A 72089-nucleotide genomic window follows, 5' to 3' on the forward strand; every position below is an offset into this window, starting at 1 on the left:
CTGGGCGATTAAAAATCTGAACTTTAATTTGAACAACGCTGGCTCGCTATGCAAACTTCAGTTGAATGAACTGGAAGAAATCCAGAATGATGCATATGAGAACTCAAGAATTTACAAGGACAAGATGGTGTTTCATGACCAACACATTCGTCAGAAATCATTCACACTAAGTCAGAAAGTCCTTTTGTATAATTCTCAGTTACACCTTTTTCCAGATAAACTCCGACCTCATTGGACCAGCCCTTTCACTATTACTAATGTTATTCTCATGGGGCTGTCGAGATTCAGAATCCAAACAATGGTAATGAATTCAAAGTAAATGGACATCGTTTAAAGCCATTTGTTGAAAATTTTGATTCAGAAGACATGTCAATACCTCTAATTGACCCTGTTTACCAGGATTGACCTCCTAGTCTGATGGAGGTATATATTGATTTATTTGCTTTCATATGATTTAGGATTAGGATAGTTTACTTTCCACTATTTAGGATAGTTTGCTTTCCACTGTTTAGGATAGTTTGCTTTCCACTATTTAGGATAGTTTGCTTTCCATTGTTTAATTCTTGTGCTAACCCATCTTTACATTGAGACCATTCGAAAAGTCTCAAAATTCCTTCTTCAAGTATTACCTTTCCATCACCTCCCTTCTCTTTTCACCTGGTGTGCTTGAAGTGCCTGAAGTTTTTTTTTTTTTTTTTAAAAAGAGAGAGAGAAATACGTCTCTGTAAAATTAACTTCAGGACTTGGGCACCGGCTCAGGAGTTGCATCGGGGGCCACATTGTCAACCGACCCATCAGAGCTCGACTCTGCTTTGTCGAAAGCAGAGAGATCGAGGTCGAGGAAGGAAGCCCTCATGTCTTTCGTACATTCGGCGTAACCTTGGCGAAAGAGGGTGTCTCGCTCATCCATGAACGCTCGAGAAGATACGAACTGACAGAGGACCTCTTCCTGGGCCTTGGCGATGACAACCTTGGTCTCCGCCTTCAGCTTGTCGAGTTTTCCCTTGGCCTCGAGCAACTCGGCGTAACATTCATCGTACATGCGCTTGGCCTCCTCGAGCTGCGTCGCCATTGCAACCTTCTTAGCAAAAGATGCCTTAAGAGCCGTCTTCATGATCTCAAGCTCGGCATCCAGCTAAGCCACCTTTTGCTCGGCTCCCTCAACCCGATCGTGCATATGAGCAAAGTCAGCGCACGACTTCAGCTGTAACACCCTGGTTCCCAGAACCCGAGTACACTACTTGTTTTCCAAAAACCTGAGCGTTAACCTTTAAATATCCCAAATTTCACGTACATATTTCTTTTTCTTTTGATTAAAGTTAATAAATTAGTGGAACAGAATCAAATCAAGTTTAAGAGGGTATTCAAATATACATAACCAAGATTTCAAGTGGTTACCCAAAAACTAATACAAACTAATGGCTTAACTTTTATAAAATATAACAGTATAAATTAAATCCAAATGAAGACAGGAATGGAGAGTCGCAAGATCATCTGGCTCCTCCCATTCCACATGAACACCAACATACGCATCATCTGTGTCTCCTGCACACTGAATACGGTTTGATAGCGTCAATGGCTATCCAATGAGGTATAACCTCGAAGATTTATCGTATCATCAAGATAATTAAGCATAACTATCAGAAACAATATATAACAAATATAACACAAGGATTATCATGGAAATTAGATAAGGTTCATCAGATACACATTCATTAAAGAAATTTCACAAAGATAACCAAGTTTAAATGCATGGATGCATGCACATGCTCACAGACCTGGGGATGCACATCCAACTGGTAAAAAGTTGCCCAAGGAGAACTAGTCACTCGGAAAAGACCATATAATATAGATCACCCAAGAAAAATTAGTCACCCGAAAGAGTACACAAAGGTACGCCCATGGAGAACTAATCACCCACAAAAGAACATGTAATATAGATTGCCTAAGGAGAATTAGTCACCTGGAAAAGTACATAAAGGTACGCCCAAGGAGAACTAACCACCTGGAAAAGACCATGTAATCTAGATCGCCCAAGGAGAATTAGTCATTTGAAAAAGTACACAAAGGTACTGTAAGACCCGTATTCTCATCCGTACTGTTTCGTAAATTTTCACGGTCCTCCCAGTCGAATTTCAACGACCCGCAGGTAGCATTTGCGCACGCTCTTGAGTCACATCCTATAAACCCGAACTGACTCAAGCTGAGACCTATGTCATTGCGACCGCGCCGTTGCTGCGGTTCCGACGATGCATCTTGTGCGTCAATACGACGCTCAGATTATGAGATCCGGCCCGTGCATTATCTCAGCCTTTGATCGCTTGATTGTGGGACCCACCTTGTACTTCCCTAGAAACATTAATTTACTATGATGTCACCCTAGGGGTGACATCACCCTACCCTACCTTAGCCATAACTCATAAATAACCACCCATTCCCTTTCCCCATAAGTCAACTCATTAATTACCTATAAACCATCACTTCTCTCTCTCTCTCCTATCTCTCTCTCCCTCCCTCTCTCTTCCTCACTCTCCATTGCAAAAGCCATGGACGTCCAACCATCCCAAAAATCCAACCACCATCTACCTTAGATCCCCACCAATCCAACCTCTAGATTGTCATCTTCACCGTTGAAAGAGCTTCATAGAAGCATTGGAGTATATGGGAAGAAGAAAAAGAGTAAAGTGGGTGCTTCTCTCTCCCTCTCCCTTTTTTTTATTTGTTTGGTGTGAAGATGTGATTGTGTGGTCCATCTAATTGGTTGTGTGATGTTCAAACCGTTCATCAAATGGACCTCACTTTAATGTATATATTACCCACATCATCTAACCATTTGGGTGGCCCACCTGGACAGCATGTCTGTGGGTGAGGCCCACCTTAATGTATGTTTGAGCGGACGCTGGACGCTGTAACTGTGAAGTGTTCGCTGACGGCGGGTGTATTGACGTCCGAGAGCAAAACAAAAAAAAAAGAGATTTTTAGGTGGGCCACTTATGTAGGCCCCACCTTGATATATGTTTCTAATCCAAGCCGTCCATTATGTTCCCCAGCTCATTTCAGGCGTTGAACCGAAAAATGAGGTTGATCTGGTTTCCTGGCGGGCCATAGTTTAGGAAACAGTGCTCTTACCTTTGATTTACTTCCTGATGCTCCCGAATACCAAAAACAGCCCAATCTTAGACTCGTTGGGATTGTATCAAGCCATGGTGACCAATGGATGGATTGGATTCGTCCGAGGTGGGCCCCACCTACACAATAGCACCGAAATTTAGTTTTAAAAAAAAAAAAAAAAAAAAAAAAGCGATGCTTGACTGGGGCTCACGGCCCCAGCTGTGGGTCCCACCGTGATACGTTTCGACCATCAACACCATGAATTTAATGGGTCCCCGCAAACCAAGTGTCCATCCCAAAAATCAGCCTTATACGGGACTCAAGCGGGCCACACCATCTAAAATCATGTGAAAACATGTCTAAACATATAAAATCATTTGGTGGGGCCTACTTGAGTTTTGAATGTGATTGAAACTTGGTTTGTACCTCTAAGTTTATGGGACACATAGAATGGACGGAGTAGATCGGGTTAATGTGGGTTCCACCTAGGATAAAAGAAAAAAAAAAAAAAAGTATGCATGTATATACGTTGACGTCCAGACTCCCTGGACGTCCAACGTTAAACGTTAAATAGAGGGCCCCTCTTGGCCCCAATTGTGGACCCTACCATGATGTATGTTCTACATCTATGCCGTTCATTTAATAGGTTCCCTTTTATGATGCGTTGGTTCCAAAAATCAGTCATAAAAAGTTCTCGGATGGCCCACACCCTCACCTTTCATGCGGTGGTATGCCAAGCCACATGGAATCAATTGCTGGGGTCCACATGCAGCTTGGATCCACCTGAAACTTGGTTTGGACCCTTAAATTGGTGGGACACACACAGTGAATGGGTTGGATTTGTGAACTACATCACGGTGGACCCCAGGACCACATAACCGTACCAAAAGTTCGATGGACAAATAAACATTACAGTGGCTCAGTACACGTGACCTTATAAACAGGTTGCATGGCAAGTAAACATTTTAGTGGCCCCTGACCCATGTAACTTTATCAACAGATTGGATGCAAGTAAGGCCCCTGACCCATGTAACTTTATCAACAGTTTGGATGCAAGTAAATATTGCAGTGGGTTTCATGATTGTGTGACCCCATCAACAGGTTGGAAGAAAAATAAATATTGTAGTGGGCCCCAAGTCTATAGGACCTTATCAACAGGTTGGATGCAACTAGATATTATAGTGGCCCAGGTTGGATGATAAATAAATATTACGATGGGCCCAAGGTCCACGTGACCTTATGAATAGATTGGATTGCAAATAAATAATACAGTGGGCCCTAGGCCCATATGACCCTATGACTAGTTTGGATGGAAGATAAACATCATGTTGGCCCCAGTTTGGATGGACAGTATGTTGGGCCCTAAGTTGGGTGGAAAATAAACATTTTGGTGGGTCTTACTTAAGACCTATTTATGTATGTGTTGTGTCCACAATTGTGGACCTCCATCATGGAACATGTGACTTACCTATACCCTTCATCCCTATGGGACCCACCATGAGGCATGTGTTTCATCCAACCGTCCAACCATTTTTGGAAAATAATTTTTTTTGGTTTGGGACGAAAATAAGACAGATTTACTTATCAAGTAGACCATAGTGCACGGTGAGGATTAAACGGCTATCTTTGAAATCCTTGAGATCTTATGATTAGATTGGGTGAGAAATAAATGTTATGGCGGGCCTTGAAAATTTTAGTAGTGGAAATCATTATCACCACTTATATTTGAGTGTGGCTCATTTGATATACACGTGGCCACGTGGTGTGACCCACTTACCATATTTATGGCCCATTGTTGAGGCCCACCTTGTTATATATGAGGTCCCTGTGATACGGCCCATTAGATGTATTTAGGGCTCATGGGTCGAGGCTCAATATGATGTATATAAGGCCCCTTTCAATGTGTGATTCCACCATGATAAATGTATTGTATATCCGCACCATCTACCTGTCTTGATGGCGCAGGGCCCGCTTGCTGCATGTGCTGGGCCCGCCTACACTGTACAGGCCCACCATGCTGTGTATACTTCACCCACACCGTCCACTTGTGCAGCCCGCCTAGATGTTCGTATTTTGTATCCACCCCATCCATAATGTTGGGATAGTGCTGGACAATGTTTGGTTGGCGCCGAATTGCATGGATATGTTTGTACAAGTGCTGATCATCATATGTGGGCCATAGGTGTAGTTATACACATGTTATACCTATAACTATTGAAATGATTTTTTTTTGGTGCGGCCCATATAAAGAGGCCCACCTTGATGTATTAGTGCGGCCCATTGCGACGTACTTCTGACCTGTATGTCGTGGCCTATTGTGATATGTTTCCGACCCATTTATTGAGCCCCGACTTGAATTGCATGAGGCCCATTGGTGCGGCCCAATGATGCGACCCACCGTGATGTGTATATTAGGCCCAATGGTGCGGCCTAATGTATCGACCCACCGTGATGTATAGGCCCACCTGTGATGACTGTTTAAGGCCCACTCGTTGGATATTTGGGCCCACCTTATGTTTGACTCTATGTGGACTACTCCTTGGGAGCAATGTTAGTTAAATGTCTACATTGCTGGGCAGTGATGGTTAGATGTCCACATTGTGACCCTTCCTTAGACCTTATCAGGCCCATTCTCATCATTCTCTTAGTGGGTTAACCCAAATAAGTGGGCCCCATTTACCACGGACGGATGGCTCCATGCTACCAGATTTGATATAACCACGGCCGAGGGCTGATCTTTATATTATGGTTGATCAGATGTTCATCTATGGACCCAATCTTGTCTATGTGACCGGTCGTCGGTGTTGATTATCGATGCTGATTGTCGGTGCTAATTATCGATGTAGATTATTGGTTCTGATTGTCGAGGCCGATTCTGAGTATCGAATTCGATTGCCGAGGCCGATTGTCGAGACCTACATGATGTATATGTGACCCGTAATTGAGGGTCATTGTGATATGTATTAAGCCTATGATGCATGGTCCATTTGATGTATTCAAGACCCATGTGTAGGGCCCACATGTTCTGTATTTGAGGCCCATGGGCAAGGCCCATTGTGATGTATTCATGGCCCATGGGCAAGGCCCATTGTGATATGTATTAGGCCCATGAGCAGGGTCCACCTGTTGTGTATATGTGGCCCTTGAGTAAGACCCATTGTGTTATATATTAGGCCCTTGTGTGAGGCCGTGGGCCCATTATATGTTTGACTCTATGTAGGCCATTCCTTGGGGGCAATGTTGGTTAAATGTCCACATGGTCGAGGTCGATTATCGATGCTGATTGTGGATACCGGTTATGAGTATGTGACAGCATAGCATCATGATACATGCCCATACGCATCATCTGCATGTTTGTTATGAGAGGTGGTTGATCATTGCATATGTCATTGAGCATGTTGTTATGAGACTCCCTGATAGGTGGAGGTTATCTCACATGAGCACGCGGTATGTGCAGGACTGATGCATGACTGGATTGTATGATTCATGCATCTCGCATTATAATTACTGTATGCCCTAGCGACATCAGGGCCGTAGCCTCCACAGGCATATCGTGGATGGCCAAATAGGACACCGGAAATGTTTGGTTCTAGCATACGGGCGCCATAGATGTCCCTGGGTGAAAATCCCTAAACCTCCGTGGCCAGGAGACGCCCCAACGTCGAGACCGAGTGGATACATGAGCGCCCGAGTGCCGAATACCAGGAGGCCGCGTCTCCCACTGTGTCGTGGTCGGTTGGGAGGGGGTGTGGCCTTACTCGCCCGAGGGTAGGGGGTAATACTAGGCTGAGTTTGACCAGCTCGTGAATGGGTCCGCTATCGACGTGCCGGATAGGTATTGGCGGACTATTGGCAAGGCGGATAGTGAGGTTTCTTATGCTCACTTGGACTGTGCGGCTGGGAGAGCGGCAGTGCCATTTGGAGTGTACTAAACCCCGGTGATGATCCTAGAGATGAACTGTACTGATATGTGGATTTAGTGAGTAGGAGTTGCATACTCATTCATGCATTAATTCATTCACTATCCATTCAGGTTGGTGGTGCGCAACTATTTGTTACGAGTGCTTCGCAATGGCCAGGATTTCGGTTGGGGCGCGCGACTAACCTGAGATCAGGAGTTTACCACATTGAGTCTAACTATCCAAATTTAGGTATGGGGTGGTTTGGATAGAAGTCCCTTGTGATGGACCCCATAGCCTGCGATACTACGTACCATCATCCCGACTTCACACTCCAGCATGGTCATTCCATTCGCACCGCATATTGCATTACATCCGCAGCATATGGTATGGTTGATGCTATTCATTTTACTTATCAGGAATGTATATTGCATTGCATCCTCTGCATCTGATATTTGGCTCTCTACGACTCTTCATTTGCATACTGATTTGTATTGTGTATTTTAATATTGTATGATTTATGCACTTATCAATATTTTCGCTTACCTTGTTAGCGTGTGATTTATGACTTTGTCAGTATTTCTGCTTACTCTAATAATTCATGATCTTGTTCGTATATCTGTTTATTTTGATATTGTACAATTTATGGAGCACCAGTATTTCCGGTCTTGTATGATGATGGCACTGTATTAAATACTTGGCACTTATCTTGTGCACACACTTACACCACCCTCTAAGCTTTCTATAAGCTTATGCACGATAGATGCGTGCAGGTGTTTTTAGGTTGCAGCAGCGTTGAGCTTGGAGCGTGCAGTTGTACTATGGAGCTTTGATTTCGATATATGTATTTCCCTTTCAGCATTGTATTCAAATGATTATATTAGTGGATATGTGATGATGATGTTGCCTTTATGATTTGGGTATACTTGTGGTTATGCTTATTACGAGATAAATGTACATTGGTAAATAAAAAATAAAAAAAATCCTCCTTGTAGGATCCCAGGATCGGAATCTGGCGTATGAACGCTAGGATCCGAGAATGGGGTACTACGGAGGCTGTCGGCACCAGATTCGGCAATCGGGATTCCTATGAATCCGATTTCCGGGTTTGGGGCGTGACAGAAGTTGGTATCAGAGCATAACTTGGGAATACCTGAAGATAACATCACATATCTGCTAATAGCTACCCCACACTCTATGATTGTTGAGAACTTTGAGAACTTAGAATGGTTAGATCCCCGAGTTCTGATAACCTAGGGATTTTTCTAATATAGCTCCCTACCGTTGAGATTGTGAGGCTGCATAGTATTCAAATTTCAATCGTCTCTGATCTATCCGAAGATTAGTAGGGTCACCATAGTGTTGATGATGCATCTTGGGGGTGAGGTTGTAATTAGAGAACGCTATCTTCATCCTCTTGCAGATTGATTAAGCCTTAACATATATACTTGATGATGTTTCCTCTTCCCTTACCTGTTCAGCAAATTTCGAGGACGAAATTTTTATTTGGTGGGGAGAGCTGTAAGACCCGTATTCTCATCCGTACTGTTTCGTAAATTTTCACGGTCCTCCCAGTCGAATTTCAACGACCCGCAGGTAGCATTTGCGCACGCTCTTGAGTCACATCCTATAAACCCGAACTGACTCAAGCTGAGACCTATGTCATTGCGACCGCGCCGTTGCTGCGGTTCCGACGATGCGTCTTGTGCGTCAATACGACGCTCAGATTATGAGATCCGGCCCGTGCATTATCTCAGCCTTTGATCGCTTGATTGTGGGACCCACCTTGTACTTCCCTAGAAACATTAATTTACTATGATGTCACCCTAGGGGTGACATCACCCTACCCTACCTTAGCCATAACTCATAAATAACCACCCATTCCCTTTCCCCATAAGTCAACTCATTAATTACCTATAAACCATCACTTCTCTCTCTCTCTCCTATCTCTCTCTCCCTCCCTCTCTCTTCCTCACTCTCCATTGCAAAAGCCATGGACGTCCAACCATCCCAAAAATCCAACCACCATCTACCTTAGATCCCCACCAATCCAACCTCTAGATTGTCATCTTCACTGTTGAAAGAGCTTCATAGAAGCATTGGAGTATATGGGAAGAAGAAAAAGAGTAAAGTGGGTGCTTCTCTCTCCCTCTTCCTTTTTTTTATTTGTTTGGTGTGAAGATGTGATTGTGTGGTCCATCTAATTGGTTGTGTGATGTTCAAACCGTTCATCAAATGGACCTCACTTTAATGTATATATTACCCACATCATCTAACCATTTGGGTGGCCCACCTGGACAGCATGTCTGTGGGTGAGGCCCACCTTAATGTATGTTTGAGCGGACGCTGGACGCTGTAACTGTGAAGTGTTCGCTGACGGCGGGTGTATTGACGTCCGAGAGCAAAACAAAAAAAAAAGAGATTTTTAGGTGGGCCACTTATGTAGGCCCCACCTTGATATATGTTTCTAATCCAAGCCGTCCATTATGTTCCCCAGCTCATTTCAGGCGTTGAACCGAAAAATGAGGTTGATCTGGTTTCCTGGCGGGCCATAGTTTAGGAAACAGTGCTCTTACCTTTGATTTACTTCCTGATGCTCCCGAATACCAAAAACAGCCCAATCTTAGACTCGTTGGGATTGTATCAAGCCATGGTGACCAATGGATGGATTGGATTCGTCCGAGGTGGGCCCCACCTACACAATAGCACCGAAATTTAGTTTTTTTTTTTTAAAAAAAAAAAAAACAAGCAGTACAGCAGCAGCAGCTGCTGCAGCAGGCGGCTGACGGACGGGCGGACGGACTGGGGCTCACGGCCCCAGCTGTGGGTCCCACCGTGATACGTTTCGACCATCAACACCATGAATTTAATGGGTCCCCGCAAACCAAGTGTCCATCCCAAAAATCAGCCTTATACGGGACTCAAGCGGGCCACACCATCTAAAATCATGTGAAAACATGTCTAAACATATAAAATCATTTGGTGGGGCCTACTTGAGTTTTGAATGTGATTGAAACTTGGTTTGTACCTCTAAGTTTATGGGACACATAGAATGGACGGAGTAGATCGGGTTAATGTGGGTTCCACCTAGGATAAAAGAAAAAAAAAAAAAAAGTATGCATGTATATACGTTGACGTCCAGACTCCCTGGACGTCCAACGTTAAACGTTAAATAGAGGGCCCCTCTTGGCCCCAATTGTGGACCCTACCATGATGTATGTTCTACATCTATGCCGTTCATTTAATAGGTTCCCTTTTATGATGCGTTGGTTCCAAAAATCAGTCATAAAAAGTTCTCGGATGGCCCACACCCTCACCTTTCATGCGGTGGTATGCCAAGCCACATGGAATCAATTGCTGGGGTCCACATGCAGCTTGGATCCACCTGAAACTTGGTTTGGACCCTTAAATTGGTGGGACACACACAGTGAATGGGTTGGATTTGTGAACTACATCACGGTGGACCCCAGGACCACATAACCGTACCAAAAGTTCGATGGACAAATAAACATTACAGTGGCTCAGTACACGTGACCTTATAAACAGGTTGCATGGCAAGTAAACATTTTAGTGGCCCCTGACCCATGTAACTTTATCAACAGATTGGATGCAAGTAAGGCCCCTGACCCATGTAACTTTATCAACAGTTTGGATGCAAGTAAATATTGCAGTGGGTTTCATGATTGTGTGACCCCATCAACAGGTTGGAAGAAAAATAAATATTGTAGTGGGCCCCAAGTCTATAGGACCTTATCAACAGGTTGGATGCAACTAGATATTATAGTGGCCCAGGTTGGATGATAAATAAATATTACGATGGGCCCAAGGTCCACGTGACCTTATGAATAGATTGGATTGCAAATAAATAATACAGTGGGCCCTAGGCCCATATGACCCTATGACTAGTTTGGATGGAAGATAAACATCATGTTGGCCCCAGTTTGGATGGACAGTATGTTGGGCCCTAAGTTGGGTGGAAAATAAACATTTTGGTGGGTCTTACTTAAGACCTATTTATGTATGTGTTGTGTCCACAATTGTGGACCTCCATCATGGAACATGTGACTTACCTATACCCTTCATCCCTATGGGACCCACCATGAGGCATGTGTTTCATCCAACCGTCCAACCATTTTTGGAAAATAATTTTTTTTGGTTTGGGACGAAAATAAGACAGATTTACTTATCAAGTAGACCATAGTGCACGGTGAGGATTAAACGGCTATCTTTGAAATCCTTGAGATCTTATGATTAGATTGGGTGAGAAATAAATGTTATGGCGGGCCTTGAAAATTTTAGTAGTGGAAATCATTATCACCACTTATATTTGAGTGTGGCTCATTTGATATACACGTGGCCACGTGGTGTGACCCACTTACCATATTTATGGCCCATTGTTGAGGCCCACCTTGTTATATATGAGGTCCCTGTGATACGGCCCATTAGATGTATTTAGGGCTCATGGGTCGAGGCCCAATATGATGTATATAAGGCCCCTTTCAATGTGTGATTCCACCATGATAAATGTATTGTATATCCGCACCATCTACCTGTCTTGATGGCGCAGGGCCCGCTTGCTGCATGTGCTGGGCCCGCCTACACTGTACAGGCCCACCATGCTGTGTATACTTCACCCACACCGTCCACTTGTGCGGCCCGCCTAGATGTTCGTATTTTGTATCCACCCCATCCATAATGTTGGGATAGTGCTGGACAATGTTTGGTTGGCGCCGAATTGCATGGATATGTTTGTACAAGTGCTGATCATCATATGTGGGCCATAGGTGTAGTGATACACGTGTTATACCTATAACTATTGAAATGATTTTTTTTTTGGTGCGGCCCATATAAAGAGGCCCACCTTGATGTATTAGTGCGGCCCATTGCGACGTATTTCTGACCCGTATGTCGCGGCCTATTGTGATATGTTTCCGACCCATTTATTGAGCCCCGACTTGAATTGCATGAGGCCCATTGGTGCGGCCCAATGATGCGACCCACCGTGATGTGTATATTAGGCCCAATGGTGCGGCCTAATGTATCGACCCACCGTGATGTATAGGCCCACCTGTGATGACTGTTTAAGGCCCACTCGTTGGATATTTGGGCCCACCTTATGTTTGACTCTATGTGGACTACTCCTTGGGAGCAATGTTAGTTAAATGTCTACATTGCTGGGCAGTGATGGTTAGATGTCCACATTGTGACCCTTCCTTAGACCTTATCAGGCCCATTCTCATCATTCTCTTAGTGGGTTAACCCAAATAAGTGGGCCCCATTTACCACGGACGGATGGCTCCATGCTACCAGATTTGATATAACCACGGCCGGGCTGATCTTTATATTATGGTTGATCAGATGTTCATCTATGGACCCAATCTTGTCTATGTGACCGGTCGTCGGTGTTGATTATCGATGCTGATTGTCGGTGCTAATTATCGATGTAGATTATTGGTTCTGATTGTCGAGGCCGATTCTGAGTATCGAATTCGATTGCCGAGGCCGATTGTCGAGACCTACATGATGTATATGTGACCCGTAATTGAGGGTCATTGTGATATGTATTAAGCCTATGATGCATGGTCCATTTGATGTATTCAAGACCCATGTGTAGGGCCCACATGTTCTGTATTTGAGGCCCATGGGCAAGGCCCATTGTGATGTATTCATGGCCCATGGGCAAGGCCCATTGTGATATGTATTAGGCCCATGAGCAGGGACCTGTTGTGTATATGTGGCCCTTGAGTAAGACCCATTGTGTTATATATTAGGCCCTTGTGTGAGCAGTGGGCCCATTATATGTTTGACTCTATGTAGGCCATTCCTTGGGGGCAATGTTGGTTAAATGTCCACATGGTCGAGGTCGATTATCGATGCTGATTGTGGATACCGGTTATGAGTATGTGACACATAGCATCATGATACATGCCCATACGCATCATCTGCATGTTTGTTATGAGAGGTGGTTGATCATTGCATATGTCATTGAGCATGTTGTTATGAGACTCCACGATAGGTGGAGGTTATCTCACATGAGCACGCGGTATGTGCGGGACTGATGCATGGTGGATTGTATGACTCATGCATCTCGCATTACAATTACTTGTATGCCCTAGCGACATCGGGCCGTAGCCTCCACAGGGCATATCGTGGATGGCCAAATAGGACACCGGAAATGTTTGGTTCTAGCATACGGCGCCATAGATGTCCCCGGGTGAAAATCCCTAAACCTCCGTGGCCGGGAGACGCCCAACGTCGAGACCGAGTGGATACATGAGCGCCCGAGTGCCGAATACCGGGAGGCCGCGTCTCCCACCGTGTCGTGGTCGGTTGGGAGGGGTGTGGCCTTACTCGCCCGAGGGTAGGGGGTAATACTAGGCTGAGTTTGACCAGCTCGTGAATGGGTCCGCTATCGACGTGCCGGATAGGTATTGGCGGACTATTGGCAAGGCGGATAGTGAGGTTTCTTATGCTCACTTGGACTGTGCGGCTGGGAGAGCGACAGTGCCATTTGGAGTGTACTAAACCCCGGTGATGATCCTAGAGATGAACTATACTGATATGTGGATTTAGTGAGTAGGAGTTGCATACTCATTCATGCATTAATTCATTCACTATCCATTCAGGTTGGTGGTGCGCAACTATTTGTTACGAGTGCTTCGCAATGGCCAGGATTTCGGTTGGGGCGCGCGACTAACCTGAGATCAGGAGTTTACCACATTGAGTCTAACTATCCAAATTTAGGTATGGGACTGGTTTGGATAGAAGTCCCTTGTGATGGACCCCATAGCCTGCGATACTACGTACCATCATCCCGACTTCACACTCCAGCATGGTCATTCCATTCGCACCGCATATTGCATTACATCCGCATCATATGGTATGGTTGATGCTATTCATTTTACTTATCAGGAATGTATATTGCATTGCATCCTCTGCATCTGATATTTGGCTCCCTACGACTCTTCATTTGCATACTGATTTGTATTGTGTATTTTAATATTGTATGATTTATGCACTTATCAATATTTTCGCTTACCTTGTTAGCGTGTGATTTATGACTTTGTCAGTATTTCTGCTTACTCTAATAATTCATGATCTTGTTCGTATATCTGTTTATTCTGATATTGTACAATTTATGGAGCACCAGTATTTCCGGTCTTGTATGATGATGGCACTGTATTAAATACTTGGCACTTATCTTGTGCACACACTTACACCACCCTCTAAGCTTTCTATAAGCTTATGCACGATAGATGCGTGCAGGTGTTTTTAGGTTGCAGCAGCGTTGAGCTTGGAGCGTGCAGTTGTATTATGGAGCTTTGATTTCGATATATGTATTTCCCTTTCAGCATTGTATTCAAATGATTATATTAGTGGATATGTGATGATGATGTTGCCTTTATGATTTGGGTATACTTGTGGTTATGCTTATTACGAGATAAATGTACATTGGTAAAAAAAAAAAAAATCCTCCTTGTAGGATCCCAGGATCGGAATCTGGCGTATGAACGCTAGGATCCGAGAATGGGGTACTACGGAGGCTGTCGGCACCAGATTCGGCAATCGGGATTCCTATGAATCCGATTTCCGGGTTTGGGGCGTGACAGGTACGCTCAAAGAGAACTAACCACCTGAAAAAGACTATGTAATATAGATCGCCCGAGGAGAATTAGTCAGCCGAAAAAGTACATAAAGGTATGCCTAAGGAGAACTAACCACCTGAAAAAGACCATATGCCATGAAAATGCATGATTAGCCCAACCATTATTATTCCAATTTCAAACAATCATTTTAAGAAAGCTCAAAAGTTACTATGGGGGGTTTGTCACCGAGCATAGGTCGACAGCTCAGGCATAGTGTCCCGTTCCACCATTCCTGGCTTATGAGACTATCAAATATGATGTTTAAAGGTAACCTACGTAACTAGTGGCCAATCTTAGTCCAACAAGTGGAACTTACCATCGTAAAGTTATACAAAGACAATCAATTAAAGCCACATGAGGCAATTGTTCCATAAAAGCCACAAGGGCTGAATATTTCATTCAATAGTGCGATAAGAAGGGATTGTTCCCCATAAACCACATAAGCATAAATGATCCACAAGATGATAAGTCCACAATGTAAATTTATTTAATCCATAACACAGGTGGCCACTAGTTCGAGGATTTCCTAAAAATATTGTCAAGCGAGCACAAGTGGTAGAACAAGCCACATACATGTTTAAATGTTTCATTTAAACTAGGATGAAGATATTTGCAATTCATAGCATGTTTAAATGCCTAAACATAAATCCAATGATTAATCAGTTATGAAGAATTTACTCAAATAGAAACTAGCATTTATAATCACTTTTACTAAACATGAAATTAAGAAATTAATGAGATAAATGAACTAAAATAATTATCATGATGTAGAAAAGCTTGAAGTGTGATCCTCACCTTTCAAGAGATAAAAATGAAATCAACTCAAACTTTCTTGAACTCGCCCGCAAACAACTCCATTGAGAATCTTTGATGCGCGGTCCGCTTGATGCCTCTCGATCTCAACCCAATGGATTCAATTTTGGTCTGATCCATATATAACCATGACTTGATTAAAATACTACAGTAAACTATCAACAATCATCTCTAATATAATTCAAAGACAACTAATCAAACTCACTGAGTTAACTCACCTGAAATAGCCGATCTAATTCAATACAACTCGATGGTAATCCATTGTGCAAATGAATCCCATGAACCGCTGTGAATCCAAACCCAAAGGTCCATCATCATGGTTAGAAGGATAGACTGAATTCGAATCAAACCTAACCCACATCTAGTGACTCAACCGAGTCAACTTAGTGCCAACCCGATTATAACCCCCCTCTACTCTTTCTCCCATTCCTCTTCTTTCTTTCCCTTTTTTTTTCTTTTCTTCTTTTCTCCTTGTGTTGTGGGGTTGTAGCAAGGCCTGGATATAACAGGTCCTAACTTGGCCCCCAGTCGAGCGAGTGAGTCAACCCGACTCGATAGCGACTATTCTGCTCCTTCTTCCTTCATCCTTTCTTCCTTCTATTCTCCTCATCTGCTCCCTCTCTTTCTTTTCCCTACTAAGAACATCTGCAAGCTTGGCCAATGAGTCAGCACTGGCTTGATTCGCACTCTAGTCGACTCGCTAGACTCTGCACTCTCCCTTTCTCTTTTTCCTTCTTCTCTCTCTCTCTCTCTCTCTCTCTCTCTCTCTCTCTCTCTCTCTCTCTCTCTCTCTCCTTCTTTTCCTTCCATCCTTCTCCCTTTCTCCAGCACCGCTCAGGCCTTTTGAGATTGGTCAGGTTCTGCGGTCATCGTGGCTTGGTTGTGTTTCGAATAGGATGTTGTAGTCCGAACTCGCGCCGCAATCGCCTCTTTCTCTCTCTCTATCATCTTCAGTTTCTTTCTCCTCTCTCTCTCTATGTATCTTCTTCTTTTTCCTTTCTTTTCTGCTGTTGGAAACAACCAGGTGAAGCCCTGTATTGGTCTGATGTTGCAGCAACTCGGGCCGAGTCGACCCAACCCGATGTGGCAGTCGAAACGGCGCTCGCTCCCATCATTATGGCTTTACATTTTTAGAAATGAAGCCCTAAAAGATGGCCTTTTATAAGGCTTCCCAAATCCTATTCTAGATGTTTCGAAGGTAACTAATCCATGAGATTAGTTATGGCTCGTGCGTTAATCCGCTTGCGGTCTCGGAGATTAATATCATTGTTTATAATGAAAATCGATGACATGATCCGATCCGCCCTGATCATCGTGTTTCTGGGTAAGTGGCCCACCAGATGACCTACTTTGATTAGAGATCAAGACCTATTTACGGATGGTGTTGTTCTTTGGCCGATTGGAGAAGATAATGGCCATGATCATGACAGAATTTGATTGAGTGGTTTATCTCTTGATTTGAAGCTTATGTACGAACTAGATCGATCCCATGAGGCTTGTGGGACCCACTTTTGGATGGACCGCCACAACAACTTGGTGGGATCTCGAGCTATGAGTCGCGGCGGCTCTTGTTAAGCGATGGAAGCCCTAAAGGAAGCAAAGAGAATGGATGGTTGGGATTTTCCTGCACCAAGGGCTAGGATCAAAGGGGAATCGTGCATGCTGTTAGCCAGCCTGGTAGATATTTTCCATTTTCAGAAAATACACGAGTGCAGGTCGATTTTTGCACCTGATTTCATGCACACTCACATTAGCTAGACCTTGTGAATCTTTAAGGTTTTGATTAGGTTTGGACACCCTACTAGATAGACAGATCAGATCATTGAGACAGATAGTTATGGTGGCCCATGGGTGACTCAGATTATGTTCTAGGAAGCATTGCACGTACGTCTGATTGGTGCTGAAAGTTGAACAGCTACGCCCGTGATTCAATGTGTAAAGTGATCAGGGTCCAGTCAAAATCAACCATTCTTCACGATGGATGGTTTGGATTTTCCAACCGTAAGTAATTGGTGGGCCCGATTTTAAATTCTTCATTGGCGGGAAAATGAAGGAGAGAAATTCTCCTTTTTTCTCATATCTATTGGGTCAACACGGTCAAACCGTGTTAACGATTTCGGTGTGCTACGTGTGCACATGTACCTTCTGTATATGCATCCAAGGTGGGGTTCACATTGGTGTTCAAGATGAGATCTACTCCATTCATTCTGTTCTACTGCTCCTGATAGGTCATTATGACAATTTTCCAATAGATCTAGCTGTTAAATGGGCCATAAATCCAAATTTTTGGTTATTTAGTTGTATTTTTGTCATTTTGATGGCCAGATTGTATTCAAGTTGATCATTAGCAGTTAATAGAGTTCTAGGCTCTACCTAGATGGGATTTAACCGTCAGATTTGGAGTTTGGTGGTCGATGTGTGATGATTAAGTGATGGACCTTCAAGTTGGGCCTTGATGCATGACAGGTGTGATGATCCATACCATGGATCAATGGTTAAAGTGGGCAGATGGTGACCAACGTAGGTTAGGTGTGAGCCTTCACACAAATATGTTCATTTAGGTTACAATGGTAACACCCGAGTATGCAAGAGTACGGGGTGTTACATCAGCACACATGGAGCGAACTGCACAAGAAAGGGAAAAGATGAGTTCGAGAGATCTAAAAGACGGTATCTAATTTGGATAAAATATTTACCCCAAGAAGGGTGGTCGTCACGTGCGGGAGGGTCGTCTTTGTCGGAGAGTCGAACAAGGTGACATACTCTGTGTCGGTTGTATGGCGATCGACCCAAGGAAGGATCTCCTCCACCGTTCGGTGAAGGCGGCTCCCTCACCTCTCCCCGACCTCCGCCTCTTCAGAAGGATGAGCCTCGGTCAAAGGCTCAGCCTCAGTAGGAATGGTGTGGTCAGGGGTGACCGTCCCTCCTGCTTCAGAGGAGGTCTTCACCTCCCTGCCCTCTCCCTCGTCCTCAATGATGACCGAGCAAGAAGGACTGACCTTCCCCTTGGATTTCGAAGAGGTCTTCTGCCTCTTCTTCTTCGGGGCCACCACCTCATCTCGAGGAGGGGCTCGGACCCTAGAGAGAGGTCGGATTAAAGGTCGGGCCTTGGACATCTCTGCATAGAATCGAATGCGTTAGAAGAAGTTCGCAGGAAAGGAAATTTCTTTAAGTAGAGAAGATCGGCTAGAGGTCTTACCCAATGTCGTACCTATGAGAGCCAAATCTAAGCCCGCCTGAAGGAGTCGCTCAAGTTGGAGAAGGACTCTCCAATATCGTTTGCCTTCGTCGAGGGCCCGCAGATCCCTAATCCGAGCAAACGACTTGCTATCAAGGAAAGGTTGATGCTTGGGAACAACTGCAACAAGAGACAAGTGAATAGGATCAATCGACAATGTAAGCTGATCAATGAAGGATGAACTATCATTGCAGTATAAACCTAGCTTGGAGAAAGCTCGGAGGATGAGAGACTGTATCGGTTCTGGGTCCCAAAACCACTTATCCCTCCAATGCTTATTGGAGGAGGGGGGATTAGTTATCAAGGCTTCGCAGGTGTTTCGTCATGCGGAGAAGTAATACCAGCCGAGCCGAAGGGTATTCGGCTTCACTTAATACAAGTGAAGGAACTCATCCACTGATAGCTTGGGCTGCTCCAGCTCAGCCCATAAGACTGCATAGCCGAACAAGTCCCTCCACCCGTTCGAAGTTAATTGTCCCGGGGTCAAGCCGAGACAGGACAGAAGATGCTGAATGATTCCCTGAAGTGGGAATCGCAGGCCGCATTACAGGGCGACATGAAAAATCGCCACTACCCCATCAGGAGGTCGGTAAAAGAGTTCGTCCGCCAAAGGCAACCTGAGAATCACAGGCTCGGGGACGTGATACCCGAGCTTGATCTAGACTAGCACCTCCTCAGTTATAGTCGAGGGCACTGGCCTCTCGGATCCTCCTCGTCCACTCCATCCTCATCAAGTGGATCATGTGCTTCAGCGACCTTTTCAGTCACCGAAGGCGCGTTCATTTCCCTTGCCCTAGGCGCCGTCTCACGCATAGGAGACAGATCTAACGTCCTAGCTACGGGCACCGGTCTCTGTGCTGGAGACCGCTCCAGTACTCTCCTTGACGACAAATACCAGAAAGCAGCATCCGTAATTACCACCAATGGCGAAGGTTGGTTCGACATTACCCTGAGGCGACTACATGCCCCACTTTTACCACCGGAGACCCCCTCCTGCGAGTTCATAGAACCAGACATTGAATGGAAAAATGAAAGGAGGATGGGGAAAGGAGGCTCACCAGAGTTAAAATCGGTGGAATTCCGACTGGGTTGCGACAAGAATAGTCGTCGGAATGCGCACAGGAGAACAGGAAAGTAGAAAGGGGGAAGAAGCAAAACATGAAGGAGAAAAACCCTAAGCATTAGGGCTCCCCTTATATAAACGAGCCACATGACAGCCATTTAAGACACTCATCAATTATGCGACGTAAGACGCCCCATCAGCTGCCCCGACTCGACACGTGTTGCGACCCGACGCGCCACTCACCCCGGATAACGAGTACAACGTCACGCGTTGCGTCCTCGTTGGACTGTCACCAAAGCGACGGCTTGATGCCCCACGTGACCTCAAGCCACGCGACGACATGTCATGATTACAGACTAACGACGCTTCGACTACCGTGCTAGCCGCCATACCTGGCATTAATGACAACGCAACTCGACCTAGTCCATGCATAACCTGACCCAGCTACGGCTGAGGGGGCTCACTGTTGAGAAAAATCTACAAGTCCATAAGTCGGCTTATGAAATGGACCAACTCTACTGAACCATCATGGGTCCACGAGAACCCAAGCCTAATAAGGCCTCTACGTCCAAAAACAGAGCAATCTATAAGGAGAGTGATGCAATTGTAAGGACACACAAAGAGCTTACAAGCTCGCACAATTGGTTGAAATATCGACCTAATTTATAGGCAGGGTAAAGGACGGTTATGGATCACCTATAAATCAACTGCATATCGATTACGGATCGATCATAGCTCGGTCACAAATCAATCACAGATCGGTCACATACCGGCCATAGCTTGGTCATAGATCGATCACAGATCTGTCCTAGATCAGTCACAGACCGGCCATAGCTCCGTCATAGATCGACCATACCCCTGGCGAGGTCGAAAGGCCTCAGCGCCCGGGTGGAGGACACATGAACCTTCCGGCTCATCTGACAATAAAAAAATGGTGAATACCAATCTATCGATCAAGATGGTATCTTTCATTTTCAACTCAGTGCCTGCATTGGGATCCGACCTAAAGTCGAGCTACAAATTCAAAGAATCCTTATAAGACTCGAAGATCTTCGGGAGATAAGATCAAATCCCGATGATCACGGGAACATATAATCTCGAAAAAGTTCTCAAATCATATGAGATCTTCGAGATATCATGAAAGAATCCCCATACTATGGGATTCTCTCTCCTATAAATATAAGTACATCTCTCATCATTTGAGATATGTTCATACAAACCCTAATACTCGACTGTTCTCTTTTTCCAAGATCCTACTCTTTACAAAGTTCCCTAGACTGACTTAGGCACCAGAGAGTCCCATTTGCAAGCTCGGGCCTCCCTTGTGTCTTACCTTCGACTGTGCAGGTACTGGAAAGTATGGCATACGGAGGGTCTGCCAGATAACTGCATAATATCCGTGTGGGGGGGGGGGGGGGGGGGGGGGTGGGTGTGGGTGTGGGTGTGTATTATACACGACCGACTTCCCCGTGTAGTGAACACGGATTGTAGCCCATTGTTTGTTAATCCAAACCGTTGGCCTTTTGCGTCCCTGCGCCGGTGGCCCATTTCTTAGTAGTATAGCAGATCGGAAGATCCCAGCAGCCAAAGCTTGAACTTTTTCTGTCGATTATGACCCCGTGTCTTCTCTCTCCCGGTAACCGTCCATCTACTGAGCAAAAATAAATTAAAAAAATTTAAGCCATCCAATCAACTACATTTCTGGAAAATAGCCCATCAGCTGTCTAAAGCAACGAACGTCTGGTCTCACTTACCAAACCGTGGGCCCGCTTCAAACATTTGAAAACCCGAGTATACAGGACGAGAGAAACTTTGATACTCTGGCAGAGAGCGCTGGATGATACACAGGCATTTCGAAATTACTTAGAAATTGCACAAGTGGCATACAACTAATAAAATTAAACCGTCCAAATTATAGAAACCATTATATATTTAGGCTGAACCGAAACTTAAGCATATCTGATTATTTGATTATCAGATGGGTTGACATTTATTGGACGGTTAAAAATGAAAAAATTCCAACGGTCTTATTTCCACAAACAAGTGTCGACGAATCAATGGCTCAGAATTTTTCAAACAATCTGATATTGGAATAGTGACTTGCAGACAGTGGTCTGCACATCTAGTTAGTTATATTTGAGTTAACATATGCCGAATATATAATTTCTGAGTGCCTGAGTATGAAGCTTCATACGCAGCCTGAGTATCATATAACTCCTCACGGGACAATGCCTTGGTTCGCCTCTCATGTATTATTGTTTTATTTGAATTGTATTTTTATGAAATAAACGGAGAGAGAGACAGAGAGAGAGATGAGCGAAAACGGAGGAGGTCGGAGGAGAAGATCGCCGCGACAAAATCTCATCTTTTTCCTTTCAATTTCTCTGCAACTGATTCCAGGTGTGTCCGCAAAAAATTTTTAAAAAATTCCCCCTTTTAAGCTATTTCAGATCCGCTTTTATCCATATCTCTACGATTTCTTCTGCATCATTCTATTTTGTTAGATGCATTTCGTCGACCTAAATCGCATCGAATGCAACTCAGTCTCGTTTTTTTTTAAAAAAAAATTCTTGAAACGATCAACAGATCTAGGAGATGTGATTGTGGAAATTAGGGTTTCATAAATGGAATGTGTAGATTCTTTAAATTCGTGTTCTTTTGTTCCTCTTTGTTCGGAAATCGAATTTTGTGTAAATTAGGGTTCTATTTATCTCCTTTTGTAGATTTTTTGCTCAGGGCGCGTTTGGTTACAACAAATATGATGAAATTCAGGATATTTGTTGCAGCCAAACGCACCTTTCATAATCGGATCATTTCGGTTGCAATTAATCTAGGGTAGACGTTATTGTGATTAGGGATGTCCATGTTATAATTTCTAGAAATTACGATGTTTCTCAATGTAGGTGAGTATAAGATAATTTTGTTATTGGTGGTTCCTTTGTGTCTATGGGTGTTAAGTGCCCGAATTCAGGCTGGGCTGCTACCTGTTATTTAGTTGGTCCTGAAAGTCAGGCCTAGGCATGGCCAGTAGATTGATTGAGCCTGAATTGAGGTCCTGTGCCTGCTATAAATGGACCCGGATCCAGGCCATTGTTACCTAAAAGCACCAACTACCCATGTTTTCTGTTCTGAATCGCATGAATCCAGATTGTGGGTCATTTACGATCTGGTTTGCGATTTTTACCGACCCGAAATTAAGCCTATATATTCTTAGTGTTGATCAAGTAATAATGTAAATTTATGTTTAGATTGTACAGAGTTGCACTTTGATTTACACAATAGCATGCATATGATATAATACTATTAATGTGGGATATGTAACAATAGCATTCATCATTTTGTATATAAATTACAATGTCACTTTGTATATAAACTGAATTGCATACACCTAGTGCATGCACTAGAGCAAACACATGATCCTACCCCTAGCATGTCATGTATTGGAGGAAGTAGTGGAGCTTGTATCCATTCTCATACCATGTACTGGAGGGATCCACTCTCCAAGTAATGTTGATCCAAGCTTTGGCATTTGCTGATTGTGCCTGAAATTCAGCATGGGCCTGACCCAGGGCCTAAGTTCTGGCCCAAACACGGCCAATGGTTGATAGGGCCTGTAACCTGGACAGGCTGGACTGGACTGTTGCCAAACTATTCTTGCCTTACCTTTATTTTCAAGATTTTCTTGCCCTACAAAAAGTTTTATAAACAAGTGCCAAAAAGGCAGCGAAGAATACAAGAAACCATAAAGAAAACCAAAAAGGAGACACCTCGATATGCTGAATCTGTTTTCATTTCTTTTTTATCTTAAATATTTCCATGGCACACAATTCCTGATCATGCTTTTCATAACTATAATGTATAATTGTTTATTAAAGACATGCATTTCATGCAAAATCAGTTCAACATATGAAAACATGCATGTAAAATGTGTTCCATATGCTACTCTATTTCCATCTATTAGTAGTTTAGAATGCTTTCTTATTATTTTATTCTCCTGCACCACAGACTGAGAAACAATCTTTTCCTCTTCCTAGGCTTGGCGGATGACCCATTGGGTTTGAAAGATGGGAAAAAAGCTGAAAAAAGCACTGCTACATCTGGTAGCAGCACTGGCATTAGAGCATTGATCATATGCCTTGGATTGGTGGCTGTTGTGGTATTTTCTATATTCCTGTTCAAGATATGGCAGAAGAAGAAAAGAGAAGAGCAGCATGCCCGTCTTTTAAGACTGTTTGAAGAGGACGATGAGCTCGAACTTGAGCTTGGCCTTCGGGAGTGAGGACCTCTGTTTGTTCATCAATTGAGTGTAATATAGTTGAGGTATGTGTCCCGGCTTGAAAGTAAATTCGAAAATCTTCTCCCCTTTCTTTTGTTACCATCCTCTTTTTTGCCTCTTTCTTTGTTGATGAAAACCTGCCCTAGATCTGTTTTTTTCCTTTTACTCTTCTTTTTTCCCCCCTTCCATTAACCATCTTGTTCCCTACCGCAACATGTCTTTATCGGATGCTGAAACCACAGTAGAGTTCCTGAAATAAAGGCTAGGTCATTTGAGGACTAAGACCTCCATTTTTCGATTTTCAAAATAGAATCTTCACTTTCAAAGTCAGTAAGGGCTTGTTTGGATTGTGGTAAAAGAAAATAAAAGTGTAACAAGTATCCCAATGATTTGATTTCATGAGAACCGTTGAAACATGGATTCCCATGGATTCCATTTTTGGGGTCCTTGTTTGGATAGAAAATGGAAATCTCATATTCCTCTCACAATTTTTACATCATATCTTATGCTTGTGAATTTAATTATGAAAAGGGCTAATGATTTCTATTTCGAATATCACTATCTCCTTTGCTATCCAAAGGATGTAAAAGGTCCAAACAACGAAAACCCTGGAGTACAATTTTCTCTTCCCACAATCCAAACAGGCCGAAAACGTTTTAAAAGTTGGGTTGTGGGAAGGTGCCTTGGATATTAGGAATTCCTCAAATCAAAAAAGGCGAAGTCTGGTATTTGACAAAGATCTTTCTATCAATAGATAGGAATGAGTGTTTGATATGTGTAGGGACTAGGGTGCATGATTCTTCTAATTGCATCTGTTGCATATGCTTAGTCTTGTTATCTTCATCTACTGCTTGATCGGGGTGATCTTTAGCTAATAATTTTTCACGTGATACTCCTATTACTGGCACATTATTCAAGTACCCTTGGGTTTCCTCTGCATGAGTTTACTTAATATACATCTTTCATCCAATTCAAAGACTTTACCCTTTTATGTGAAATTGTTTATCGCTTTACTCAATGTTTATCCCTTCCACTGTCAGTGTCAAACTTCATACTCGATAATGCAATTTCATGTCTTGAATCAACATCCCCAATTCATAGTATGTCCTAGTAAATCCCCATCAAATGATATTCATTGTTCATTTTAAAACAGATGTTGATGTAAATTTGATTTTCTGAAGTGATGTAGAGACATTGTTTGAAGTATCCTCGATATTATGGAAATATTCCCGATTTTATCCATATCTCTAGCTCACCAATACAGATAACACTGGTGGTATAAAAAATGGTAGGTATCGGCGATGTATCACTAAGTATTGCCAATGCATCGATGTCTCCAATGTATCACCAATGTTTTCTGTTGTGTAAATTCTAAGTGTTGCTTGTATTGCCAATGTATTGATATCGCCAATATTTTCGATTGTGTAAATTCCAGGTGCCGTTTGTATCGCTAGTGTATCAGTGAGGTTTCAATTCCAGGTGCCGTTTGTATCGCCAACATATTGATATCACCAAAAATCTGTTTGTTAAAAAAAATTCATTTTAATTTTTAATGGAAGTATGGTTGTATGCAATGTTCAATTTGTCAATGATAATGTCGCAATATTATCGTTATCACGACATGCGTGATATCAAGACCACAATCTTCCATTTCCTTATCAGTGGTCGGCGATTTCTTGGCAAAATATCATGTATTGTCAATATTATGAAATATCGATGGATGTTTGGATGAAAGGTTGGATGAATGGATGGGATGGTTGGTCTGATTTCTTACGACAACATATGCTTTTAGGCCCTTATCCATGCATCCTTTTTGTAATTTTTTATTTCCTAAATATGCAAATATGTGTATTTTAGCATCTCCAAAAGTTTCACTGAAAATTTTCACCATTTTCCCCATGTTTCACCAATGTTTTCCTGCATTTCCAGTTATCTGCGATATCGATATTGATTCTATATCCCAGGTTGGCGAAACTTGTTGTGATACCGATACTTCGAACATTGTGTAGAGATACTCTTCTTTTCTTCTTATTAGAAATTCACGTCCAGAGTTGATGCATATCGGGCTTTTTCCCTCAGAAACCACTATACTCTCTTTCTCAAACTTGATTGAAACCTGTATTCCAGATTTTGTGTTTGACTTGTTTGATTCGAATGGGTCATTTAACACATTATGAGACATCAGCTAGGTGAGTCGCTCATTAATCAAGGCAATCTTTTACAAAATCAGAAATTGGGTCCTGCAATTGAAGCATGGCCAATGGAGCCTATTTATTTGGATGGGTTTTTAGTTGATTTTTTTGTATTTGAATGTTTGTGTAAAATGGACGTTTTCATGTTGATGATCTTTTATGGTAATATCTTTCTCTGTTAATACTGTATGCAGATTTCCATGGGTATTCATTATCAGGAAATAGTACATCCAGTGATTGTAAGAATATAGGCTTATGTGATGCGTAAAGAGGAGATCTTTGGATGGGCTCGGATGTTTCTCGATTTCGACCCTGTAGTTATTGTAATGCTATTTTAGACATGAATGTTTCAGGAAACAGGTGGTTCTTGTAACATTTTTTTGCATCATTCTGCAATATCTGGGCGGACTCCATGGCCTTCTAGATGCCTTGTGAATTGCTTATTTGCATGTTCAATTATCCGATTTGTTTAGACTGCATGGATCAATTTGAACTGACTCATGATGAATGCGGATTGCAGAAGTATTTCTTCTCTCTTTTACTTCAGTCTATGAGATTGCCTGAGGTAGGCACCAGCCGAATATACAGAGGTATCGTGTAGAAGACTTTCTTGAAATTTAGATCTACTGTCATCTGGAGGGGGATTTTGGGCAGAGAATGTGCTCTCTGGATGTGATGTGAGTATGAGAAGTGTGTGGTGAGTCCTTCCTAAATCCTCATCCAAATAAATTTAAAGACCAACTTGTAGTTATCCAGTCGGGAATTTGGGGAGGAAGGAGCAATTTCTGGATCCATGTCTAAAGCCTGAGAACTGTTCCTAATGCTTGCAGATTTTTGGTGGTTGGTTTTAGTGGACATTGAAGCACAGAATAAGCTACTGGTTTTTACCTGAAGGGGGGAAAAAAAAAGGAAGAAAAAGATAGATAGAAAGAAAAGCGTCTACTTTAAGTTGTAGGTTGTTAAGAGTCTCATCATGTATTGTGTCTTCCCTGCAACACTGCATGTTTATAGATGTCTCTTGAAGCTTTTTATTTTTTCTTTTTACTTTCCTATTCTTTTGTTTTGCTTTCTTTGCTATTCTTTCACAATTAAGTTGATCGAAGCCTGTTTCCTTTATTTCTCTGCCAACCAGCCACCAGGAAATGAATTACACATCCACTTACGAATCCATCCAAAAGAGGCCATCTTGGCTTCTTAGGTTTTTTTTTTTAAAATTACCATCACGAAGCTCATTATCTGATGGGGGATAACAACAGTACTAGTGGGAGCCACTTGAATTCTTGATTAGATGGATATTAAGAGAAGTTCTGCCTAATTCTTTTCTCCGGTGATGTTTGCTCATAGGATAGGTTCGTATTGAGCTGGCTTTACGTTTTCAACTCAGGACTTGCTGTGTCTCGGGTTTTCAGTTCCGACCATTATTCAATTTGTTTAGCGACCCACATTACCTTCCACATCCTGCTTGTACAAAAAATCTCCCAGATTGGAATGTCTCGGATGCTGATTTTAGGGCCATTTTGGGTTGAACACGGAGCCTTCCTCTATCTCTTCTTTGCCTTCTAATTCGCAGGCCACAAGTGCTAAGATTGTCCTAGAAAGAGGTTTTGTGCCATGATTATAGACAGCGGATGCAATGAGCATTGGTTCTGGATTCACTGAATCTGGGAACTGTAAACAGAAGTTTACTGTAAGAAGCACGGGTCTAGGATCCTATATATCATTGCATACGAGACCCGTGTTTCTTTCCCTCGCAAGATGAATATTTTGCAGCTAGGATTAGCACTCTCCTAGCAAACCGATTTTAGGGATCAGTATTCTCTCCAAAAGGATCGTGTTGAGCTTCTCATGACAAAGTGACATGTGGGCAGCTGGGACAGGGGTGCCCCGAGTCGGTAGGGGCCCCTCCAATTCCGACCGCACCGGTTGTGTTGGCCCACCATGATGTATGTTTTATATCCATGCTGTCCATCCAATTTGCTTGCTCTGCACCAGAGGAAACTGGTGATTGAATGCTGATCATTAAAAACTACTTGGGGCCACCAGAGTTTTGGATCAAGCCCATATTACCCAATCAACAGGTTGGATGGCAAATAACCATTCGTGGGCCCGATAAACTTTTTTAATGGTGAGTGTTGAATCACCACTGTTTCCTGTGGCATGGTCCACCTGAGATTTGGATCTGCCTCATTTTTGGGCTCATGCCCTAAAATGAGTTGGCAAAATGGATGGACAGCGTGGATAAAATCCATACATCATGGTGGGGTCCACAGGGTTTCCAGCACCAACATTGGTACTGGAAGGGTCCACCGAATCCGAGACCCCTGGAGTCAGCTCACATTGGGCTAGAATCGTGGGTGGGACCCATTTTTGAGTTTTAGACACGATAGTTAATCGGGCTGAACCCAGTCTATTTAAAGGTCGGGCATAACCCACTTTGATGGGCTGGGCGTGACCTGAGCTCAATGTCTTAGTTCACAGACTGGCCTATGCTGTGCCTAGACTTTGGTCCCTAAGGCTCATGAGCTAGGCATGGACATACCTTGCGGCTTAAACCAATTTGGTGGGCTGACCTGCAGTCTCCTTAGTTTGCAGACCAGCCTGTACCCGGCCTTTGGTCCCCATGGTCCATGAGCTAGAGGCATGGTCAAGCCCAGCCCATTTTCAAATCCGCCTCCTATCCTTGCCAAGTCTCAAACACGCCTACAAGCAAAAGCTGCATTCTAGATAGGGCTGCCTGGACCACCTTGGTCGTTTGTCAAAAGACAAACATTGGAGTCAAGCCGGACTGGTACAAGTGAGGAGCTCAAGATGAAAGGTGGTACATGTGGGAAACGGATTGTGTACTGAGTAAAATGTGGGGCCCACCATGACTGTCTTTTATCTATCGATGACATCCCTACCAGATAATCGAAGCATATCCAAAGCTCAAGTGAACCACACCACACGAAAGTGTGAATTGAACACACCTACCGTTGAAAAGTTCCTTGGGGACCACAGAAGTTTTGGATGAAGCTGATATTTGCGTTTTTCCTTCATCCACGTCTGTGTGATATTATGAACAGGTTGGATGATAAATAAACATCAGTTGGCCCTAGGAAGGTTTCAACTGTGGACATCATCATTAATTGCACCTTTTTCCTGGGGTGTGGTCCACTTGAGCTTGCTTTGGATATGCTTCAATTTTGGGTTCCATACCCTAAAATGATCTTGACAAACAGATGGATGGCATGGATAAGACACATACATGCTTCAACGAGGCAATTCATTCTGTTACAAATTGATCTACATCAGTCAATTGCAAAAAGAAGAGGATCCTCCCGTCACCTCACCATCGAGAGAAAAACGTGGTGATTATGAAAATTTGTTTCAAGTCTTTCGGTGGCCTCAGTTGAACTCTCATTTTTACAGATGAGCTTCAGTGGTGCCGTGAAACAATCTATAAACACCCTTCCACATTCAAGTTGTGGAGGGTTGCGCCAAGGCATGTGAATGTCATCCAACCTGTCCAAAATATGCCCCCACCCACCCAATATCAGACCGATCCAATCATCAGGTCTGCCCCACAACTAGAATTTGGCCATTGTTTTCTACGGTGCAGTCCTCCTGATGGTTGGAATCCCCATTTTTGGTAGAATCTACCTTTTAGATAGGTTGTATGCAACCCGACGCCTGCCGGGTTCAGTTGAATATCGCTTTTTATTGCAACACCAACTTGCCCTTCAAACTAGTGATAAAAATAAGAAAATACAAAGTTGGGAAAATCTATGTTCATCACTAGTAATATTATCCACCATTAGGCAGCATCTTTATCTCACTTTTATTCAAATAGATGGAAACTAATAAGAAATGATCCAGTGCTCTTAGCTGCATTGTTTCACTTTTACAGTCAATATCATTGATCTTAAGTGTCCACCAAGTCCAAAATACATTTCAGGGGCTACCCTGCAAAAATCACACTGATTGGATGATCCAATCCATCCATGATTTGGCCTTATTTTGTAGACATCCTTTTTACCAGCCATGGATGGGAAGGTTACGATTGCCTAAGAAATGTGATTCTTTAGAATCATAAGCAATCCATGATGGGCCTCAACAAATGATGGATCAGTTTTGTTTATTGGACGTATTCTGTGTAAACAGTCTTGGCCTTCAACACTAATTTTCTTTTTTTTTGAAAGATAACTGAATTTTATTAAAGTAAAAACAAAAGGAAAACTACTACAGAAGGACATTGAGAAGGCGACCAAACTACAACCAAAGAAAGACCAAATTACAGCCCTTTAACAGAGGATCACTAGAAGCACATCCTATGACCAACGATCTTGCCCTGAGAGATGCTTTCAATCAATCTTGAAACGTTATTGAAACACCTAGCATTCCTATCTTCCCAAATGGCCCACCGAATGGCAAGCAAAGCCATTCACCAAAGCCCTTTCTTCTTTTTCCCAAGATCAACACTAAAAGCTATTGTCTGGATAATTAAGGTTTTCAGGTTGATGTGGCATTTGCCTGGTAGGCCATGAAATGCGCATTGGACTTAACGAACAGTCTAGGTTGGATTCTTCTAAGTTTCCCAATGCAACTAGAGCGCCATAACTTACAGTGCTCTAAGAGCACGAGAGAGTTTCTCCAAATAATGAATTCCTTACCAAAAAAGGGGGAAAACAGAGATAATGAGAGTGGTGGTCAGTGAGATGTTCCAAAACAATTGATTGGTCCTAGGGGAGTGCTTTCGTCTTGAAATTCAAATAATATTCATTACTTCCAGTGATCTTTTGGGCAATCATTTAAACGAACAAATGAAGATGTACATAGCAAAATAACCAACAGATCTTGCAAAGATGTTGATTATGCAGTTCACTCGGATGATAGAACTAATTTTTAATACTTCATTAATGATTTGAATAACATGCTGTACAGAAGATCCTCACTTGTGATCCAATTGGATAATTAGCAGCTGACCACCATCAAACAGTTAACGAGTAACCCAAAGGTGAAAACAACATTTTAACTGTCATTTAAGCAACCTATTCCATCAATTTCAAAGAATAAGCTAACCATTCTTTTCTTCAGTAGAGATGAACAAAAAGGACATTGAGCCAATGGCATTCCGCTCAACGCAGATTAGTAACAAGAGCACCCTAGTATTCTCAACCCATTTTAGCTGGATAAACAAAATCAGAATGGATCTAAACCTTCCTGGGGAGCTATCCACAAGCAGAAATCCAAATGGAATGTCAAACTGAAACTTAAAATATGACCCTTTAACCAGTACACCAGGTGGGATGGCACCTGGAAATGAGAATTCTACCATTAAATCGTTCAATAAAGTTACCAAAGCCTAAAAGGCTTGCTAGAAGATAGCTTCCTTTACCAATGCTATCAAATGAATGTTATCCACCCAAAGAATAACTTTAGTCTGCAAGGTCTTTCTAGGATCCTGTAATGTGGGTCATTTTAGCATCATTTGAACAGTATAGAGAATCAAATGAGAGGACAGGAGCCATGTGAAATGCATTAAAAAAAATGGCTTCCACCCACAAGTGAATCACCAAAATTACCCCAGCAGCCTTTCCCTTGTTGAACTCTACTAGGTGCACACATACGGGTGCAATAAAGCTCACGTAGATGTGGCATATGTGCTCGCATCGTATATAAGTGTGAGATCCAATCCATCCATTAGGTTGGTCCAACCTTCTCATGTTTTCCCAAAAATTAATCTGGTCCACTCAGTTTGTGGGACCCAAATATTTGGAAGCAGATGGATGAGTCGTCAGCCAAGTTTTTCAGAGCCATGGAACCCAAACTAACAGCATCCAAAGATGCCCATAGGGTAGTTAAAGGTATAGCTTTTAAATGAGGATAATAACATCAAATGCTGGGGCAACAAGTCCAGCGATCTGATTAATGCCATTTCCTAAAGTTTTGAGACTACACAAGACGGGAAAGAACAGAGACATGAAAAATGAGAATTTTTACTCATTTCTTGAGCTTTAGACGGAAGCTCTATATTTCCTGGACATGTCCATGCTCCCCAAGCTTTTACAAGAAATGAAATCTTATCCCAAGCCCCAATATGTTGCAAGATGTAAATATGTTGTCTGACATGTTGGTCTAACAGCTAAAATGAGTACGATCATCTAAAAACTTTCATTGATCTTTTTTTTTTTTTTTTTTTGAGAAGTAACCAAAATTTATATTAACGAAAGCATCAAAGAAGAGATGGCAGAATACAACAGCTAAAACCCAGACAGAAAAGAAAACGCTAGCGTTACAAAAGACCCGTCCTAGTACATCTAACCTTGCTCTCCTAAAACCCCCAAAGGGCCCAGAAAACAGCCAACAGGACTAGCCGCCAAACCACCTTTCATTTTTTCCCAACCCCACCCCCATGCCAAGGAAACAACCATCAATGGACCACTGCATCACCTCTCAAACTTAAAAGAAATTGAGAAACCTCTCCAACACCCCTTGAGCAAAGGAACAATGGATGAGTAAATGATTGACTGAATCCACATAACGCATGCACATTATGTAACAAATGGGAATCACTATCAATCTTTTCAAAGGTTATCTATAGTAAGCACCCTATTCCTGCCCACCAATAAAGCAAAAGCCGCTACCTTAGGGGATAGGCACCATAGGACCAGACATAAGACGGGTGGCCTCTTCTCTCTTCCAATGAAGGATTTCGAATTAACCAATAGGTATAGGAGGAGCAAACAGTGAACCAACCCGACTTATCTTTAATCAACAACATTTTATTCACCAGAGAAAGCGAAGAAGCCGCTCCATGAGCCGAACGAATTCCTGCGCTTCCCCATCCATCAAATTCCTCTGACATATATGAGACCAAACAACTGCATCACCAGAGAGAAAAGTAGCGATCTATGGTAACATTCATTTTCGGATATAACCTAACTAACCTCAGAAACTCAGCCTGGAGCATCCTCTCTCCAATCCACAAGTCCTTCCAAAACCAAATCCTCTACCCATCACCACATGAAAAGCAAACTCCCTCGTAAACTTATTTGCCAATCTAGACACCACCTTCCATAGCCCTGAAACCCTGCATAAAGACGAATCCTTCACCTACTAACTCCATTCTTGAACGTCGTATTTGCTGGTAATCACCTCCCTCCACAATGATTTTCCCAACAAAGCAAGATTCACAGGCTCTAACTTCCTCATACTTGCTCCCTAATGCAGGGGCATTTTCACACCGGGCTCAAGTGGGGTCGCCTATAGGATGCAAGGGCACGCTCAAGAGGGGCAGGGCCCACGAGAGAGGTCTCGTGTTCAAGACTCCTCACCGGGAGTGATTAATGCGCATTTCACACCGGGCTCGAGTGGGGTAGCCTGTGGGATGCAGGGACACACTCGGGGCAGGCGGCCCGTGTGAGGCGGTACCCATGTGATTTGGGGCCAATGATGGGGGTTCGGCCGAGGTCCTAACCCATGAGATGTGGGGCCTGGGCTATAAGATAAAGGGATTAATTCATCATGCTCTAACAATTCGAGCTTTTAGAGCAAGTAGTTAATTGTCCTGCATCACTCCCCCATCCCCGTATGGCTTATACACTCCTTCCCATCTCAATAGAGACGAAACTTTTGGTTTGCTTCTACTGGTCATAAAAATCCTGCATCAACCTATCCAATATGGACTACGAACACCTAAATAGAGACATGAAATAAAGTGGCAGATTCACACAGCTGCTTTACTCGGTGTAAGTCTGCCACCCAAAGAGAGGTTCCGGCTCTTCCACCTTGACAATTTCCTTTCTACCCTTTCGATTACCTTATCCCATAAGTGCCTGGCAGGCTTACCAATACACAAAGGGAGCCTGAGATACGATGAAGGAAGAGACTTGCACGACATCCAAACACCTCCGCCAGCCCTGCCACCTCTTCTTTGGAGATCATCCATTGAATAATCATCCATGCAAAATTGCCATAAAGAAAAGGTGAGAAAGAAGGTTATTTCTGCACATACATGAAAATCAGTATGTTCTCATGTCAGGTCTGCTATTAGCTCGGGGAAATTTTGGAACTTGAAAGTAATTAGCAACATGCCAACATGAAAGAGCAATTGTAATATATATAAAGATAAGCTCTCAAGTCCAACTGGTTGGACTATAAGTTATGGTCCACCCAGCGGATAACTTCCAATCTTTCATTAGTGTGCAACATCGAACCCATACAATAGGCCAGCCCCATCGATGATCACATTATAGAAAAATCAGCCACATCCAACATCATTCAGAAAAAGAAAGAAAAATAAAAATAAAAAATCAGCCACATCCAATATCATTCAAAAAAAAAAAAAGGAAAAGAATCAGCCACATCCAATCATATTGACTGAACCACACATAGATTTTGCTATTTACCAATGGCTAGACATTATTATCTACACTATGACCCACCTGATGAGTAGATGGGGCTGGTTTTTGCACAAGGTGATCTTCATGGTGGGGCAAACGTATTGGAAGGGCTCGTGCGCTGGGTGGACCAAAACTTGTGATCCAACTGGTTGGCTTGAGGCCTTCTCAAACATAAATACAGTTGCATGCATAAATGATGCAAGCATGGCCAACATACTCAGGCGTGCTTGAACACAGGTCTGTCCAAAAACAGAAATCTTTTTAGACAAATAAGGTATAACATAAGCATGAATGATAAATGTACATCAACAGTATGCATGACTAAATGAATGCATATATTGAACAACTTCTATGAAACAAATGTTGCTGAGAGTACATGGAAGCTTACAGACACTGACAACAGCAGTAGGATTATATAAAGAACTCAATCAGGGGAGCATCAATTGAAGCTACCCATCACAGAAATAATAACTGAATAAAGAGATACTTAAAAGGTTTATTCGACAAACAATGATTGAAGAGAAACCATCACATACTTGTCCAATATCAAAACTTATAACCAACTTGGAAATACTAACCAGTAGAGAATTCTCAGACACACAAGGACGTCCTCTGATGAAGTTGTCATTTGAGAATCCACCGGCACAATCTAGAGGCACTAGCACGCACTCTTAGGCAGTGGGACCCCAGAAGGGAACTGTCATTGAATGGAAAAAGGACCCAACTACCGTCCTGTTTTGGCTCGTTTCATTCCTGTACTGTTGAAGGGGGACACACTAGGGCTCATGTGAGGGCTCTCTTCCCTCAGTGTGCCATTCAGCATAGCCAATTCCCTCAACTGCTGCTTCTTGTAGTAGTCTAAGGACTCATCCTGAAGAAAAGCACACTGGAATATTACATGAATCGCAGTGAAAGCTTCAGAGAAAGAAAGACCAGTGAAGAGTTCTGTTTCATACCACGGGCTTCAAAAGATCTTCTAATATAGCCATGGCCTGATTCAACCGGGAATCGATCACATCTGCGGGAAATTCAGCCTCCACCAGAACATGCAATGGCTCGTTTAGGTGTTCATATCCAGGTTTATCTCTGAGTTTTTCCTCCTAGAGAAAGAATTATAATAAATCTGATCAAGAAATCATTGCTTGGGAGGAAAGAAATGGACACTATGGAAATCATATTGTTATAAGATGGAAGGCACCAATATAGAATTATTTCTTTATCAAACCTATATTTATGTTCTCCAAATAAAACATTGCAATGATTAAATCCCACGACTACAGACTAAATATTGGAAAATTTCATTGATTCTCACATAATACTTTTGAGTACATACCATTTCAAGAAATTCATATCAGAATCCTCCTGGGTCTAAAAGGAATTAGGGCAGAACGATCTAGTATCAGCCTCTCCGGCGGACCATAAAATTTATTATGACAATCTTGTACCAGGAAAGGATGCACGTGACTATGAATTTCCACGGAAAAAAAAAATCCAATCTATATAGCAATACAGTGGATATATTATTGCAGAAGCTGAGGACATTTAACGTTACCAGATTATTCAAGGACAAAAAGGCATCTTTGATCATTATATTCAAACTGATGGTGATAACTCCTAACAATTTCTCCCTCACTAGCATTCAGCACAGAACCACGTTGCCGAGCAGTTCCTTAGCAGCATTCAATGTTAGTCCCAGAAGAGTGCACCAAAAGATGATTTCTCTATCTTTGGAAGAACCACAACCCCAACCCTCACCAATGTTCGCAGTATCAGTATTGCGTTATGTATTGCACCCTTGGGATACGGATAAGTACCAGTTATCGCACGGGATATATCGTTTATATCGGGTAATGAATCACACTTTTTGGGATACATTGGGAAATTGGTTGAATTTTTCAATGAAACTTTATGGATTGTTTAAAAAAGATCTTAATACACGCTTTTAAATCACATCTCAAAAAAAAAAAAAAAAAAAAAAAAAAAGTCCACATAATAGGTTTCCCTTGTATAGGGTCCTAAGCTGTGTTATTTGACTGAACTTTTGCAACAATATTCAAAGTAAATTCATAACATTTACAAATGTAAGAAGACATTTATAAAAACACAACCAATTCATTTAAAAGCAAGAGAAGTAGAAATTGAGAAATATACCTAGGAATAATGTTAGCAAAGGCAGGGAGGGTACTACATCAAAAAATTGTCACATTTATTAAATATTTTTAAATAAATTTATAATTATATTTTCCAAAAAAAAAAAATCATCAAACACCTTTAAATGCTCAGAAAATGCAGCCAATTGATCGCTGGTAGGAACTAATTTTCAAAAAAAAAAAAAACTATTTTTTAATCATTTTTAATTTTAAAAATATATATATTATTTAATTGCCAAAAAAAAAAAAAAAAAATACACGAACTAGTAGATCATGCCTCATACATGTTTGATTCCATATTTGAAGTGTAACATTGCAACGAATTTGGGAGAAATTTGAAAATTTTTGAATTATCCCCAATTTCCCCCAAATCGGACCTACCCTCAAATCTCGAAATTCGAGTGTATGTGATGATCATTTCATCAAATACTCCTAAATACTACGAAATTGGACTCAATTGATTGCTGTTAGAAGTGAAATTTTGAGAAAACATTGTATTTTTATAATTTTTTATGAAAAATATTATTTTTTTTCAAAATTTGACCAAAACTTAATAAATCAGTAGATCACAAGCCTCATACAAGTTTGATTTCATGTTTGGGGTGTAAGATTGCAAGCAATTTGGGAGAAATTTCGAATTTTTCCCAATTTCCCTCAAATCGGGCCACCTAGCATCAAATCTCGAAATCGAAGGTTGAAATCTTTGATTTTCCATGCAAAACATGAAAAATCAAGGATTTCTTATGATTTTACACTGATTTTCATATGGTTTAAACAAAAAAAAAAAGGGATCAAAATGCAAAATAACTCATCTTTGGAGAAACGGCCCCAAATGCAAGAAAATCTTAATTCTGATTTCAAATGAAGGTTTTTCTCCCAAATCCAAGCCAATGATGGACCGAAATCCATCCACAAACAGGTTAGATGAGAGAACTAAAGAAAAAGCAGGAGAAAAAAAAAAATCGGATTTCATGGGATTTTGGGAAGTTCCTTTGTGGTTCCTAGAATGTATCGACGATATTTGTCGATATCAACAGGTATCGTCGATATCAACAGGTATTGTTGATACCAAGAAATTTTGTAAAGAAAAAAGTCGAGATATCGCAAGATATTGCCGCCGATACATTGCGATACATCGTGCGATATGCAGGATTTTTTCATTTCCAATTGTACTCTAGGGATGTTTCTTATCCCTAGAGTGCGATGCCCAATAATATCTGCCAATATTATCGATACTGCATATATTGATCCTCACTTCATCATGAATCTCATGGAACACCCAAACAGTGCCAAATAACTTCAGGAAGTGTGGCTTTAAATCTTCTTTGTATGTGGGCCATCAATAAGGTAGTGAGCCCATTCCTCTTTCTTTTTTGCACATGAAAGACATTAGGGAGTCTATGTTCCTTGAGTTGAACATGTCCAAACTTTGGATTCATAAGTGGTGAAGGGCCAATAAAGGTACTCTTTTGGGGCACCAGATTTCCCAAAAAAAAAAAAGAAGCACAAGGCAACCCCTCTTGGCTTTCTGAAGATGAAGCATGGAAGAAAATTTTCGATGAAAAGCTGCCTCCGGTTGTCAACTTCCAAACTTGAGTCTTCCTTATTTAGATAAGATACACCTGCCAAATTTTCTCAACTATTCCATGCATGAACCATGGGTATTTATGACACTCCATCCTTAAAAGTTGGAGTACCTGATTCGGATACTCAAACACTCAAAAACATGAACAATCTTTTTTTTTTCCAATGCTTCCCCAATCCCTGAGACTTGAATTCTTGACCTAATGCACGCACATGACAATACAGCTGTTGAAAACACATTGTAACATGATAATACTTCTGAGTAAGAATAAATCCATAAACTGTTGCATGCCCTATCCTTTCATAACGTATGAATTATAATGACTGACAGAAAAAACCTTGCATACCCTATGCAGAGATTTTGTAGTTAAGAGGATCCCCTTAGTCTATCATTGTACTCAATTTTCATGCTTGGTGTGTAGGTTCTCAGCAACCCACCCCAACCGAATTTATCTTTCTTTCTCACCATATCTCACATCGTATATGCAGCCCACACTCCATTTTCATTTCAACAGTCCATTTGCAAGACAAAGTGTGGGCCGCTGAGTTGTGTATCCATGTGAATTACACATTTCCCACCATGGTGGGCCTGCCAAAAAGTCAAAAACAATTTGATTATCTACCAAAACATGACAACTATAACTCTGTAAGGCAGAAATGCATCAGGGTAACAACATGACAATAGTAGGACAGCAACATATCACAATAACAATTAATATTGATGATACCTTAAAAAAATCAATTAGTATTGATAACTGAGTGACATTGCAAAAACCATTATGATAATGATCCAATGGAAATATCGCATGTGTTATGTATCAACAACAGGTAGAGAATTACGTTACCGCTCGAAAAATATGTATGTGAATATTAGTCTTCTTCTTTCTTTTTTTCTTTTTTACAAGCATGCATATACATTTGTGACATTGCCCTTCAAATAAATGTTTCACTTTTATGGAGGGAAACTTTATTAGGGAAAGAAGAAACCTAAACTTCTTATACAGTAGGTTTAGAGTGTGGAAAGATAAGAATACAGGAAATTGGTCCACGTGTGCAGTGTACCACACTTTCAAATTATTTTTGGCTATCAATATCACTTGTTCAGTTATCATCAAGTACATCTCATTGAAAATTATAAAAGAACTATCAGAGACTTCATGTTACCTTAACAGAATCCTTCACCGAACCTCGACCTCTTATGTACACTCTACAGTGTGTTGTAGCTTCGACCCTTTTCAAGGAATTCCCCCGCGGTCCCAGAAGCCGACCAACAAAGTTGTACTGAAGCCCAGGCATATAAAATAGGAGATGCCATTAACAAAAGGGTATTCAACAAAAAAATAATAATTAGCTAAAGAGAATTGACTACTCCAGAAATATGTATATATGCCACACTTTGTTTACATAGTGGATGCTTAATCACATACATTGGGAAACTTGTCAACAGGAACATCTAATCTCATGACTTTCTTTACAACAGGGCTCGAAGGAACTCCAGGAGCCCCATGCCAACCCACTGAAGATGCTTGGAGGATGCTCATTCTTTGAAGATATTCATTTTCCTGAAACAAGATATAATTGGCATATATAATTTTCATCAGCAATAAGTAATCATAATTTGTTCTAGTTCTTCTGAATAACATAGAATACATATTTCTGTATAAAGCAACAACAATATTTATTAAAAACAGGGAAGGCATACACCAAACCAAGGGACAACATAAAGTGGCGCACCAGTTCTACAACGAAAACTAAGCTTCAGCATGACAATAGATAAGATTGGGTTGTATGTAGCATCTTTCATCGCTGAGGTGAAATTTAGTTCATCATTTTTCAAAAGTACCTCAACTTGTGGTAAACAAGAGTGCTAGCTAACATTATCCCAACAGCCTGCCACTAGCATAGGTTCCACCCACCGATCATCATCTAAGCCTTATCCCAATTAATTGGGGTCTGCTACATGAATCCTTTTCCACCATTCCACTCTATCAATGGCCATCTGATGCAGCATGTCACTTACAGGGAATGGCCCTAGCATGAGTTTAGAATGTCATATTGTTCGGATTCATGATCAAAGTTATGGCATGTTTGACACCGGCTGCCAAGCCCAATGTAATAGACTATTACATATGTTGATTACAAATTACAATAAAGCGCTATCTTATAGACTATTTGATGCAGGACACGTGATTTAATGCTAGCATGCAACGTGGAGATTATGAAAGAGTCTATAAAGTAATTCAATTAACAAAAGATGCTAACCCACCAAGTAATTAAGAATAAACAATAGGAAATAAAATCTTATTTAACATAAATCACATGGTCACATGCTAAGAAATCACATAAATCAATTAAAACTAGGCCCGGTGGAAGCATAAAACTTCCAATTTAGCATAGGCAAATCTGAAATTTAGAAAATTAGGCTTCATGGGAATTGAAAATTTTGGAATTATGGTTTTTTTTTAAATTTTGGGGAAAATATGAAATTAGGAATAAATTGGATGAATTGGTTAAAGGGGATTGATGGATTTAGGTATTGGGAGAGAGGAATTAAGGTTTTGGATGAAGGGAATTTAGGGATTTTGGGGTCCTCAATGGTTAATTTCGGTTAGGGTTGAAGTTAGATGATGAAAAATTAAAGAAAAAAATGATTTGGATAGTTCTGGATATGAATGGAAGAAGAGAGATGAAATTTAAGGAAGAAAGAATAAATATGATAGATGGAAGCCCCACACCTCCGTTGAATGAGGAATGGAATCACATCACACCCAAGCTCCAAATCACATGGAGTATTCTTCAAATTACATGAAGAAGAGAAAACACAACTTTTTTTTCTTCAAAATAATGACATTGAGGCTTCACACACCCCATCTTCTCTTTTATAGTCTCAGAAAAGACCTTTTACAAAAAGGCGCTCTCGGATAAGATTCTCAACATAAAGATACTTAATAAATTAAAATTTGTTCCCAACTCCCTAATCTCAACACAAATATAAGGTATACCAAAAATAATGAAGCATGTAAACAATCTTAACAACTAAATTATTTCGTGGCCCATGGGGGTCCACGACCAAGATGTTTGATGATGATCCAACAGTCGGATCATCGTGTCCACCCAATCCAATGGTCTAATGTGTCCATCAAGCTCCTATATGCAGCCCACGTGCATTTTCTCAATGTGGGGTCTTCAAAGATGCACGAACATGCACGTGGGGTCTTCAACGTAGCTGGGAATGTGAATTGGGTCAGGTAGGCCCCATGTAATGGTTGTCTAGCCATAACGAGATTGGCTCAGCCCTCCACTGGTATGGTGCTCGAATGTCCTCATCACTATTACGTAGGTTGATTGCAATCAACGACTTAGGTTCCACCCACTAATATACTTTTAAATCGAACACTGCATACCACACACAATCTTCTGTTTGAACTACTAAATAGGATATGTTGAACTATTTTCAACATCAGAACAGCATAACCTACACAGATAGACTTAATCCCATGATTGCCATCAGATAAGTGCTAATCCAGACATTACAATGTGGGTTTCCAGTGAGCCGGTAGTGAAGCCAAACTGATTTATATATCCTTAACATAAGGTGCTCTCCCTGATGGTCTCTTGCCAGTTTTAGATAGGCACCCAACCACAAAACTTAGAGAACAGAACCATGTGATACCAATGTTGGCGCTATCTAAATAGAACCCTGTTGCACCTATCACTGCATTTCCCATAAATGCTTAGTACATGACTAAATGGTGTCTTACTTCTTTTTTTTTTTAAGTGAGGAATAATAATAAATAAATAAAATAAAATAAAATAAAATGTTTAGATACATTCGTTGATAGTGAAATGGCGGAACAGGATTCATGTAGCCAACCCCAATTAGTTGGGATAAGGCTTAGATGATGATGATGATTACCTTCAGCATAAAAACTTGGTGAGAAGTGGCCTTAATTATCGAAGGCAACAAACTGTAGACAACATATGGACAGCAGAATCTAAATGTATTAGTTTCAATGAGATTTTAAACAACAATAGAAACTGCACAGAACAGGTTCCTTTTTCTCTTCCTTTGTATTACATTATCAGCTGGGTCTCATACTAAATTTGTAAGGGGGGAAACTAGAGATTCTCTGTTAAGACTTCAGGATATGCTTCTTCTACTGTGGCTCTGAATATCTTTTGAGAAACTAAAACTCGGGTTTTTCCCACTCATTTAAGGAAAAAACATAAATAAGCATCTAAAAGTAAATTCGTGAATAGCCATTTGCTGCTTGCATGAAAAGAAAAGATAAAAATGAAGTGAGAAATATGCAGATCTATAAATGAGATTATAGTAACTTTGATGCAGGATATGAAAATTAAATATGATATGCAAGATTTCAGGCTTTAGAATATACTAATTCAGAAATAATCACATAAAAATCCACATCCCAAACAAAAGTTCATGCATTCAAGCAAAGGGAATCTGTGTGGGTCCAGGCCTACACAGGCTAGGGCTGGATCAGTAAAATTATGGACCAAACGATACTCAAAGGGAAGTAAAAAATCATCCATACATGCACAGCGATCAATCTCTAATCCAAGGGATTCACCGCTTCCAATTCAGAGAACCCTAGGGTAAGAAAATGGGCAAATAAATTGAAAATAATGCAATCTAAGATTAGGGTTAGGGAGAATAGGTATGAGAGGAGTAAATTATGTGGAAAACTAAACCTGGAGATAGTCCCCGCGGCAGACAGTGGGACAGGCCTGTCGCACATTCGCAGGGGTCTGGCCACACGTGCGAGGGGGCGCCGAACGCAGAAAGCGCCTCCTTGGCTCTAATCGGCCAGGGGAGAGATTCAAAACCCTCGAGTTTCGTATCGATCGGATGCGCGGTCTGTGCGTGGTGCTCCGCCGAAGTTTCAACCCTCCTACAGGGCCAGAATCTAGAATTCTGTTGTAAAGGGGAAAAGTGTTGCAATAAAGGACATATTTGAAGTATGAATGGTTGTAGGAGATGAGAAATAGAGATGGTAGAGGATGGGGGCGAATCGAGATCGATGTGGCTTCGCACCACGGTAGTTGGCCCTTCGATGAAGGGAGGGCTTTGCACCCAATTGGATTTCCATAACTTGAGAAATCATAGTAGAAAAACGTAGAATTTTTATTAAGCTTCAATGAGGAAAAAAAAAAAAACCTATACAAGGGGTGCCTATTTATAGGAAAACCTTGTACCCCAAAACTTACGCCATGTGCGCAATTTATTACTTGGTAATGAAGTAAACAAAAATAAAAACTAATCAAAAAAATCTAAACCGTCCATGATACTCTAAATAACATTAATAAGCAAAACCTAAAATATGAGATTAATCAGACTAGTGGGCCATGATCATGAGATCCCATGATGGGCTTTACTTGACTATCGAGCCCACTCCAACGAACCAAAATTCCGTCTTCTAGCTAGGAGGTCCTCCGTAGACGTCGTCATCAATCCAGATCGACGGTGGAGCCCTCCTCCTTGTGTACGTGCGTAGGAGGGGCGGCGTGCGTGTGCGTGTGTGCTTGATGTCCCCATCAAACTTCTAAAGATAATTAATTTACGGGCACCAGAGAACAAGCATACTAACTATAATTGTTCAAGCAATAACACTTGTAGATCACATCTTGCAAGAACAATAGAGCAAGAATATTTTAGCTGAAATAATGGCAAAGAAGCGAGGACAAGAAAGAAATACTTTAGGGCCTGTTTGTGTTCAATAGATTAATCTGCTTATGTTTTTGACAGGGTCTTACAACAAGGGGTTAAAAGCTAGCCTTTGTCGTTATGTGCCAAAAGCCTCATTAACATACTCTTTTTTTTTTACTGATAAACAAAAATTTTGTTAAAGGAAGAAAGTACAAGCAACCCATTAAGACAACAGATAATGATCTCCAACAAAAGGACAACTGGGCGGGCACCCTCCATTGTGAGAGAATCCGTGACGTGAACAGAATCTCTTGGAACATTACTGAACGTAGCCCTCGAAGAAGAAAAACTATTACAGACAATTTACAAATTTATGAGGAAGGTCCTTTTCCACGCACCAACAGTTTCTAGAAACCCGTGCAATAAGCCAATAACATTCCTCAAAGCGCTTTCAACAATGAGAAGCCACAAAAAGCAGTCCTCGAAGTGGGATACCCCGACTCTAATTGCAACAATCACATTGCTAGTAGTGGCAGGGCCCAAGAAAACCAACATGCACTCCCTCAATGATCGTGGATTATCCAACCTATACCGGCATTCCCCTAACTACTAATTGCTGGTTGAATGACCATCATGGATGACATGACACCATTCCATCTGTGGAAAGTTGGAAATCCTGAACCCTCGAACCCTTTGGCCACACCAAACCAACTTGCAAGGAGAAACTTGATATGCTCTGCTAGAAGTTGAAAGGATCTTGAACGGCATTAAAGATACTACTATTTATTTCCTTCCACATGCCTCGCATAATTGCTATAGGGAGATATTTCAATAAGATCCTTCATCTAATCTTGAAGGGGCTACCCTGCCACCCACCCCTCAATATAATGATCAACAGATTGTGATCTTCCCAACACATGAAACACATGTTGGAAAAGGAAAATATTTGCCTCTGCAAATTGTCCAAGGTGGAAATCTTATTCACCATTGTTGCCTGGCATAATCATGGGTATGAATATCGGTATCGTGTCAGCCGATATGGCCGTATCTTATCCGTATTGGCACAAGCCGATACATGATACAGGGCCGAATCGGCCCGATACGAAAAAACTAAACCCATATCGGTCGTATCAGCACCAATACAGGGCCGATACGCCCATAAAACCCCAATTTTTATTTTTTTATTTTTTTTTCAAAAATTCACTCTTCTTTTCATTTAAATCATAGAAGAATCTTAAAAACTCATTTTATGCTAGATCTAGATCTATTTTGATATTAAAACAAATGATTTGAATGGAATTCGACAAATCAAAGCGAAGTGGACTATTATGAGAAAAATTAGAATGAAGGGTAAACCTTCACTTTCTTTTTGTTGTATTTCAATTGTAATGGACCATTGTTCACCAAATCATGTTTAATTTGTGGTCAATTACGGTCCATTTAGTTGAACTTCAACAAGTCAAATCAACAGACAACATTCTCATCTAAGAATGGTCCCATACACCATTGAAGACACGGGCAAAACACACCCAAAAAAAAAGAAGAAGAAGAAGAAGATAGATTCTTGCATATGTCAAATTTTCTAATATTTTTCTATATTTATTTGCTTTTCAAAAAAAAAAAAAAATCTAACCGATACACAACGTTGTATCGTATCATTTTTCTGTCGGGCCGATACGCCGACCGTTATCGACATTCAGAACCATGGGCATAATGCCTTTACTCCATGAAGAGCACAAGAGAAGCTCTGCCAGTTAGAATCATCCATTGCCGAATACTTGCCTGCCACAATCTCCAATCTCACCCCTTCAGCAAAAAAATTCCCCACCCCTTTCAACCCATCTCCTCTCGGTTTCCCCATCTTTTCTAGTAATAAACATTCACCATAGGGTGCAATATTGGATTTAGGCAGGTTAGGATCAGCCCAAAACCTGAGGCTGAGCTTGAGCCATTTGCTCAAAAGGCCAATATTCCAGGCCCGAGCTTGACCCATGACCCAAAAATGAAGTGATCAGGACTGATCAATAGTTGTCACCTTTCAAAAAGAAATCAGGCCCGAATGCCTGACACCTAACCAGATTCTTAATCCTATGCCCGACCTGCTTCCCGGGGGAAAAATAATAGAGATAGAAATGGGAAGGCTCGAACCCGAGACCTTTCACCAAGTTTCATGCATCAATTAAAAAGGCAAGGACATATTTACCATCCACTACATGCATGTTTATGTAAATGAATCGCACAGGCAGGTCAACCTGGCCCAGGATCGACCAAAGGCCGACCCGTCTGCTTAAATGGACATCTCTACAAAAACCAAGAACACATTTACCATACACTACTTATGCATTTATATATAAATGAGTTATATGAAGGACGGGGGACATGAGCTTGACCTAAAACCCAACAAACTCAGCCCGAACCCAGCTTTTAGGCTATGATCAGGTGAATTGGTCCGCAGGTCGACCCATTCCCAGCCCTACTTCAAATCCTTTTGAATCCTCAGATTCAAACATGCCCACGGTAAATGCTGGATAGCCAAGTGCAGAGTGCCCTTAAAGAAGAGGACTTCCTTGGTACTCTGGTATAGTATGACCATCCATATGCACACAGGCAGCTCTTGTCTGTGTCCTGTCCATGAAATTTAATTCAAGCTATCCAAATAATGGACCCCAGAGTAGATTAGTCATAGCCCAAGAATCACATTCAACGGATGATTTCAACTGCTAGAATTGTGGGCATAGCAAAAATTTGTCACAGTCCAAATTCAATAAAACAAATGTCCACAAATCAGGGGTTAGGATCATCCATTTAATCTGAATTCAGTTCTATACCGGATCCACAATATATGGCCAAAATATGAACAGTTTGGTTTTAAATGCTTGTACATCATGTGTGCAGTGGCCATTTGCATGCTAATTGATCATCATATGCTACCAACATTAAATGACGCCTCTTAAAAGAAAGAAAAACCTCACCATATGTGATCCAAATAACCAAATCCTTCAGAAAAAAATCTAATAGGGAAACATGTGAGATAGGTAAACAACATTACTTCTGTTTGCATCCCAGACCATCCCTCCAAATCCATCGGTCCACCATTCGAATGGAGGCCTGCTGATCTCAATGGACTCCCATGCTCCATGCTCTCACGATCAACAAAATTTTGGCTAGGTGCCAGACCAGATGCTCGTACAATTTCTGTACTGAGGTGAACATGCCAACATATTAATTAGGAATATTGTAGTCATTCAAAAGAAACCAGCACATAAGTCTTTAAACCAAGAAAGGTAAGGAAAATGTACAAGAGGCACTATCTAATGCAATGAAAAGGTGCAAACGTATCTCCCACCATGAAATAATGTTTGGCCAGACTCTTACCACACATTCAAAATGGACATTTGAAATGTGTGCTAGATTCCTCCCAACTGCCTTTTAATTGTGGGAATAGTGTATGCACGGACTCTCGATACTCACTATGCATGTTGAAGTCATGCTCTCCTCTTTTTTCATTTTTTTACTCCAAAAATGGCTGGTTGGGAGACATTTTAGTAACTCAAGCAATGTTCGGTGACCCCCATTATGGAGCAAGCCATATCCTATCATCTCCACCATCAGATGATCCTAGCCATTCAAAGAAAACAGACAACTACAACCAATTACCACAGTTAAAAGGGCACAATCAAAGGCTTACGATCATCAGATGGGAGAGAATTCTTAGGTATCTCCCATTCAGCATGGGGCCCACCATATGAGTGATTTGGATAGCCAAAAGGTGCGACCCACATGTACACTTTATTTGTCTTTGGCATTGCTCAATAAAACCTTGTATATTCCTCAATATACGTCCTGTTGTGTCTTCCAATAGTTAATACATCACGAACCAAAAAAATAAATAGTACTAAGCCACCAGTCTTCATAAAACAAACAAACTATAATGCCCATGCAATGATCAAATCCAATGATTGGAATAGCAACAAGTAGAAGCGCTACCTACCTTGATTTAGAAGCCTGCTACAGAGTGGCAGAACTTGCATAAAGGGTCCCAATTTCTGTCTCTCAGCCAACAATTCGGCCAAATATCTGCTACTGGTGAACCAAATTCCCAGTCATAATCCAGTGTAACCAATTAGGAAAGTTTTTTTAAGGCAATTAGGAAAGAGAAATTACAAAACAAAATATCAAATTAACAACATATTTCACACTTGGTGATACATTTCCAAGATGTTTTTGAAATAAAATATATATTTATGCACCTCTTTTTGCTTTTGTGTATGCATATATTACATAAATGGCAACAAAAACAAAAACACAAGCATGCATGACAATTAAATGTGTCCATATGCAAACATGAATTTGTGTCTCACTGAGCCAATTGAAATTGTGAGAATGGAACAACAACAGTGCCTTAAGGAGAGAGAGTCGCTGGTAATTACTGGCTTTAGAGTATTAGCTAACAAAAAACAAAAACAAATGCATTACCACAAAATACATAGGAAATCATCCAACCAAAATAACTTTAAATCTAATAGTATTAGTAACAACAAAAGTAAGAACCTGACCTGAAAATCATGACTTTTTGTGGACAGATAGGAATGATTTTATCAAAAAATGGCATCAACGGATTGGGAACATTGATCCCAAAAAAAAATATTGGAAAACTTAATAAACGCCTTGGCGAAAGAGTCGGTGACATCATTTGCCTTTCTTCCCACATGGACAAATGAAGTGTTTATCGAGTACACAATATCCCAAACTCCATCAAACACAACATCTTGCACAGCTCGGAATGGTGATAGATGACAAAGAGATAACGTACTTAGATTCTAATTCCACAACCAACGAACCAGAGAAATTATTATGGAAAACCTCAAGTCTTTGCTTCACTAGCCTCTCCTCAACTGACTAGATCAAAGAAGGCCATCTGAATTTTACCCTTACCTTCCTTTTGAAGACATCATACCAATCCCCCTCTTATTCTCATTATCTATCACTAAAGAGTGAAGACCAATGACTAAGAAGTCGACGGCGAATCCATCCTGAAATTCCTTCTAACAATAAACATTTGATTAAGCTACCTCTTTTTTCTTTTTGGCAAAGCTTTGTCCACCAAACTGTTATTAAGCTATGTTTAACTCTCCGCATAGATTTGTCTACCAGGCTGTGATTAAGCTACTTTAATCCTTTATGCAGCTTTGTCCATCAGCAGTCCAGCATCAGCACATTATTCAAAATATGATTGTTTCTCTTTCCATGTCTCACAACATAAAAGGGAGGATACACCATAGCATTATTTATATCTAGTTCACATGTTTACAAAAATTCAAACATGCATTTGTGTGCATATATGAGTGAACATATATTATATATAGGAGGATGATGCATGGGCATATATACATAGATGCAATCAGTGTTCGAAATATTGGTATCGTGTTACATATCGCACCCTTGGGATACAGATACATATCAGTTATCACATGCGATATATCGTTTGTATCGGGTAATTTATCGCACTTTTTGGGAAACATGCAAAAACATTGAGAAAATGTTTGAATTTTTCAATGAAACTTCATGGATTGTTAAAAAATACCTTAATACACACTTTAAAATCATAACATCTCAAAAAAGAAATGCACATAATAGGTTTCCTCTGTATAAGGTCCTAAGCTATGCATTGTTTGACTGAAGTAATGCAATATATTCAAATTCAATGCATAACATTTAGAGTGTATGTGATGATCATTTCATCAAACACTCCTAAATACTATGAAATTAGTTTTAATTGACAACTGGTTCAAGGAAATTTTCAAAAAAAATAATAATAATATTTTAATTAAAATTTATTTCTATTTTTTGAAAATTGATAATGACTTAACAAATCAATAGATTAGCCCTTATACATGCTTGATTTCATATTTGGAGTGCAACATTGCAAGCAATTTGGGAGATATTGGAGAAATTTCAAATTTTCCCTAAATCGGACTACCTACACTTAAATTTTGAAATTAAAGTGTATGTGATGATCGTTTCATCAAATACTCCTAAATACTTCGAAATTAGTCTCAATTGATAGTTGGTTGAAGGAAATTTTCAAAAAAAAAAAAAAAAACATAGAGAGCATGAAGATCCAATGGATATCGAAATCAAAGCTCCAACTCCATGATTTTTCATGCAAAACACGAATAACCAATGGATTCGTAACCATTTGACACTGATTTAACATAATTTCAACAAAAGAAATGGATCAAAAATTGAAAATGCTCACCGGATTGAACATGTGGGATATATCGACACTACTTATGTGTTTCGTATCGCATAGGTGGGATACAAGATATATCGTGGGATATATCAGCCGATATCGTCGATATTTAAAACATTGGATGTGATGCATTTGTATTGTCGAGCCAGTCCAAATTATGATATCACAATTGAAAACAATATAGGATCAACATCTCAATCACGTGCATCCCAACAAACCGCTACTACCTTCTTTTTTTAGTCCATAAAATATATATATATATATATATATAATAAAATAAAATAAAATACTTTAAATAAAACTAGATAGGGAAAAATATCCACTAAGATAACAAATAAGACAAGCATTTCGGTTACAAACCGAGTGTCTGGATATTCCTTCCTTAGCTATCGCATCTACTATAAAATTTGCTTCCTTAAAAACTTGCCTAAAGCAAATTCAGGGGGTCGAAGACTAATCCTTGGTCTCATTAACAATAAAACAAAATCATCAAGGCACTTTACATTTTCCCACCGTCAATATTGGCATTTGTAGACCTTTCAAAAAAAAAAAAAAAAAGTGGCATTTGTAGAGTCTCGCTCCACTATAAGTGCCCATCCAAAAGAAGCTTTAAAACGACGGATGCCCATATTAATGGTCAATGACTCCGCATCACTAGTCCCCATTGATCACAAGTCTGGAAAATACCCGTCATCCCTCAAGATCCCATTTATTTTTAGCCCCTGGATTTTCCATAGAGCTACCATCCACATTAAGCTTCCACCACCATCTGATGAAAGAGACTTCCAACATATGAGTCTTCTTTGGGGATTAAGCTTCTACCTCTACTAAAAACTATATTACAAATATCCACTAATGAAAGTGATCTAAAACCATAAACAAAGACACCTGTGTTCAAGAAATTTGTGAGACCAAAATAACCAAAAACCATTACTAATAGTAATAGCAGCAGCAGTAATAATAATAAATCTAATCTGGAACCACATTCAGAGTACTCAGGAGTAAGAGATCATGATCCACGTCCAAATACCGTATCTAAAATTATGTATGTGAATCCATCTACATAGAAACGCACATATGCAACAAAGATACGGATACATACACGTATATGCATTTAGTAATCTAGATTATGCATACAAATACAGAGAAAGACTTATAGATACAAGCATGTTATGCTAGTGTCTGAATAGTTCAGTTGCTTCTAAGACTAAATAAATATTCTAAAAAATACCAAAAATACATGACTCTGCATGATCCAAAAACCAGAAATCAACGAGAATGAGCAGGGCCAGAATATTAACAATAAGTAGGAAGAAGCCACGAAAGCCGAGATTGAGAAACGCAAAACCCACATCCGAATCACAGAGAAAGGAAAGGAAACGACTTCCAAGAAATCAAAACCCAACAATAGAGAGAGAGCGGACCTTTCACGATCTAAAGAAGCGGAAGAAGAAGGCCTGATGGAGTTGTGAGGAGATGAGTGAATTCCAGATGGAGAGTATTGGAAGTAAGTTCCAGGTGGGATTCTATCATCCATGGAAGCTCCCTTTCTTCTTTCCTTTTTCTGATCTCTTCTGGGAAAGAAGGGGAAAAGGGCAAAGGAGAAAAGGCTGCAAGAAATATATGAAGAGAGAGAGAGAGAGAGAGAGAGAGAGAGAGAAGGGTTGCCCTAGATGTGTAGGACCCAAGCTTGCTGAGGTTGGCAGACTCTTCCCTGTAGAGAGAGCCGAGGGAGGACTTTGGATTCCTTGCCTTGCTGTAATTATATCCCAAATGATTGGATTTCCTATTTTAACTTTTTGTATTTCTTTTTTAAACCCGAAAACACCTCCACCTCGCGTAGGTACAATTCCTCTACCTTGGGAGACGACTCGACGTGCATGAAATCTAAACCGTCCATCAGTTACATGCTCTTTTTTGTCTTTGATTCTGAATATCTGGCTGATTCAACACTGAGGTGGTCCACCCCATAAAATTATACCCGTAGACCTATAGAGTGATCACGTGCAATGGTCCACTTAGAATACCGTTATTTTTTTATATTGTTTGGATTGTCTGTAAAACGCCAGTTTATTCAACATAGGGTCTGTTTGGGCGGTGGAATTAGAAGGGATGAGGTGGGATGGGATTCATCTGGTCCTGTGCCAATTCCACTCCATGTTTGGAAAAAATGTAAAAGCTTGGAATTACATTAAATGGAATTGCATTGGGTCCATTGCCAATTTCACTTACTGTTTAGCAAGTTGTGTAGGTCTCACCATGATGTGTGGGCTATATCCACACTGTCTTCCCATTTATCGAGATTATTTTAGAGCATGTGCCAAAAAATCAGGTAAATCTAAAGCTCAAGTGGACCCCACCATAGAAAGTACCAGGGATTGAATACTTACCATTGAAAACTTTTTTGGGGCCACATAAGTTTTGGATCTACCTCATTTTTAGGCCCATGCCATAAAATGAGGTTACAAAACAAATGAACAGTTTAGATATAACACATGTGTGTTATTCTCAGTGATTTCAAATGATGGTGGGTATATCCATTCAATGTACTACCGTATTATCAACAAAGCGTGACATTAATTTTATCTCACGGCAACAGGGGACAATCACCGCCATGAGTAATAATTGTGTTTTTTGAATCTCATCCCACCTAATCCCTACTAATCCCACCGCCCAAACAAACCCATAGGCCGGGCAAATTGGATGGGATTGGATGATATTAAAGTAGATTGCACGGATTTCAAGGTAACGATAGCTGCGGAGTGGTGTATGATGTATGGGATTGCTATATCCCAAGATTGTTATATCCGGTCTGTTTGGCACACCCGGCCAATCCTGGGATTAAACCTTCCAATCCCTTTCAATCCCTGGAACCAAACATGTCTTAGGAAATTTTGAAGGGATTAGGGTGGATTGGATGGGATTTAAAGGTAATGATGGTGATGTTAGTGGATTGTCTTAAGATCCATGGGATTGTTATATCTCGAGATCAGGATCCCGTGTCTGTTTGGCACGCTTGGGTAATCCCGGGATCTATCTTCCAATCCCATCCAATCTGCCCGGCCAAACATGCCCTTAGGACCTGACCATGCTATAGTGAATATGGGGAGGTTATTGTTCCATATTTCTAAATCTAATTGAAAAAACGGTTTGTTATAGAAGGGAAATATATATCATGTTAAAAATAATTTGAAATGCTTGAAGTACTTTTTACTTAAATACACAATGATGAGGCAAGAAGTAAAAAGGTAGTAAAAAGAAAATCAAGTGTTTGAGAGGGCAATAAAAACAAAACCTTGGTTGATAAAGTGAAGTGGGTATCCGAAGGCATTCAGAAGTAGAACGAGCAGTCGATAAGCGTCCAAAAGTAGACTGAGCGGTAGAAAGAAATCAGAAAATAGAATGCAACTAAGAAACTTGGTCAAGCGGTCAAAATGAAGGATGCGGAGAGCGGTCAAGTGGAGTGCAGGTGGGCGAACGACAAAAGAGATATGACCGGTGTATGACCAATGATCAATTAGCGACTAAAAGCAAAGCTTGGTCGAAAGAAGAAAACCGATCAAGAAAAAAATGTAACTGAAAGAATAATATAGATAAAGGCTTTTCAATTGTTGTAACCGTTGTAATAATTGAAGAATGATATGAAAGAATAAATTACAACAGAAATATATAAATATCAGAGGAATTGAACATAGAAAAACCAACCTACCTAATCCAACACAACAAACAATAAAACTTATTTATCGACTTTAATTATCTCAGCTTATCCTATGAGTAGTGATAATCCAATATCTATAATTCTTTGTTATCCAAGTCTACACTCATACGTTGGATTTGTTTATCTATCTAATATCAAACAGTTCTTTCAAGAGGGTCCTTACTCTCACTCCGGTGGTAGACTCTCGAGAGTTTCAACACTTGGTTGAGAGTTCGAGTACCCATAGGTGATGAAATCCCACTACGGCGTAGTGTGTGGTGGTGTGTGTGCGTGTGTTAAAAAAAAAACAATTCTTTCAAGAGGTGCATTCTTTCAATCACTCTCAATGAACGATTGTGATTTTTTTTCCTTTTGTTTAATTTGCACTAATATTTTGAAAGTTTTTTTCTTATGGAAGACGCAGAACAACCCATATTCGGATGAAGAATCTCGCCCTCCGATTATCACCTAATCAGTATCAAATTATACAAGTAGTTGAGTAAGTGACTGATCTTCTCAAAATATAGTCATATACATCCATATTGGGCGTTTCTAGATGTGTACACGAGTCAATCCAAGTCGAGCTTTGCCCAGCTCAACTCGACTCGGCTAGCAAGATACCCCAGCTCGAACTCGACTCGACTCGGTCCTCGAGCTTGACTGGCCAGCTCGGCTCAGTTTAATCAACAACTCGAGCCAGTTCGAGCTGAGTTTGCCTGTGCAGCATTTTCACAAACACATGGACTACGCCTTCAAAATCTCACTGTATGTAAAATACAGCAATGATTTTGCAAGTATTTCATCAAACACTTTGTAAGCAACATAAAAATCAAGAAAAAAAAAAGTGTATATGTTTCATATACATACCTTCCTTGCCACCAGCCACACTTCGTTGAGTCACTTCGTCAAACACTTGGTGAGCAACATCAATATCAAAGTAATCGAGTCACCGAACTGGTTCGATTCGAGTTCGATTCGAGTCGAGTTGAGTCGAGCTCAGCTCGGGCAAGCTCGAACTCGGTTCGAAATTTTTTCGAGCTCAAAAAATCAGCTCGACTTAACTCAAACTTAGTTTTGAACCAAGTCGAATCGAGCTTTTTCGAGTCAAGTCGAGCGAGCTAACCGAGTTAACTCAGTTTGTGTACAGCCCTACGCGTATCTGCTTATTTTGACATTTGGGGTTAAAGTTGATCGGTTTGGATTGAGCAGCTGTATCAATTCCAGCACACCTGCATAATTAAAAACAAACAGAGCAGCTAACAAAGGTATCATAAACTTATACAAACATTAGTTAAATGAGGGGGATTCCTCTAATCTCCTTGTGAACTTTGAGGTTAGATAGAACAATTATTGATCAAATGAGAGTTATGAGTCATGGATCTCAAAGATCTATTATATCATGGCTACTTAGTAAGTTTTAAGACAAACCTATGGTTATTATTTTGTAAGTAATCATCCTATGTGGACTGATGATAAGTTAAAATAGAAGATCCTCACCATCGGGCATAATGACAAGTCAATATACCTTTACCCCCATCTCATGTAAGAGTGTTAGTGTGCCACAAATAAAGACTCCTAGGTATGCATATTAGGTACTTAGGTTTGTAAGTCAACGTAAGTTTATGGATTAGGAGGCTCATCATGTCTAGAATATGATTAATTTAAGGATGCACTGAAATTGATTAAGATGCACTGAATTTGATTAATCCTTATAGCTAAGTATGCATGGGGGTTCAAAGTCTTAATTATATATACTTTGGTACGCTCTATAAGTTCATCATGTGACTAATAAAAGTGGGCACAGTCAGGCACATCCATCGAGTACATTGAAATTCATATGGGCCAACAAGGAATCTATTAATTTCTTAGGAACTAACTTATGATTGGATCCTGGAAAGCATATGTTCACTAAGTTTTTCTTTCATTGGACTTGGTACTAAAAAGGTTTTAAAAAATTTTACACATATTTTCATCCTCTTTGTTTGAATCATTAAAATTATTTTGATTGTACTCAATGATAATATAATGGTATAGATTTGTTGATCTAGTACTTGATCTATAAAGGCATTGAGTCTTCGATGGATGACAATGATAGTAAAAAGATTAGATTAAATATAAATGCATGAGATAAAGAAGGATTCCAAATTTCTAATATAATAGGGCATATAAAAGGCTTTAGTGAGACAAAGTAATATAACCGGCATCTCTTTGAAAACCTTAGACAACTCTTCTTTATATATAAATCTTATATGGAAAGGGAACAAAATATTAGAGAGCCTTACAAGGTCCCCTTAGGCACCAACCACTTAGGGAGAGAGAGATCCCTTCTCTTTAGAAGTGGATTGGCAAGATTTGATTACTCCCATGTGACATCCATTAATTATGCACCGGAACTAACCACTTTCAAACATGCTTTGTATGGCCCCATTTCTGGTGGCAACACATGGCCCAATTAAATCTCACCACACCAGGCCTTCCTCCCTCTATCAAACATTTCATATGCATTGAGTCCACCGACATAGATAGCGCGCATCTCCCTTAGCCCTAACCAACGGACGTTATGTGTTAGGTTCTCAACTCTCCTGCATTTGAGATGGATTGGGAAGAAACTTTCTAAATGAAGAGTTGGAGATTGAAAATACAATAGTTCGTTGAGTGGGCTCTGATTAGCTAAATCCTAGCCGTAGGATTTTGGGTATTTCGTCTTTATAAACTTGCAGATATTTCAATAGAGATCCTTAGGGCTCTAAATCTAAATCTAAATCTGCCATCTCAAGAGTTTATATTTTGTTCCCTTTTGAAAAATTCCAACACAAGTTACCTAGTGCAAAGTTACAAGAGCCAGTCACATTAGCCCTACTCATTTTATTTTATTTTTTTAATAAAATGTTCAGATGAATACTAGCTAACTTAACGTATATCCGTATAATATATATATATATATATATATATATATATATATATATATATATATATATATATATATATATATATATATAATATATATATATTTTTCATGTGACGTGTCTATTTTGTCTAAAATATGAGGCATGAAAAAAGTGGGCCACGCCATAAAGATGACCCGGGCCTAAATTCAGGATGGTCCGCTAACCAAGGGCTTAATGTTTATGTGGCCCATGTGATGAGTGGATTATTCTGATTTTCTCTCCACATCATCTTCATGATATATTCCACTCTTTCCGCGGCTCGGATGTGATACGGAAGTGACACCTCATCAGATATTTAATCTTGTGTTAAAGATGAAGAACAAGGTTGCATATGCATTCACTTATCTTTCTTTCTTTTTTTTTGGTTTTTTGAGCTAGATTCACCCGGTCAAGGGTTCGAGCATCCATAGGTGGTGAAAGCCTGCCTGAGTGTGTGGGGGTGTGTGAAAAAAAAAAACCTTTGGATATACGTTAAGATAAATGATTTTCTCCCACCAACGTGTCACATGGGTAGAATATCATATTCAAAAAAGAGATGGGCCACATCGTTCTGATCCCTTCTTGTGAAAATCAGGCACAGCAACACAATGTCGGGCAGGTTGGGTTAGGTTGAACCCGAGTCAACCCCCAGGGCCCACTATAATGGTTATTTGACATATAACCTGTTGATTAGGTCATACAGACTTCGATTAATGGAAAAATATATCATCTTGATCCAAAACTTTTGTGGCCCTCAAGAAGTTTTTAATGGTGGGCGTTCAATCAACACTGTGCGGTACACTTGAGATTTGGATCAACCTCATTTTTGGGCTCATACTATAAAATGATATAGAAGAATCAGTGGACGGCATGGATGAAACACATACATCATGATGGGGCCCACGGAGCACCGAACACTAGCCATTGGCTATGGCAGGGTCACAATCTCGTTCACCAATGATGCCGCAGATGCAACCGTGTTGTTCGTGGCCGATTTCAGAGAATAATTCAAATCTTGATATCTACAGTTAGCCAGCATTATAGCTTGGTGTACTGATGTGACCACCCAACGGATGCATTGGCCTGATTTTCAAATCTGATGGTCAACATGGTCTGGCCCACCTTTTGTACGAATATATTTGACATGTTAGGAGGAAAAATGGTTGTATTATTACTTATGATACATCCTCGGATACTGCCAAGTGCCAACATGTTACATGCACAGAAGGTCCAGTGCGAAAGAAGGGTGGGCCCACTATCAAGATCTCCTGAAGAGAAAATCAGGATGACACATTCATCCATTGGGACATGGCATAAAAATCAATGGACCCCTATGGCCCCACTTAGTGTATTGGTGTGGCCCACCCAATGAGTGGATCAGCTTGATTTTCATATCAAGTGATAATCAGGTCTTTTGCACACTGGACTATTGACTAGAAAAATAAAAAATAATTGTACACGATCATTTCTGAGAACTAAAAGTCCAAATGATACGGCGCATGAGTTATCATACAATCATTTCTTCACACCATTGGGTCATATGTATAAAATACTTCATCCGAAAATTTATTGTAATCTACAATTTATAAACACAAACGGATCCGTGAGATCTCATTCATTCGATTGTCTTGACATTTCTCTAGTATTCTCTCCAGTTTTTCTACTATCTTTTCATTGTGTTTAGCTGCACCGACATGGTATTGGAGAACCCTCTTTCCTTCCATCAATTTAGATGATGTTGTCTCGTGAATAATACATCAAGTAACAACTAGATTAGAAAGAAAAAAAAAAAAATGAGAGATTGATGTTTGTCCATTTATCTTGTCCTTTGAATTATCTAAGTCATAAATTGTAATTCGAGTCCATCTACACTGTAGAATCAGATGGGTGATTAGACCCATCTGTTGTAATAGTGGTTAGGTAGACCACTAGATCTGGACTATATAATGACACCTATAATACAAACAGGCGGCAACTTGAACCAACTTCTCCAAAATGGAGTCGATTCACAACTTGCTCAAGGCAGAGGTGAACTGGTCCAACTAGACTGAGTTGGGAGTGACTCATCTGGTAATCAACTAGACTGAGTTTGGTCTAAGACTCACTGTCTATTTGAATTGAGGAAAACAAAGGAAAGTTAAGAAAAAATAAATATGCCCAAAACTAAGGTTTGGGCTCTGAAATGTAGTCCACTCAGGTCAAGAAACTCAACAAGTCGCTTCTATGATAAACGCACTGAGTCAGTATTATTGTATTTGTTCTATAAGAAGAAAGAGAAAAATTCCAGCAAGGTGATATTCTGTGTTTGGATCTAGATATATTCAGATCATACAAGATGAGGAGACAAACAAACACCACACTGTTAATGCCTTTTGCATTAAAGGTCATGTTACAATATACAAATACATTGAAGTCCCATTTCATGACAACCCACCAACCATTGATTCGCTCAGCAACTTTGCTGATGGGCACAGCCCAATGATCACAACCATCGAAGGATCCTAAATGACACTTATAAAGCAATCCTAACCATCCAATTAATGTCACGCAGGACCACCAAATGACATGTTTATGACCATTGACAATTCATCCAACGGATGGACCATAGCCCAAAACTCACAAGATTCAGACAGTTCTAACGATTTAATAGTTAGACTTCTGCTAGTGGGTAGTGGATTGGTGGCCATATGACATGTTAATCACGGCCATAGATCAAAAGTCGAATGGATTAGACAGTTCCAATTTTTTAACCTTTAGACATCTGCTAGCTGGAAGTGGATTAGTGCCCAGTACTGCCATTAACCATTCACATGCAAGCCATCAATGAGTTAGGCAGAACATTTGGGATAATGCACAGGGAACAGTTGGCATGGGAACAACCTTAGAAATCTTCCAGATTCTGTACAATCCCACCCTATTTTGTATATTCCACTTGATATATTCGTGAAATTCCAAAACTTAAGGTCCTAAGTCAGTGACTAGACAGTGTAGGAAGGGTTTTTAGAAGGGTTTTCTGCATACCTTTGATCTTAGAGACGTCCTTCTTTTATAGGAGAGGGGGGATCCCGTTGTACGAGGATTCTTTTTCTAATATTAGGAGATCTGATTTGATTGTAATCTGCTTATGGATGCTTCTCAATCCCGAGATTAGAAATCCTTTCACAAGATTTTCAGAACGGTATTTAAGCTTGCACCATTTCTTCTTCGTTCGGCTCGACCTTAATCGACTCAAGTAACAGATGAGTCTCGGCTGACTGAAATGATAAAGTTTTTTGTCTCATGTCGGATGGAACATGATCAACTTATGACTGAAGTATTTTCTCAATCCGATAGCCGACACTATAACCGGCCTAATATGGGTCGGTTTTATAGTCGGTCAAGTGACTTCTAGCGTTCGGGTCTTAATCGACCCTTCTAGACGTTAATGCCTCGTTAACTGAGCCAACTTTATGCGTCTTATTTTGCCTACGACTCTTGACTCTTAAGGTCTCGGTCGGGATTCGTTTCCCAGAAATCCGAGCTAAGTCTCTCCTTTAGGCTTTGTCTCGTCTCGGTCCAATACGTTATCTCGGACTCTCAGGCAGTGCCAATAAAGTTGGTCCATTCCATAACCGGGTCTCCGGACTTGTCATATTTTTCCCCAACAATTTGATTAAGATTTTCAAAGAGAAACTAACATTTAAGAGAATAATTCACATGTAAGAATATAATTATAGTTCAAAAAATCACACAATGTCGTTCTTAACGTACGCCGGTTCGTTGCTCGAGGTCGCACGAGTAGACAGCCGTCAGAACGTTTCGTCCACTTATGAGCGTCAGACACTTGGCGAGGATGTTACTTACATCAGTCGGCATGCCTCACGTGTCGAGCGGGGGAGTCGAAATGGGCGTTAATTCGACTCCTTAAATGCCTCTGCTACGTGGCAGAGCTATAAAAGGAGGAGCGGGATTCAATTTTTCATTTTCGCTCGTCCGCTCCTTCTTCGTTCGATTTCTCCTCTTCATTGTTTCCGTTTTCTTCGCCATTTTCATATCCATTTTCCCCATTGCTTCCTTATCTGTGTGCTTTTCACCTCTCCGGTAAGTCCTTTTCCTCCCTTTCCTTCTAACTTTTTAATGGCAATGCATTCTTCAAGTCCTCAGGAAGGGACTTCCAGTGATGAGGACGAAACGGCACATCTTTGGAATGTCTCGGAATCGCCCTCATTGCTGGCGGAGATGGCGATTAAGCGCTAATGAAGCTTTCCCGTTATCTGAAAGAGTATCTGGGACTTCAGAGGAACGTGCTGCACAAGAAGGTCCTTCTGGCCTGATTACTGCCCCTAGCAGACTTACCCCTTATTTTCCTGGGGATGACCTGGAAGAAGAGGATGAAGAATTTAAGGAAACCACGGAGTCGGTTCCTCTACGGAGATCGGTGAGAACTGTTGAGTCGGTGACTGAGGAAGGGGAGGCTGAGTGATGAACAAAAGGGTCTGGTTCCCTCGGCTTTAACTGAGGCGGACTTGGATAGACTTTGGGTTGGGTACCATGTCCCTAACTCAGTTATTCTTCGCATTCCTCTCCTGAGTGAATTACCTGACCATCCTCCTCCTGGGATGGTCGCAATTTTCCAAGTCGCCATGCAATGTGGCTTGCATCTGCCCCTTCAACTCGCTGCTCGAGATTTTCTTTTTCGACTCCGAATTAGTCCCGGGCAGATAGTTCCAAATGGGTGGAGGAAGTTGTTTGGATGTTCAGTGTTGTGGGTTGAGGCAGAGCAGCCCCCACTGACCATTGATGAGTTCCTCTATCTGTACCAAGTACGACCAGACCCTCAACAGCCTGGCTGGTACTTCCTCTGTGCTTGGTGGAACAAGGGAAGTTCTTTAATAATCGACCCTCCTACCTCTAACAAGCAGTGGAGGGAGAGGTGGTTTTGCGCGTGCGGTCGCTGGGAGGCCGCCGAGTCTGGGCTCTTTGAACCTCACGTTCTTCGGGCATTCTCTGAAGTAGGTGACCCGGCATGTCTTTTCTGTATCTTTTCTTATTATGATTCTTCTGAGTCTGACTGAACGCGTTTTGCAGACGTCCTCAAGAAAAGGCCGAAGTTAGGGGCCAACGCTCTAGCTCAAATCAAGGAACTGAGGGCGCTAAGTCCAGAAGATCAGTCTTGGAAGAATCTTCTTCAGCTAGAGCGTCTTCTTCTCTCGGGCCTAGATTCTGCCGTGACAGGTATCCTCTATTCATTCTGGCACATTTCTCTTGGATTTTTCCTAATGTTTACCTTGTCTGATACAGATATGGCTAAAGCTCGGCCCCTTCTGAAACCAGCGTCGAAGATGAAGGCTCCTCTGAGGTTGGTGCTTTTGTCGGATCCTTGGCCTTCAAAGAAGGCGAAGACGGCTCCAAAGGCTAAGGAGTCATCCGCCCCAATCACCCCTGCTCCGGTCATCCCAACTGTCATCATGCTTTCTGACCCCAAAGAGAGGGCGAAAGAGGCAGGTGCGGTTCCTGCCGAGTCTCAGGTGGCTTCTAAGCTAAGACCCGTTGCAGAACGGATCCCGGAACCGAGAGAGGAGCATAGAGGAGAGGCCTCAGGAGGGGAGATGATTCGACAGGAGCCTTCACCCCTTCAGCAGGATGTATCGACCATGGTCCCTTGGGCCATCTCTCATGGGGGAGAGACGGATTATGCTGACCTCCGTAGCTCCCCCTCGAGGCAGGTTCTGGCTCATGTGGCGAAGGTGCTGCTTGAGGTAAAAAAATTTATCTTTATCGTCTTAAATAATCTCCCACTTGTCTCGGCCACTTAGTCCAAACCTCGGGTTTTTCTTTTTGCAGTTTGCCCCTTACGTGCTTAAGGGTAACTCGGACCTTGCTGACGCTGAGAAGCGAGTTAAGGAGTTGGAGGCGTAGATTGAAGCTACCATGGCTCGGGTCGGCTTATTGTCGGGCAACTTGGGACTCGCCCGAAAGGCTGCTGATGATGCCAAGGGCGAGTGTGCCCACGTAGCCTCACTATTGAAAGAGGCTTAGGAAGAGAGTCGACGCCTTCGTCAAGCTCACGCCTCTTGCGATGAGAGACTAGCTCGGACCAAGGCTGAAGCTGAGGCAGCTATCCAGAGGGCCGTCGACGAAGCCAAGGAGGCCAAAGAGCGGGTCGTACAGGCCTTTCTCGGATCTCAAGAGTTTGAGGAAGAGAGGGATCGTTTGTATCAAAGTGGGTATACAGCTTGTATTTAGCTGATGAAGTAATCTTTTCCCAACCTTGATCTCTCGAGATTTGAAGAAGATGCTTCTGGCTTGGAAGTCGAGGCCGTCGGATCTGTTGATGTTGCGGCTGGTATCAAGGTCGAGGCCGAGGCAGCTCCAAAGGTCGCTCCAAGTGGTGGCAGTAGCTGAGTCTGAGCCACTTATTGAGTTAACTCCTGGTGAACCTTAGACCTGGTTTTTGGTACCATCATCAGCTCCATTTTTGACACTCACACCAGCTCTCCCTCCCTCCAGACCGAGTTCCAAGGCAGGCTTAAGAGTATCCACAACTGAAGAAGAAGCTTATGCGTCTTCGCCCACCTTTCCTTTTGCTTTTAAGCCTTTTACTCCATCAATGTAATGCTGAAGCAAGATATAACTTGATGTAACAAACATACTGATGAATGAATATAGTTGTTTCATTTTGATTCAGTTTACATGTTTGTCATTTTTGAGTCTTTCTGAACACTTCGCTAGGCTGACCTAGGGGAAGTAGATTTTTAGATGCTTAGCATTCCATGGATGAGGCAGTAATTGTCCGGTCAGGTCTTCCAATCAATACGTTCCCAGTCGGATGGTGCTTGAGATGACATAGGGTCCTTCCCAATTGGGTCCCAATGTGCCTGCACTAACTTCCTTTGTATTGAGGAACGTTTTTCGGAGAACCATATCCTCGACTTGAAATCGTCTGACCTTGACTCGGGCATTATAAAATCGAGCTACTTGTTGTTGCTGAGCCATCATTCGTAGCCGAGCTTTTTTCCTTTGTTCGTCCACAAGATCAAGTCCAAGGGCCAAAAGTTCTTCATTATCCTCTTTGTTAAACGACTAACTCGGGCTGAAAGTAACCCGATCTCGACTGGGGTAATGGCTTCCGAGCCATAAGCATGGGAGAAAGGAGTTTCCCCTGTAGCGGTTCGAACCGTGGTTCGGTATGCCCACAGTATCTTCGGGAGTTCTTCTGCCCGTGCTCCTTTGGCTCCGTCGAGCTTGGTTCGGAGATGCTGTTTGATGATCTTATTTACCGCCTCAACCTATCCGTTCATCTGAGGATGATGGGGCGATGAGTATACATTTCTCATCCCGAGATTATCAAACATTTCTCGATAGCTCCTATTGTCGAACTGCTTTCCATTGTCAGTAATAATAGTCCGGGTATCCCGAACCAACAGATAATATTTTTCCATACAAAGTCCGTGATTTTTTGTTCAGTTATCTTTGCCAATGGCTCTGCCTCGGCCCATTTTGTGAAGTAGTCCACTGCTACGATAGCAAACTTGGTTTGACCTTTCCCCATAGGGAGCGCTCCAATGATGTCAATTTCCCATTGCGCAAAGGGCCAATGAACGGTCAAAGGAGTCAGCTCCTCCGGGGGTTGCCTCAGAATGGCAGTGAACTGTTGGCATTTGTCGCATCTTTGGACGAACTTACGAGCGTCGTGCTGGATGGTCGGCCAGTAGTATCCTTGTCGTAAGACCTTGTGCACGAGTGATCGCCCTCTTGAGTGGTTTCCACAGATCCCTTCATGGATCTCTCGTAGTACTTAGTTGGCTTCAATGGAATTTAAGCATTGTAATAATGGAACATAGAAGCCTTTTTTATATACAATCCCGTTAAGAATGGTGTAGCGAGAAGCTTGGATCTTCAATCGTCGAGCCTCGACACGATCTTCGGGCAACTCTCCATTGTCGAGATATCGAACGATCGGGTCGAGCCAATTAGGTTTCGAATCAATTGTGTGTATGGTCGAGCTAACTGGGTCAGTGATACTCGGCTTAGCGACATATTCGATTGGAACAGACTTGGGTATGTCGTCTTCGTCGGTAGAGGCAAGTTTTGCCAGTAGATTGGCTTTAGTATTTTCTGTCCAAGGGATCCAAGTAACCACACACTGTTGAAATTCACCGATTAGCTCTTTGGCTTTTTCCATGTATGCTTTCAATTATTCTTTATGTGTCTGATATACACTGGTGACTTGATTGACGACTAATTGCGAATCACTAAAGACGTTGAGATGAATAACACCCAAACTGGCTGCGAGTCGGAGGCTGAGCAATAAAGTTTCATATTCTGTTGTATTGTTCGAGGTTTAAAATTCAAGTCGTAAGGCATGATGTATGTAGGTTTGATCGAGAGCTTCTAGGACGACTCCTGCCCCGCTTGCCTTTGAGTTGGAGGAGCTGTCAACATACAGCTTCCAAGGGATTGAGTCGGGTGCTGACTCAGGACAAGCTGTCGTAGCTTTAATAGGCTTAGTGGCATGCGCAGTCATTGGATCGGTTTGTGGTGTCACTTCAGTAATGAAGTCAGCCATGGTTTGCCCCTTGATTGCTACTCTTGGCTTGTATTGGATATCGAATTCGCTAAGTTCGATCGCCCACTTCGTAAGTCGATCGAATGCTTCTAGTTTCTGAAGGATCTGACACAGTGGGAGGTCAGTCATAACGACAATGGTATAAGCTTAGAAATATGACCGAAGTCGTTACGAGAAGACTACCAGGACTAAGGTCACTTTTTTCAGGAGTAGATATCTTATCTTTGTCGATACAGTGCCTTGCTAACGTAATAGACTGGCAGTTGCTTTCCTTCGTGCTCCCGTATCAGAACCGAGCAACCGCTGTGTTGGATACTGTGAGATATAACAGTAGAGCTTCCCCTGGTCCAGGTTTCGACAGCAGAGGTCGAGATCTGAGATAAGACTTCAATTGCTGGAACGCTGCTTCACACTCTTCCGTCCAATCTACCGTTTGCCGCCCTTTAGTTGTTTAAAGAATGGGAGGCATTTATTGGTAGCTCGAGAGAGGAAGCGATTGAGTACGGCTACTCGTCCGGTCAACCTTTGTATGTCTTTGATCGTCTTTAGAGACTCCATATCGAGCAATGCCTTCATCTTTTCCGGATTTGCCTCGATCCCTCGTTGGCTGACTAGGAATCCGAGAAACTTTCCCGAGCTTACGCCAAAGGCGCATTTACTCAGATTGAACCTCATTTGGAACTCGCGTAAGATCAGGAACATTTCTTCCAGGTCGGATATATGGTCGGCCGCATGTATACTTTTGACAAGCATGTCGTCAATGTAAACTTCCATGGTTCGGCCGATCTGTCAAGCGAATATTTTGTTCACTAATCTTTGATAAGTCGCGCTAGCGTTTTTCAAACCAAACAGTATCACTCGGTAACAATAAAGACCTTTGTCAGTGACAAAGGTGGTCTTAAATTTATCAGATTGGTGCATTACAATTTGATTATACCCTGAATAGGCATCCATAAAATTAAGAAGTTCGTGCCCCGCAATGTTGTCAACCATCTGATCGATCCTCGGAAGAGGAAAGCTGTCCTTTAGGCAGGCTTTGTTTAGGTCGGTATAGTCAATACAGACTCGCCACTTCTCATTGACTTTTTTCACAAGCACGACATTAGTTATCCATTTTGGGTAGTATATTTCTTTGATGAATTCTGGGTAGTATATCTCCTCTATGAATTTGGCCTTAGCCTACCTTTCAGGGCCAAGCACGCGTCGCTTCTGTCGGATTGGCCAGTAGGTCGGATTAATGTTGAGTCGGTGAGTCATTATTGATGGGCTGATTCCCGGTATGTCCTCATGACTCCAAGCAAAGACATCGGCGTATCGTCAGAGTAGGGCTATCAGATTATCTTTCAGGGGTGACTGCAGGGACGAGCCGATTCACACCATTTTGGATTCGTCGGTCTTGACCAAAGGTACTGAAACAAGGTCTTCCACCGGTTGTCCTCGTTCGTGAGTTTCAACTCGGGGATCCAGTGACTTGATCATTGATACCTTGGTCGGGACTTTTACGGCTGTTGCATAGCAGCGTCTTACGTCTTACTGATATCCTTTAACGACTCTCACTCCTGACTCGGTCGAGAATTTCATGGAGAGGTGGTATGTAGATATCACGGCTTGGAGGATACTCAGAGAGAGTCGACCAGGTATCGCATTGTAAACGGACAACTGATCGACTATCAGAAAGTCGACCATTACTGTCGCCTGATGCAAAGGGTTTCCAGCAGTAAGTGGTAGCGAGATGATACCCTCTGGGAGTATCTATCCTCCCGAGAATCCGATCAATGTGGTACGCACTAGTTTGTAAGGTTGATCGTTCAACACCTATTTTGTCGAATGCCTGAGTGAACAACACGTCAGCAGATGATCCTGTGTCGACAGGTATGCGGAACGAAATACATAAATAAAAACTAAGCTCCATAAGACCGCCGCACGCTCCAAGCTCAACATTGCCGCAACCTAACATCACTCGCACGCATCTATCGTGCATAAGCTTATAGAAAGCTTAGAGGGTTGTGTAAGTGTGTGTGCAAGTAAGTGCTAAGTATTCCATATCAGAGTAATCAAATTAAGCGGAAGTACTGACAAGTCCATGGATCATACAATATCAGGGTACACAACACAAATCAACTATGCAAATGAGGAGTCAAAGCGAGCCAAATATTAGACGCCGAGGATACAATGTCATAAATCACACAATATCGAAAGTACTGATAATCCATAAATTATACAATGTCGAAATAAGCAGAAATACTGACAAGAGCATGAATTATCATAGTAGACAGAATATTAACAAGATCATAAATTATACGATAACAGAGTAAGCGAAAATACGGACAAGTCCATGAGTCAATCAATATCAGAATATGCAATGTAGAACAACTATGCAAACGAGGAATCATAGATAGCCAAATATCAGTTGCACAGGGTGCAATACAATATACATTCCTGATGAGTAACACAAATAGCGTCAGTCGTACCTAGACCATACAAATGCAGGGACACAATAACCTAAAATGTCGTATGCCGCGAATGTCATGCAATATGCGGTGCGAATGGAATGACCATACTGGGGTGTGAAGTCGGGATGGTAGTACATAGTATCGCGGGCTATGGGGTCCATCACAAGGGACTTCTATCCAAACCAGTCCCATACCTAAATTTGGATAGTCAGACTCAATGTGGTAAACTCCTGATCTCAGGTTAGTCGCGCGCCCCAACCGAAATCCTGGCCATTGCGAGGGCACACGTAACAAATAGTTGCGCACCACCAACCCGAGTGGATAGTAAATGAATGAATGCATGAATGAGTATGCAACTCCTGCTCACTAAATCCACATATCAGTACAATTCCTCTCTGGGATCATCACCGGGGTTTAGTACACTCCAAATGGCACTGTCTCTCTCCTAGCAGCACAGTCCAAGTGAGCGTAAGAAACCTCACTATCCGCCTGGCCAATAATCTGCCAATACCTATCCGGCATGTCGATAGCGGACCCATTCACGAGCTGGTCAAACTCAGCCTAGTAATGCCCCCTACCCTCGGGCGGGTAAGGCCACACCCCCTCCCAACCGACCACGACACAGTGGGAGACGCGACCTCCTGGTATTCGGCACTCGGGCGCTCATATAATCCACTCAGTCTAGACGTTGGAGAGTCTCCTGGCGACGGAGGTTTAAGGATTTTCACCCAGGGACATCTATGGCTCCCATATGCTAGAACAGGTTTCCGGTGTCCCATCTGCCCATTCACGATATGCCTATGAAGGCTACGGCCCTGATGTTGCTAGGGCACACAATGGAAGATGCAAGAGTCATACAATCTAGTCATGCATCAATCGTGCGCATTCCGTGCACTCATGTGAGATAACCTCCCCCAATCAGGGAGTCTCATAACAACCTGCCCAATGGCATATGCAATGGTCAACCACATCTCATAACAAACATGCAGATGATGCGTATGGGCATGTACGATGATGCTATGCTGTCACATACTCATAATCGGTGTCAACAACCGGCATCGACAATCGACCTCGACAATGTGGACATTTAACCGACATTGCCCCCAAGGAATGACCCAGATAGAGCCAAACACATAATGGGCCCACGGCCTCACATAAAGGCCTGATATACAACACAGTGGGCCTTACTCAAGGGCCACATATACACAACAGGCGGGCCCTGATCATGGGCCTCAAATACATGACGTGTGGGCCCTACACATGGGTCTCGAATACATCAAATGGGCCATGCATCCTGGGCCATGAATACATCACAATGGGCCTTTCTCATGGGCCTAACATACATCATAATGGGCTCCATAGCCTGGTCTTCAAATGCACCCCAATGAGCCTCATCGCATAGGCCTCATATACCTCATATTAGGCCTTAAACACGAGCAAAATACACATCATAACAGGCCTCCAATACGAGCCGCATATACATTACATTGGGCCTCAAACAGGGGCAGAATATACATCACAATCGGAATCCACCATCGGCCACGATGATTGACCTCGATCGATAATCGGTCAATCGGCCGCAACAATCATAATCAACAATCGGCCACGATAATCAGCCTCGATTGATAATCAGTCAATCGGCCATGACAATCATAATCGGTAATCGGCCACGATAATCGGCCTCGATCGGTAATCGGTCAATCGACCACAACAATCATAATCGGTAATCGGCCACAATAATTGGCCTCGATCGATAATCGATCAATCGGCCATGACAATCATAGTCGGTAATCGGCCACGATAATCATCCTCGATCGATAATCGGTCAATCGGCCATGACAATCATAAACGGTAATCGGCCACGATAATCATCCTCGATCGATAATCGGTCAATCGGCCATGACAATCATAAACGGTAATCGGCCACGATAATTGGCCTCGTTGATTGGTCGAACATAGCCTATGGGAAGGTCACAATATAGACATTCAACCATCATCGCCCATCAAAGTGGACATTTAACCAACATTGCACCTAAGGAGTGGGCCACATAGAGGTGAACATAAAGTGGGCCCATGGCCTCGTACAAAGGCGTAATACACATCACTATGGGCCACATCACATGGGCCTCGAATACATCATATGGGCCGAAATTACATATATATATATATATATATATATATATATATATATATATATATATATATATCAAGGTAGGCCTTAGCGGATGGCCACAGATACATCAAGATGGACCTTATAAATGGGCCGAGTCGAATGGGCTGAGTCGAATAGGTTGAGTCAAATAGGGCGAGTTAAATGGAACGATTCAAATGGACTGGATCAATAGGCCGATTCAAATGGACCGAATCAAAAGGGCCAAGTCGAATAGGCCAAGTCCAATATACCATAAGTACGCCGTTAGATACCATTGAAGAGCATAAAAATGAATCATGTCCAAATGATCATTTGGACCATACCACAAATGACAATAGTGTTAAATTTCAATGACCCACCACAGTCTTTATTTTCCATCTAGTCTGTGCATAAGGTTATAAAGACCTGGATATAGAGGAAAAACGAATATCATACTAGTTCAGAGCCCCATAGTCCCAAAGGGTTTTCAATGGTGGGCGTTTATCCCACTGTTCTCTACAGTGTGGTCCACTTGATATTGGATCTGCTTTATTTACTTATTTATTTATTTATTTTTATTATTTATTTACTTTTTATCTCAAGTCGGGAGACAAGATCGCCAAATGGATAGACAGTAGGGATACATCACATACATCATGGTGAGGCCAATCATCAAATGGATGGACGGTAGGGATACAGCACACACATCATGGTGCGGTCCACGTAGTGGCCTACTATAACATATATCATATAATATATTATAATATGATATAATACCATATAATATAATATGATATATTATATTATGATATAACATGGCATATTGAGGAAGGCCACTGTCCAGAGACTCTCTGATACTCTGGACGGTGCTGATCTAATGCACGAGATCATGGTGGGGCGCATGAAGCAGAACAACGGGATGGACGATATGGGTGAAATAAATGAGACCCAAGGAACTGGCTCACATTGAGAGAGAGAGAGAGAGAGAGAGAGAGAGAGAGAGAGACCAGCACGTGGCTCTCTTTTCCTTCTTTTTTTTTTTTTTTCCACTTCCTTTTCTTTTTTTGTGTTGAGACAAAACAGAGGTGGTCCCACGTAGGGCCCACCACAGCAGCATTTATTATAATATAATATAATATAATATATATTATATGTATCAAACGTCCAGGTCGTCCAAGGCCTGGACAGTACACACATCACGGTGCTGCCCCACACATGGGGTGGGTCCACTCCACACGCACCACGGTGTGGCCTAACAAATGGTTGGACGGCATGGAATAGGGTGGGTCCGTGCATCCAATCACACTTCACCGTTAGCCACCCTACCAGGGGGTTTCAATGGCAGACGCTCAACCTCACTGTTCACTACCGTGTGGGCCACCTGAGTTATGGATGAAGCCGATTTTCGGAGGGGCCTCACTTCGGGAAGTGGCCCACCTAATGAAAGGTATGGATAATCAACATACATCATGGTGGGGCCCACGGCTGGGCCCGTGGGCTGCTGCCTGTCCGTCCGTCTGCTAGTGTGCAGGCCTTCTGACAGCAGCAGCGCCTGGCGCTGCATCATTTATTTATTTATTTATTTTTTTTGTGTTCCCACATATTTCATATGTGGGGCCCACGTATTGAGAATCCACTCCGTCCAATAGATTCTAGGGTCCAAAACACACCCAAGAAGCCCAATACTCGAGCGTTTTGGTGTATAGAAACAGTAGGGTGGGTCCTAACATCCTTGAATGGTAAGAAAGCACAATTTTCTATGGTATGGCCCGCTTGATCATCCGATTGGCTTCATTTTTCGGTTCAACGCCTAAAATGAGCTAAAGAACAGGGTGGACGGCATGGATTAGATCAATGAATCAAGGTGAGGCCTGTAGGAGTGGCCCACCCAAAACCACTCTTTCTCTTTACTTTTTTTTTTCTTTCTTTGATGTTAGTACACCCCACTGTCTTCACGCTTCAGCAATAACGTCCAGCGTCCCTGGACGCTGGACGGTTGCATATTCATCAACGCGGGTCCCACATGGGCCTGGCTCACTTGACCGTTGGATTTTTATGT

The 72089-nt window shown here is 41.6% G+C and overlaps 2 protein-coding genes across 4 annotated transcripts; one reads left to right on the forward strand and one right to left on the reverse strand.

The window, feature by feature from the left end:
- The first annotated feature begins 22009 nt into the window (after positions 1–22009).
- Positions 22010–26717, forward strand: LOC131242798 (uncharacterized). Its single transcript, XM_058241681.1, has 3 exons — positions 22010–22170; positions 23805–24090; positions 26433–26717. Exons 1-2 carry the CDS (start codon positions 22083–22085, stop codon positions 24047–24049), a joined length of 333 nt encoding a protein of 110 aa, XP_058097664.1. The 5' UTR covers positions 22010–22082; the 3' UTR covers positions 24050–24090; positions 26433–26717.
- A 7475-nt stretch (positions 26718–34192) lies between these two features.
- Positions 34193–52019, reverse strand: LOC131242799 (KH domain-containing protein At1g09660/At1g09670). Of its 3 annotated transcripts, none has more exons than XR_009169730.1 (8): positions 51699–52019; positions 48013–48098; positions 47071–47216; positions 39781–39915; positions 39518–39634; positions 35576–35719; positions 35198–35490; positions 34193–34858 (listed from the first exon to the last, which is right to left on the reverse strand). XR_009169730.1 is itself a non-coding variant. In XM_058241682.1 (7 exons), exons 1-7 carry the CDS (start codon positions 51809–51811, stop codon positions 35344–35346), a joined length of 894 nt encoding a protein of 297 aa, XP_058097665.1. In that variant the 5' UTR covers positions 51812–52018; the 3' UTR covers positions 34934–35343. The 3 variants fall into 3 exon arrangements, 1 of the variants encoding a protein (XP_058097665.1); XR_009169729.1 differs by having other exon boundaries at positions 48013–48104; positions 51699–52018; XM_058241682.1 differs by lacking the exon at positions 34193–34858 and having other exon boundaries at positions 34934–35490; positions 48013–48104; positions 51699–52018.
- Between the last annotated feature and the right edge of the window lie 20070 nt (positions 52020–72089).

The sequence above is a fragment of the Magnolia sinica genome, chromosome 4, assembly GCF_029962835.1.
Source record: "Magnolia sinica isolate HGM2019 chromosome 4, MsV1, whole genome shotgun sequence".
In the NCBI taxonomy this organism is placed as follows: domain Eukaryota; kingdom Viridiplantae; phylum Streptophyta; class Magnoliopsida; order Magnoliales; family Magnoliaceae; genus Magnolia; species Magnolia sinica.

Excerpts from the sequence above, each read along its gene's own strand:
- LOC131242798 (XM_058241681.1), top strand. The coding sequence starts at position 22,083 with ATGAGCGAAAACGGAGGAGGTCGGAGGAGAAGATCGCCGCGACAAAAT. Across the intron at positions 22,171-23,804 it reads TTCTCTGCAACTGATTCCAG|GCTTGGCGGATGACCCATTG; the intron begins GTGTGTCCGCAA and ends TCCTCTTCCTAG.
- LOC131242799 (XM_058241682.1), bottom strand. The coding sequence starts at position 51,811 with ATGGATGATAGAATCCCACCTGGAACTTACTTCCAATACTCTCCATCT. Across the intron at positions 48,105-51,698 it reads GCTTCTTTAGATCGTGAAAG|TAGCAGATATTTGGCCGAAT; the intron begins GTCCGCTCTCTC and ends TTGGTTCACCAG. Across the intron at positions 47,217-48,012 it reads TAGCAGGCTTCTAAATCAAG|AAATTGTACGAGCATCTGGT; the intron begins GTAGGTAGCGCT and ends ACCTCAGTACAG.